Raw genomic sequence first — 72,089 nt, 5'->3', positions numbered from 1 at the left:
TAAGAAACAATTGAATTTGCCCCTTAATTGACCTTCTCAGAATTTCAGAAAGGCTTTATTTACCCGGAGGAACCGAAACTCGGGCGAAATCTTTCACCCTGTATAACTCGCTAACGAAGCGTTTTCGGCCCTACGTTTATATGAACTTTTTTCTTATTTTTAGCCTCTAGAATGAGTTTTCAAAGTATTTCTCTATCCTCCTGAATCATTCTGTATAATTACAACATCTGTTTCCTGCCATAATTCGGCTATTTGTTAACTGATTTTAAAAAATAAACTGTCAATTTATTTAGAATAAAAGCCATAATATTTTAGCAAAAGCATAAATTTGATGAAACTTGTATTTATGGAATGAAAAATAAACATGGCCGCCATTTTGTAATTTGTGAAGGTATAAGTCCTGATTTTTTTATAATTTTAAAACTTTATTAAAAAGATGCTTCCCAAATATTAATATGATTCCTCTATCCGAACTTGAGATATAAATTTATATATAAGAATAAGAAAATGGCGGACAGTGGGAGAACGAAGGAGAAATTGTAATTTTTTCTATGGATATTATTTGTTTAGTTTTACAAGTGGAATCCGAAAAAGTATAGCCATCCCACCATTTTAAAAACACTCTGTATGTATGCACATATATATATATATATAAACAATGATATAATTGACACAATACTCTTATTAGCTGAACCGCAAAGAAGTTTGTAGCCCTCAGGGTGTAATCCATACGTTACTTTCAATAAAGACCAAAGATTATGCTTATGTAATACATTGTTAATTATGTAAAGGTAAACAGCGCGTAGAAGAGGGAAATTTTAATGAAAGGGTTCGGTTGGTAACGCTGTTTAACCAACATACTGCAGTAATTAACTGTCAAATAGAAACGAACGTTAAGTAACTTACTATATGTAGTACATTGTAAACGAACCTTATAAAATTAATAAACGAACCTTATAAAATTAATTCATTCAAAATAAGAATTATTATTCCATTTGCTTATTATTTTATCAAAACATGATTATATTTTTATATTATTAAAATTTTATTTTATAATTTAATTTATGTATTTGTTTATATCATTTATGATGTATATAGAATACCACTTAAAATGAAACAAATAAACCAGGGGAAGGAGTAGAGAGAAATATAATATAAATGAGGTTGAAATGTACATGAGCAAACATTTCAGAATGTAACAAAGGTATTAATATCGTTTATACGTATATTATAAGGAATAAATTACATATTTAGTGTTGGTAAAGTTGGTTCACCTGTTATATACGAACATAAATTTTTAAATGCCTTTTATACAAACGATGAGGGAGAAAATTTATTTCCCTTTCTATTTTGTTTTACGTTTGACTTTTTTTTTTACATCGGATGGTAGATGGATATATATAATTTATTTTTTCTACCTTTATTATATAATAGTATTTGTTAAACAAATAAAATTCTATTGCCTAAATTGAAGTAAATATTATATTTCTTAGATATTCAAAAATTTATAAATTGGCTCATAATAATTTTTAATACAGTTTTTTACTTTTTTGTACTAAGTAAAGATCGTGAAAAATTTCGTTTATTCAGATTTCAACGGAAATTTACAGTTTGACCATTCCTAAATCAATTTTAATTAGTTTTGGCGTGACGTCTGTTCGTACGTATTTCAAATAACTCGAAAAACAATTAGTCGTAGGATATTAAAATTTTGGATTTACGATTGTTGTAATATCTATTTGAGCACCTCCCCTTTTGATTGCAATCGACTGGATCAAAAATGTTCAAATAAGCCCAAAAGCAACAAAAAAAAAAATCTGGATTTTGGACTTTTTCTTCTGCAGGAATAATCCCTCATTGAGTGGTAAGTATTTTAATTTTTTCATTTTTTTTTTTTGTGGGCGAAAAACGCCTGGGCTTTATCATCGCCCGGAATTTCATTAATAAAAGGGTAAAGTAACTCCTAAATAATAAAAATTATAAGATGTAAAATTAAGATTAATCATATAAAAAAAATTTAAAAAAAAAAGTCAAGAAAGTAAAATAAAATTCAAAACTAATATCGCAGACGAAATCTTTAAAATATAAAAGTCAAAATAATAGAATAAAGAAAGTATTTTCATTGGTTCCAGAGTTATAGCCAAATAAAATTTTAATTAATGAAATATTTGGATCTTACAAGGGGAAGGCAGGTAGATTCGAATTCGACTTCACCTCCTTTTTTTAATTTAAATATTCAGATATCAGAAGTTATTAATAAAATAAAATTTTTTGTACTTTTCATTTTAAAAAAATGTCTATATGTAATTTAATAGGCATAAAAGGAAGTCATGTAGTGTTCATATCAATTTTTTTTTTAAGTTTTATTTGCATCGACTGCTGTGGTCTTTAACCCCTTTCAACATAAAAAATAAAAATTCATTCCTTTCCTTATAAAACCAATAGCGACATAGTCTAAAGACTAGTCTTGTTATGACAGATCATTCAAAAGAAACTTATCGAGAAATATGAGAAAACTCAAAAAAAAAAAAATGAGAAGGGTGTAAAGGACTCTTGCCACAAACACTTAAAAGTAACACATTAAAAAAAACACACAAAACAAGTTAAAATACTTAAAACACACCATAATTTCTATCGAAATGTTGTTATAAGAACACTTAATTTTTTTTCGTCTAAATTTTCATTTAGGGCATCCTTCGTTCTTTCTTTTTTTCCAATTTCCTGCAGTACTCTATATCGAAATTCAGGTTGTCTGAGGCCTCAGAAATGGATTCTTCTGATCCTCTACAGTAAATCACTGAGGGATATCCTGCTGCCGGCGTCAGATGACCCCAGCTCTTATTGTGCGGTCAGCAGCGTATCTAAGTCGACTGGATACGCTCCCCGGCTAACGTTTGTAGGACGGCGAAGTACCTGTCTTTCCAATTAAAGGCCTCCATGCCTACGGAAGCTCCATCGTGGGATATCAAAGTTTTATTTTTCTAGTAATTTTGTTTCAGGCTTCTCAATTCCCTTAGTGGGGATTTTGTGTACTTCATATAAATATATATATTTTTTTTATATTTGAAATATATTGATTTATTAATAATTATTACGATAAATAATAATATTCAATAATAAAAAAAATTTTTTTTGTCTTCAGTCATTTGACTGGTTTGATGCAGCTCTCCAAGATTCCCTATTTAGTGCTAGTCGTTTCATTTCAATATACCCTCTACATCCTACATCCCTAACAATTTGTTTTACATATTCCAAACGTGGCCTGCCTACATAATTTTTTCCTTCTACCTGTCCTTCCAATATTAAAGCGACTATTCCAGGATGCCTTAGTATGTGGCCTATAAGTCTGTCTCTTCTTTTAACTATATTTTTCCAAATGCTTCTTTCTTCATCTATTTGCCGCAATACGTCTTCATTTGTTTTTTTATCCACCCATCTTATTTGTAACATTCTGTAATAGAACCACATTTCAAAAGCTTCTAATCTTTTCTTCTCAGATACTCCGATTGTCCAAGTTTCACTTCCATATAAAGCGATACTCCAAACATATATTTTCAAAAATATTTTCCTGACATTTAAATTAATTTTTGATGTAAACAACTTATATTTCTTACTGATGACTCGTTTAGCTTGTGCTATTCGGCATTTTATATCGCTCCTGCTTCGTCCATCTTTAGTAATTCTACTTCCCAAATAACAAAATTCTTCTACCTCCATAATCTTTTCTCCTCCTATTTTCACATTCAGTGGTCCATCTTGTTATTTCTACTACATTTCATTACTTTTGTTATGTTCTTGTTTATTTTCATGCGATAGTTCTTGCGTAGGTGTTCATCTATGCCGTTCATTGTTTCTTCTAAATCCTTTTGACTCTCGGCTAGAATTACTATATCATTAGCAAATCGTAGCATCTTAACTTTTCACCTTGTTCTGTTACTCCGAATCTAAATTGTTCTTTAACATCATTAACTGCTAGTTCCATGTAAAGATTAAAAAGTAACGGAGATAGGGAACATCCTTGTCGGACTCCCTTTCTTATTACGGCTTCTTTCTTATGTTCTTCAATTGTTACTGTTGCTGTTTGGTTCCTGTACATGTTAGCAATTGTTCTTCTATCTCTGTATTTGAACCCTAATTTTTTTAAAATGCTGAACATTTAAAAAAATAAAAATAAAAATTATAAAATATCAGGAGTTATAAATGAAATAAAATTTTATGTACAGTTTAAAAAAATTGGTACATGTAATTTAATAGGCGTACAAGGAAGTCATGTAGTGCTCACATCAGATTTTCTTTTCTTTTGAAATATTTAATTCTTTTCTTTTATAGACTACTTTTTAATTTTTTTGCTTTATTATCAAAGAACGTGCATCAACAGCTATAGTTTTAGCACGGTTGAAATTGGTAGCATATAAAAATATGCCATGCCTGACCGGGATTTGAACCCGGGACTTCCGCATTTAATCCGGAGACGCTACCTACTTAAACATGAAGATCGGTGTTTAAATTTTGTTTCATTTAATATCAAGTCAAAATCATTTATAAAATTTTTATATAATTTATTTTTTGTACATTTCGAAATTCCGATGTTTAAATTTTATGATCTTTATTATGCCACTTTAAGCTAAATTAAATTCTCTACAAGTTTTGTTTATAACTTTTATGTGTTAATATCCCTTTAAACAAAGTTATTTTACGCCAAAAATAAAATAATGCGTTAATAGTTACCATTTTTAATTTTTTTCCCAAAATTTCTCAAAAATTATTAAAAATACAATCTTGGAGTTTTTTCCAGGTTTTCAAGGTAGATCTCATATAAAACAATTAAAATATTAATTAAAAATAAACACATAAATATTTTTTAAAAAAACTTGTAGAAAATTTGATTTTGATTAAAATAAATAAAATTTACAGAAACTAAATACAAACGTAGGAATTTTGAAATTTATTAAGAACTAGCAAACCCGGAAATGCTTCGCTATTGCTAGATTTGAGTATAACACAATTGAAAGTTTGATAAAACATTAACAAAATGAACATTACGGAATTTAACATTTCCCTTTTACTCCTTTATAGTTACACTCTTCTCTTCTTTGCTTTTCCAATTTCCCTACTTTCCTTTCCCATTTTCATTGTACCACATTCCATTCCCTTTTCACAGTTTCCACTTACCTTTCCCCCCTTTCCCTTCCATTTCCCCCTTTATCCTTCCATTATTAACCTTTTCCCTCCTTTCCATTTCCCTTTCCCGTTTCCCCTTTTTTCTTTTTTTCATTTTCCCACATTCTGCCCTTTTTACCTTCTTCCCTTTTACCTTATCGATTTTTCCCTATTTCCCTTCTCCCTTTTTCTCCGCGGGTAAATCGGTCCAGTAGTTTTTTAGTCTTTAACGGAGATATATATCGGAAACATTGAAATGGAATCGTAAATTATTTAGTATAACGTTTGTTGCTTTTACGTCCACCAGATAGCGCTGTTTTTTTTTCAAAAAAAGCATGTTTTTACACGTCACAGGTGTGACATCTTTTGTATATAAATAGTAGGTATATAAAAACACGCGCGTATTCGAATGCAATGTTGTGTCAAAATTTCAAAGCAATCTATGAAAAACTTTCGGAGATTTAAGATTTTAAACAAACGAACATTTACAATTTATTTATATAGACTAATAAAATGTGGTAGATTTTTACAATACAGTTCTGGGATCGACCTTTGAATTTTTCAGGTTACATTTTATATAAAAACCCTTAAATTTATCTCTTAATTTGGCCCTTAAGAAATATAGTGTGATTAAATTCTACTGAAAAGCAAAAATCAGGGCGAAATCTTACGCCAGCCAATACTTACTAACCATGCGTTTCCCACCCTATATTTACATACAATTTCTTCTTCATTTTCATTGAAAAACATGTCCTGAAAATACGGCGTGTCCCTAAAAATACTCATCCGATTTTAAAATTACATAACTGTTCAACTTTTAATCCGTTTTAATCGAACTAAGTACTGTTAGAATGCGGAAACCCCGAGTTTCATTTTCCAGCAGGACGGAGTATCACCTCATTGAAGTCTGTACTTCATTGATTCTCAAGTTTTTTCGCCGAACGCCCACATTGAGAAATAAAAATTCTCTTGTGCTCCCCAAAATTTTATCTTACCTGTGTTGAAAATAGCAATTGCAATTACTGTTTTTAAGATGCCCTCTTAAAAAGAGCAATTGCAATTATTGTTTTTAAACGTGGTATTTCTGAGTTAAAACTTATATTTTAAACGAGAGCAATTAAAATGCATATTTATCATATTTGGAAGAATTTTTATTAAAATTGCTTACAAAAAAATTACAATTTCTATATAGTTATATAACATCTTTATCAAAATTAATCTAAAAGAATTGTAATGCTGTTTAGCGAGTTATTTAAAAGAGAGAATATAATATAAAGAAAAAATATTATATTTATTTAAATAATTACTTATATATTAGAAAACAGTTATTTGAAACCCGGGTAATATGTTTGAAATCCTATGACAAAGTAAAATATATAAGGAAAAAAATTGGCAAACGAAAAAAAATAAAGTAATAAGAAAGAAAAAAGATGGAAACCAGGAATAGAAGATAACTATTGTTATTACTACTATTTCTGTTATTACTATTACATTTACTATTATTATTGGTATAGAGTATCTCTGCTGGTACTGGATCCAATACGTGACCCATCCATGTTTAAGCCAACGCAGCGAACCCATTTGTAGAATTATTCATGAGATAGCAGCACCGTCGACGAGTAAGATTGCGTGATATGTGTGTATGTGTTCGTGTTACAAAATGTGATACCAACATAACAAAAATGTGGGTATGAGGGTAATTTAAAGTAGGATGGAACTAAAAGGGAGATTAATTCGTGATTACCTAGAAATATAATTTTTTTTTTTTAATTATAGATATTTATAAGTATCGGTATATTTAATGAAATAATTTATATGGAAAATAAAATATTTGTATTTAGATTTCATTATAATATTATAATTTATACGTCATACGTTTTTCAAATGTTTATAGTTGATTACATTAGTATTCCACGTTACCGGCTTCGCTCGTTCTATATGCAATTAGAATTTCAAAAATTTGAAATAAATTTTACTACATAAAAGAGGTCTGCTGCTCTAGAGTTAACAATATTCACAACTTGCTGCATAAAATAAAAACGTTTAAGTAATAGATGTGTTTACAAAATCAAAATTTTAATGAATTCACGATAATATTGAAATTGTTCAAAAATTATTTTGCCCTTGACACGGCAAAGATTGGAATTTACATCATTCCTTTTTTTGGAAAAAAAAAAGGTATATGTATAAATATGATAAAACAAACATTTTTTTTTCTTTGTCCTCAGTCATTTGACTGGTTTGATGCAGCTCTCCAAGATTCCCTATCTAGTGCTAGTCGTTTCATTTCAGTATACCCTCTACATCCTACATCCCTAACAATTTGTTTTACATATTCCAAACGTAGCCTGCCTACACAATTTTTCCCTTCTACCTGTCCTTCCAATATTAAAGCGACTATTCCAGGATGCCTTAGTATGTAGCCTAAAGTCTGTCTCTTCTTTTAACTATACTTTTCCAAATGCTTCTTTCTTCATCTATTTGCCGCAATACCTCTTCATTTGTCACTTTAAACACCCGTCTGATTTCTAACATTCTCCTATAGCACCGCATTTCAAAAGCTTCTAATCTTTTCTTCTCAGATACTCCGATCGTCCAAGTTTCACTTCCATATAAAGCGACATTCCAAACATACACTTTCAAAAATCTTTTCCTGTCATTTAAATTAATTTTTGATGTGAACAACTTATATTTCTTACTGATGGTTCGTTTAGCTTGTGCTATTCGGCATTTTATATCGCTCCTGCTTCGTCCATCTTTAGTAATTCTACTTCCCAAATAACAAAATTCTTCCACCTCCATAATCTTTTCTCCTCCTATTTTCACATTCAGTGGTCCATCTTTGTTATTTCTACTCATTTCATTACTTTTGTTTTGTTCTTGTTTATTTTCATGCGATAGTTCTTGCGTAGGACTTCATCTATGCCGTTCATTGTTTCTTCTAAATCCTTTTTACTCTCGGCTAGAATAACTATATCATCAGCAAATCGTAGCATCTTTATCTTTTCACCTTGTACTGTTACTCCGAATCTAAATTGTTCTTTAACATCATTAACTGCTAGTTCCATGTAAAGATTAAAAAGTAACGGAGATAGGGAACATCCTTGTCGGACTCCCTTTCTTATTACGGCTTCTTTCTTATGTTCTTCAATTGTTACTGTTGCTGTTTGGTTCCTGTACATGTTAGCAATTGTTCTTCTATCTCTGTATTTGAACCCTAATTTTTTTAAATGCTGAACATTTTATTCCATTTTATTTTATGTTAGCAATTGTTCTTCTATCTCTGTATTTGAACCCTAATTTTTTTAAATGCTGAACATTTTATTCCAGTCTACGTTGTCGAATGCCTTTTCTAGGTCTATAAACGCCAAGTATGTTGGTTTGTTTTTCTTTAATCTTCCTTCTACTATTCATCTGAGGCCTAAAATTGCTTCCCTTGTCCGTATACTTTTCCTGAAACCAAATTGGTCTTCTCCTAACACTTCTTCCACTCTCCTCTCAATTCTTCTGTATAGAATTCTAGTTAAGATTTTTGATGCATGACTAGTTAAACTAATTGTTCTGTATTCTTCACATTTATCTGCCCCTGCTTTCTTTGGTATCATGACTATAACACTTTTTTTGAAGTGTGACGGAAATTCTCCTTTTTCATAAATATTCCACACCAGTTTGTATAATCTGTCAATCGCTTCCTCACCTGCACTGCGCAGTAATTCTACAGGTATTCCGTCTATTCCAGGAGCCTTTCTGCCATTTAAATCTTTTAATGCTCTCTTAAATTCAAATCTCAGTATTGTTTTTCCCATTTCATCCTCCTCAACTTCCTCTTCTTCCTCTATAACACCATTTTCTAATTCATTTCCTCCGTATAACTCTTCAATATATTCCACCCATCTATCGACTTTACCTTTCATATTATATATTGGTGTACCATCTTTAAAAACAAACAATGAAACATTAAAAACAAACATTAACAACACAAAATTAAAACTGAAATTCTCATGGGAACTTTCAGAACCATTCGAAATTAAAACTGAGTACGGCAAGGGATGGAATGCCTCCGATGCTCGTTAATTGTGCCCTTGTACGAAATAAAGGAAGTATTGTGATAGGGAAAAATTTCGGTTCTCAAATTTCAACGGAATTAACCATTTTGACCATCCCTGAATCCATTTTAACTAGTTTTGGCGTGTCGTCTGTACGTACGTATCTCGCATAACTCAAAAACGATTATCTGTAGATGTTGAAATTTTGGATTTCGGACTGTTATAACATCTAGTTGTACACCTCCCTTTTGATTGCAATCAACGGAACCAAAAGTGTCCTAAAAAGCCTAAAATCAAGAAAAAAATTGGATTTTTTATTTTTTTATAACTACAATAATAAGTCTTCATTTAGAGCTTTTCAATGATATATCACAATGGTAGTTATTTTTATCGGTTCCAGTGTTATAACCAAATAAAATTTTAATTATTAAATATTTGGATCTTACAAAGGGAAGGCTAGAATCAGATTTCACATATTTTTTTTTTTTTAATTTTAACTTCTCATTGTAAAAAATAGTTTTACAATAATAATAATTCAATAATAACAAGAAAAAATATTAAAGTTTTAATGAATTAAAGTATTTTGTTCTTTTAAAAATGTGTATATGTAATTTAATAGGCGTAGAAGGAAGTCATGTGGTGTCCACCACACATCAGATTTTTTTTTTTTTTAATTATTACATGATTAAGAAATATTAAAATTCTTTAAAACGTAGCAATGAATATTAAAGTTAAATATTCCTTTTAAATGATTTTAAAGGGATTTAAAATTTTAATACCTTTTAAGTGACCTTATTTCGTCTTTTAAATATTTAAAAGTATTATAGATCTTTCCAATAATGTGGTTATAAATTTAAGAAAAAATATCGTGTAATCGAAATTTATGTTTTTTTTTCTAAATTTATTTATTACATCCATTGAAATATTTATGTAGATAATACTGTAGCATAAACCAATAAAAATAATAAAAATGTTAAATTTATTTTCTATTTATTAAGCATAAATTGTTGGAATTTGGCAATAAATATGAGTAAATTTTTATTACAGATAGTTTTGGTTTCGTGAAAATTTGTAATTTTCAACAAGAAAAACGTAAAATATCTATAAATATTACTTTAAAAATCCACAGTTATAAAGCTCTATTTAGTTCCAGTTCTTATAGGAAAATAAATATAAAAATATGAACGTTACGTAATTTTGAATTATCTAGTTCCAATATTATTTAATAAAATGGGAAAATAAATAATCTAAATGTCCCTTTCTAAATAATTGGAAATAAATATTATTTAAAGGAAAATATTTAAAATAATTATAACAATTTTATATCATGGTAACGCGTACCTAACTACGATACGAATGTAAACAGATTAGGTATGTTGATAATTAGTAATTACTAGGAGATCCATCAATGCTTCGCTATCGATAGATTTGATTATATATATATATATATATATATATGTGTAGATTAAATGAACACAATTGCAAGTTTGATAAAACATTAACAAAATGAACATTACAGAACTTCATAAAATTTAAACATTCCCTTTTTTCTTTTCCCCCTTCCCCTTTTTCTTCATTTCCCAATTTTCATTTTACCATATCCCTTTCGTTTACCCCGTTTCCCTATATTTTTTAGAAATTTGCACCATTCCTTTCGTTTACCCATTTATTCCCCTATTTCATTTTCACCTTACTCTTTCCCCATTATTTTTCCCTTTCCATTTCCTTTTCCCCATTTCCCCCTTCTTCCCTTTTTATATTTCTTTTTTCTGATTTTTCCCACTTTCCATTTACTGATTTACCTTTTCCATTTTTTCCCTACGAGTAAAACGGTCCAGCAGTTTTTAAAGTTTATCTTGATAATTATTAATTACTAGCAGATCCGTCAAAGCTTTGCTATTGATAGATTTGAGTATATATATATATATATATATATATATATATATATATATAGATTAAATGAACACAATTGAAAGTTTAATAAAACATTAACAAAATGAACATTACGGAACTTCACAAAATTTAACCTTTCCCTTTTACCCTTTTCTCGTTTCCTTTTCGCCTTTCCCTTTTACCCTTTTCTCGTTTCCTTTTCGCCTTTCCCCTTTCCTTTTTTCCTTTTTCCTTTTCTCTTTTACACTATCCCTTTTTCCTCATTTTCCCATTTTCATTTTTATCATATCCCTTTCCTTTCCCCATTTTCCCTTTATGTTTCACAATTTCCCCCATCCCTTTCATTCCCATATTTCATTTCCATCTTCCTATTTCCTTTTCCACATATCTTTTTCCTCTTTCCATTTCCTTTACCCGTTCGCCTTTTTTTAATTTTTTCCCATTTTCCCCTTCTTCTCTTTTTTACCTTTTTCAATTTTTCCCTTCTCCGATTTTTCCCACTTTCTTTTTTCCAATTTTTACCTTTCTCCCTTTTTTCCCCGCACGTATATCGGTCCAGCAGTTTTTTAATTTATAGCGGACACACATATCGGAAACATTGAAATGGAATCGTAAAATATTTAGTATAGCGTGTATTGCTTTTACATCCAACAAATAGCGCTGTTTTTTAAAAAGAATCATGGTTTTTAACTGTCACAGGTGTGACATCTTAAGTATATAAAAACACGCGCGTATTCGAATGCAACGTTTTGTCAAAATTTCAAAGCGAACTTTGAAGAATTTTCGATGATTTAAGATTTTGAACAAACAAACATTTACATTTTTATTTAATTAGATTTTATTTGAATAATATATCATTCTCGAATTTAGTTTGTTCGTTGATTAATTTATTGTTATAATAAGTGTATATTAAATTTTTCAAGGATACTTGTTTTATAAAAATTGTTAGAAATATCTAATATTTTAATTAAATTATCAGGATAATAATTATGTTTATTCTGTAATGTACGTTTAACGTAATTTCATTTATGTAAATGTCCTTTCTTTATAGTATATGTTCTTTGGTTCTATTTGTAAAATAACGGTTCATACCTATATATTCAAAATGACAGTCTTCGCGTTTTAAGCAATAGACTTCTTGTCTATTTAGGTTATTTATATTTTTGAGTTTGCTATTTCAGTATGATCGTTATTGTTTATAAAATTTATTATTTTGTTGTTAGTGGTGTACGATGTTTTTAGATTATAGGTTTAATAAATCTTATCAAAATATTTTTTTATAAAATAGATTAAATTCTATTTTTAAATAAGATATTTCTAAGTCATTATGTAATATTTATTTATATAATAGTTTCCACTTACCAACAATCTTAAAAAATAATGTTCGAGCGCTTTCGGATTATTAATCCATCCTCAGGAACAATGATGTGTTATACAAAATAATAAAAAAAATGAATTCCTTAAATAATGACATTAAATTCACCTTAGGTTGTAAAAATAATGGCATACATTTTTTGGATATAAAAATTACAATAATAATAATAATAATAATAAAAAATTGATATCAATATATATAGGAGAAACCATAAATAAGACACCATAATTCATTATAAATAGTTTCATCCTTAGAGTCAAAAAATGTCGACATTTAATTCATTAATATACAAAGCTATAAAATATTTAAATCGTAACAATATAAACCCAATCACCAAAGAACACCGGTATCCACGATCTAGTATTCAAATCCGTGTAAAAATAACTGCCTTTACGAACGCTAGAACTCTCGACTTCCAAATCACCTGATTTGGGAAGACGTATTCATCACTAAACTAACCCGGTGGTGCCTTGAGATGATATCTTTCTTTTTCCTGTTTAGCCTCCGGTAATTACCTTTCAGATAATACTTCAGAGGATGATAGGTATGAGTGTAAATGAAGTCTTGTACAGTCTCAGTTCGACCATTCCTGAGATGTGTTGTTAATTGAAACTCAACTACCAAAGAACACCGGTATCCACGATCTAGTATTCAAATCCGTATAAAATTAATTACTTTTACTAGGACTTGAACGCTGGAACTCCTGACTTCCAAATCAACTGATTTGGGAATACGTATTCATCACTAGATCACCCTTGTGGTGCCTTGAAATGATATCTCTCTTTTTCCTGTTCAGTCTCCGGTAATTACCTTTCAGATAATACTTCATAGGATGATATGTATGAGTGTAAATGAAGTATAGTCTTGTACACTCTAAGTTCGACCATTTCTGAGATGTGTTGTTAATTGAAACCCAACTACGAAAGAACACCGGTATCCACGTTCTAGTATTCAAATCCGTGTTAAAATAACTGACTTCACTAGGACTTGAACGCTGGAACTCTCGACTTCAAAATCAAGCTGATTTGGGAAGACGTGTTCACTACTAGACCTACCCGTTGGTTGCCTTGAAATGATATCTGCACATTCTTACCGTACAGATTACAATTTCGTTGTAATTTTTTTTTTTTAGTTTTATTGATGATATGTATTAATTCATAAATATTGTTAAAGTTGTATTTTTTACTTAATTTAACGTTTCCCTTTAATGTTTTAGCTAAAAATTTGCTCGGCTGATACGTGGGCGAACTAATAAAATTTATAAGTGGATGTATTGTAAAGCCGTCTTTATATATATCTTGGATAAGGCTTTAAAAATGAAGGCGTGAGCATTAGTCAAATAAAATTTTGATCTGTTATGAGTATCCTTAAAAAGGTATTTATATTTATTAATTTTAGAAGGTATATCTTTTTTGATTATCAGCGTGGGATCCTTTATTTATTCAAAATTATTATTTATAAATTTAATCGCTTTTTCAATGTCTATATCACTGTCAATGATGACAGGAGTGTTTGTTTTATCAGATTTTATTATGAAAGAATTCTTGTCTTGTATTTTATTATGTTTTTTTTTTTTTATAAATGTTAACTTTTTTTATCACGGAATTTACGTTTAAATCCTGAGTGATTATTATTTTTTATATAATCTATAATGTGAACGAATTTCTTTCTAATTTTATTTTTATTATCTTTATTATTGGTTTTTAAAATATTATTTTCAACGTCTATCATTGGATGATTTTATTTTATTTGTATTACGTTAATTAAATTTATGCGTTTTTTATGATATACAGTATGTTTCTAAAATGGTGGACTGGCTCTATTTTTTCAGATTCTACTTGTAAAACTAAACAAAAAATATCCTTAAGAAAAATTGCAATTTCTCCTTCGTTCTCCCGCTGTCTACAATTTTGTTATTTTTATATAAAAATTTATATCTCAAGTTCGGATAGACGAATCACATTAATATTTGGTAAGCGTCTTTGTAATAAACATTTAAAATTAGCAAAAAATCAAGACTTAAATACCTTTGTAAATTACAAAATGGCAGTCATGTTTATGTTTCAATCCGTTATATCTCCATAAATATTGGTTTTATTAAAATTTATGTTATTTGCTAAATTATTAGGCTTTTTATTTTGAACAAAATTACATTTTATTTTTGAAAATCGATTAGCAAATAGCCGAGTTATGAGAGAAAATTGATGTTGTAATTTTATGTCTGTTTTCATTTCCTCCATTTTTCGTTCAATTTGATGAAATATTGAGTGTTCTTATTTATTGTTTAGTATAGTAATTTAAATTAAGTATTAAATTATGTAATAATTTTCTCACAATAATAGACCTTATAATTATGACACAAAATTACAACATGAATTTTCTTCCGTAAGTCGACTATTTTTTAACCGATTTCAAAGCATAAAAATGGCATTTTCTTCAATAACTGATTGAAAAACAAACATGGCCGCCATTTTCTAATTTGGATAAATCGTAATTTTTTGATAATTTTAAAACTTTACTTCTAAGAAGCTTTCCAAATATTAATGCGATTCGTCTATCCGAACTTGAGATACACATTTTTATAAAAAAATAACAAAATGGCGGTGACAGAGAAAACGAAGGAAAAAATTACCATTTTTCCTATGGATATTTTTTGTTTAGTTTTACGAGTAGAATCTGAAAAATTATAGACCAACCACCATTTTAGAAACACTGTATATTAAAGAAGAAGCGAACTAACAAACCGACTAACATTTTTTTTTTCTTTTTTAGTTAAATTAAAATTATTAAGTTCATTTAAAATCTTGCCAACAACAAAATTTAATAGAAAATAAAGAAATTTATGAAATTATGTAAAAACAAATGAGTGAAAGTAAAAAATATTGCAGTTCTGGGCAAAAAAGTCATATTTTCCTTAATTTAATTTGGTTTTAATATCAAATTATTTTTTTAATCTGGTTTAACATTGCTAAAATTAAATATCGCAGATTAAGAAAAGTCAACATTTCAACTTACAGCATCAATAAGAACTAACTTGCTATAAAATTTTTTCGATATTATATTGAGTGTAACCGATATCCGAACTTGAGATATCCATTATTATTATATAATAACAAAATGGCGGACAAAGGAGGACGAAAGAAAAATTTTCATTTTCTTACGGTAAATTTTTTGTTTAGTTTTACAAGTAGAATCCAAAAATTTATAGCCAGCCCACTATTTTAGAAATACTCTGTATAGTTCCTCTTCGTTGAATTTAATATTTCTTGTATTAACCACGTTATATTCGAAGGTATGTACTTGATTATATATTGTTAATTTTAATCTGTTTACTTATCAAATTATAGAATTTCTTGTTTATTTTTGTATACTTATTGTTCATTATGTTGTTAATATTGAATTCAGTAATTCTTAATAATTCTTGATAAGAGCGTTTTTTTTTTCCGTAGGAGTGGTAAAAGCGCTGTCAGCCTCCGCCAGGCCCGCTCTGACAGCATATGCGGGGCTCACACCCGTTAAAAAATTTCCAGTCACGTAGAGGCCAAAACTAATCCCTATAGCATGTAATCAGCTCCCGCGTGAATACCCGGATCTTCTATCCGATTTGACACGACCCCGTGGCGTCTCTTGAGGGCCCATTGACGGACGGCGACTCCGAAAAACCCCTGCCACCCACCCGAAAGGGGTGGCCCTACAAACATTCGTCTTCGGACTCTGTGCCTCGGTTATTCCATTTATCCATATTCTGTCGAATTCTCACTACTTTGCTTTTTCCTGTTTAGCCTTCAGGAATTACCTACCGTTCAGGTATTACTTTAGAGGATGAATGAAGATGATATATATGAGAGTAAATTAAATGTAGTCTTGAACATTCTCAGTTCAACCATAACTGAGATGTGTGGTTAATTGGAACCCAACCACCAAAGAACACCGGTATCCACGATCTACAGAGTAATTTTTTAGTCCTGTTACCCAATTTTAAATGTAATTTAAGAAAGGGAAATTTAGGTGGAATCAAAAATGTATTTGTTACTTACAAAAAAGATTTAATAAAAAGCTATTACTTAAATAATTGTTAAAGAATATGCTCAAAATGTCCACCCCTTGCGATTATACACGCACGGACTCTTTTCAGCATATTAGCAGAAACCTTTTTAAGAGTTGCATTTGAAATATTCGTGATTAAGTCTGTAATATTGACTTTAAGTTCATCAGTAACGTGAGTATTGTTTTTGAATGCCTCGGACTTAATATAGCCCCACAAAAAGTAGTCAGGAGATGTGAGGTCTGGGGATCTTGGAGGCAATAAGTCCTTGCTTATTATTCGATCATCAAAGAACTCTTGCAGAAAATCCATTGTTTCTCGAGACGTGTGGCATGTAGCGCCGTCTTGCTGAAACCAGCAGCAATACGGTTCTTGAGGTTTCCCGGAGGGACACAAATTGGCGGACAATATTCCTGTATACTTCACCATTTATTGTCTGTTCGAAGAATACGGGTCAAACTATACGATGACGAGATATCGCACACCACACACCAATTTTTTCAGGATGCAAAGATTTGTCTTGTAAAGCGTTAGGATTTTCAACCGCCCAAATTTGACAGTTTTGACTGTTCACATAACCGTCGAAATGGATCCAAGCTTCATCGCTAAAGAACACTGTGTTTAAAAATTCGATTTCGTTATCGTTTACGAGAGACCTAAACCGACGGCAATATTGCAATCGCTAATTTAAATCTGGAGGCTAAAGCTCTTGGACTAATCGTACGCGATACGGATACAATTTCAATTTTTTAGCGGCTTTCTGAACACTCGAATATTACAAACCGACTTGCGTGGAAAGTTTTCGTAAACTTTTCCGTGGAGAATTGTGCAATCTTGTTTTCACATTCTCTAAAATGTCATCTGTCAAACGAGTTGGTCGACCACTACGTTTTCTGTCGCAAACATTACCTGTCTCTCGAAATCGGTTTGTTAGCCTAGAAATTGACATTTTTTTCTGGCGGAGGAACACCAACAAATTTAATTTCAAATGATTCTTAAACATTCGCGGTTGATGTCGTAACAAAATTTTATTCAAGAATGAAATCTCGTTGTTCTATGGTAAAAGACATTCTGTTCGTAACACGACTGGAAACGGAACAAAAGTTTACACAGCTCAAGGAGAATCAACTCACACTGCCGTATCTATACCGGTTGAGTAGCGCTACCAAATTCGTGTCAAAAAACAAAATTTCCCTTTCTTAGAAAAAAATTACTATTGGGTAACAGGAATAAAAAATCATCCTATAGTATTCAAATTTGTATAATAGTAACTGTCTTTATTTGGACTTTAATGCTGGAACTCTTGACTTCTAAATCAGCTAATTTGGGAAGGCGTATTCACCACTACACCAACCCGGTCGGTTGATGGATGAGACCAGTGTCAATACTTATCTCATTTGTCCTTGCTGTTAAGCACTCTTATATTGCTTACGTCTACTATTCCTTGTTCCACAGGCTCTCAAATCTCTCCCATCTTTGACAGGAGAACACCACATATTCCACGGTGTCAAACGTTAAGAACGTATTGGGACTTTTCATTATAACTGTAGTAATTATATTAACACTATGACAACCGCTTGTTATGATTTTAATATTTTATAACTTTTCAATTTATTTATATTAATTTTAATACTTTTAAATTGAAAGAAAACTTTTCGTGGTCGATTGACCAAAAGTACTCGAAAATTACAGACGGGTTGTTTATAAGGTTGAATTTTAATTTATTTTATTTTTATATAAATAAATGAAAACTGTTGGTTTATAAATGTTTTAAATTTGTTTATTTTTGTTGGTTTCTTTTACCATTTTGTTTTTTTCCTTTCGGTTACTTCTTCGTATAATTTACTGATTATTTGTTTTCTTTTAACTTTCATTTATCTTTTTTTTTTAAACTTTCTTTTATCTTTTTTTTTTTGTTTTTATTTGTATTTTCGTTAGTAATAACACAGTTTACTGCATTCTCATAACAAAAATTCTAGTCGGTTGAAAGTTGTCAGTAAAAACATTACAGAATCGTTTAGAGAATTCTTCTACTTCGTCTGATACTTCTGCAATGCTGGTACTTTTTGTTATTGTCGTTTTATTTGATTTTATATATTTTTCTATCTTACTGCAAACTTACACATACATTCATACATATAAATGTAATAAAACAATTTATATGTAAGATAAAAGACAATTCTGTTTTTGTAATACAATTTAAAAATGTTACGTTTCATTTACTTGATAATATTTTTAAATTTATTTTTTTTATTTCGTCTTACTTATGTGTTTGTTTCTATAATTCATATTATATGTAGTAACTTTGTTTTATAATTTTTAAATGTTTATGATTTCGTATATATTTCTCTGTATTTAATTGTAAGTAATATTTTTGGCATAAGTTGTTTTAAATCTTTTCCGTTAACGGTCAACGTTTTATTTTTTTTTTTCTAAAACTAATGTAATATATGGAAAATTTTCTGTTTAACCATACATCACCAACCTTTCGTACCTCCCTGATTTCTCCCTCACTCACGTCCTCTCTCTCTGTTGTAAATTATTTTTTATTCCCACTGAGAATTGTTTTTAAAAAAACATTGTATTCAGTGAATAAGAAGTTTAGTTTTATGCCAGAAAATCAAGAGTTATATCAACCTAAATGAAATAAATATAGATAACGATACAATAATGCAAATGATTTTCTTCTTTTTTTTATTTATAAACCAACCGGGTTGGTCTAGTGGTGAACGCATCTTCGCAAATCAGTTGTTTTTGAAGTCGAGAGTTTCAGCAATGAAATTCTAGTAAAGACAGTTACTTTTTAACGGATTAGAATATGTATTCGTGTATATCGGTGTTCTTTAATGGTTTCTTTCTTTTTATTCTTTTTCCTGTTTAGCCTCCGGTAACTACCGTTTAGATAATTCTTCAAAGAATGAATTAGGATGATATGTATGAGTGTAAATGAAGTGTAGTCTTGTACATTCTCAGTTCGACCATTCCTGAGATGTGTGGTTAATTGAAACCCAACCACCAAAGAACACCGGTATCTACGATCTAGTATTCAAATCCGTGTAAAAATAACTGGCATTACTAGGATTTGAACGCTTTAACTCTCGACTTTCCAGATCAGCTGATTTAGGAAGACACGTTAACCACTAGACCAACCCGATGGGTGTTCTTTGGTGGTTGGGTTTCAATTAACTACACATCTCAGAAATGGTCAACCTCAGACTGTACTTGACTACACGTCATTATCATTCATACATATCATCCTCTGAAGTAAAATCTAACGGTGATTCCTGGAAGCTAAACAGAAAAAAATATTTATGTTAAGATTTATACAGAGTGTATCACGAAGTCCTCCCGGGACTTTTATAACATATTCTATTTGTGAAAATAATACGAAAAGTATACATAAACATATGTTCTGAAATACTTCGTTTGCGATTTAAGACTAGTGAAAAGTTTTGCTCGGATTTCAGCTACTTCGATTGAGGTTATGGTTTTTGAAAAAAACATAAGAAATTATTATTTTTTTTTTCTTCAGTCATTTGACTGGTTTGATGCAGCTCTCCAAGATTCCCTATCTAGTGCTGGTCGTTTCATTTCAGTATACCCTCTACATCCTACATCCCTAACAATTTGTTTTAGATATTCCAAACTTGGCCTGCCTACACAATTTTTCCCTTCTACCTGTCCTAGAAATTATTTAATTATTGTCTAGAAATTATTAATAAACGAATATTCATAAGAATTGTATTATTTCTATAAATGTGATATGTATTACATATAAATGAAATCGGGCCTGTAAGAAATTTATTACAATTTTTCTATTTTTTCTTATTATATTGAACGCTTAAACATTGTTTATTATCTATTATTGTATATCTATTGTCTATTAAATATATTTAACATGTATGTATTTTTTTGAAAGAAAATTCTAAATTGATAAAAGTGTTTGATAATACAAATGTAGTGTCTTACCTTTTTTTATATCAGTATCGTTTTGTTAAAAACAGTTTTATTTATATTACAGAAATTTTTGTTTTTTAAGCGGAAGAAATTATATCTGCGAGACTCTTCTCGTACGGTTTACAATTTCATAGTAATTTTGTTTTTTTTTGGATATTACTGGGTTTTGTTAGATTCTTTTCCTTAGAATTACTGATTATTATCTTATGAATTTAATATAAAATTTACTGCCTTAGAACCAAAAAATTGAATTTTACGCCCAATTTTCATTGTTGATAGTCATGTCATTGACTTCATAACATATTTTTTTCCTTTTTTAATAAAACTAGTATAATGAATGACCTTTACGAATCTAAGATCCGTAATGTAATATTGCACTTATTACTTTGTATGTGTAACCGTAGATTTTTATCGTAAAATTCGATTTTACCAATCGAATTTATTTCTTTTTTTAATAAAACTAGTATCATGTCTTGTAAACTAATACTTATTATTTTCTTTAAAGAAGTGATGGGAATTAAAAACAAAATCTTCAGTACTTTCATTTAATAATAGCATTTAATATTAAATAAACTGTAGTATATTTTCTTTTAAATTTTATTATTTCAAGTACATTATCAAGTTTTTGTACTTTACCTAGTACTACCAAGTACTGCTATCTAGCGGCGCGATTCGTAAAGGTACTTTAAAAAAAAAAAATGATATATTTGTGCCCAGCGGTTCAACAAATTAAAAAAAAAACGTTGTCTAACAAAATTCGAAGTATTTTTTGAAAGTATTATTTATTTAACAACTGAAATATAATGTTTTCACGCTTATTTTATTTTTTCTGCATTTTCATTTCACTGTTAAGTTACGTCATATTTGGAACTGTAAACGTAGATCGTTGACTTTGTTGCCTCTTACCGATTAAGTTGTAACGAACTCATGATATAGCATGATTCAGGAGAAAAAAAAAACAATTGTTTTGGAACTAATTCTTTTGAGCTTTAATTAGGAAAAAAAGTTTTGTCAAAAAACTCTTTGTTATCGATTTATAGCAAACGAAAAATTTAGCCTGGATTTCAGTTCTCCCAGGTAAAGTGAAATTATATTGAAATATTTAAGGTGTTATAATAGGGGGTAAATATGATGGTGTCTTATGTATTCTAAAAAAAAATCTAATATAATAGGTTCCAGAACTGTATTTTCCGTAGTTTTCATTTGGAATATACTAGTATAGTTGTTATCTTGAAAAACAAAAATCTTTCAGTTAAAAATGTTTAATATTGTTGACTGCTCTTTATAGTAGTACTCAAAGGAGGCATTTTTTATTGATGAAATTTTGAATTAATTTTACGATTATTAATATTTATATAAAATTGTAAATATATATATGTACAAAGTATTTTTAAAATGGTGAGCTGGCTGTACTTTTTCGGTTTCTAACTGAACTGAAATATAATGTTTTCACGCTTATTTTTCCCCAGTTTTTATTTCACTGTTAGGTTAGGTCATATTTAGAAATGTAAACGTTGTTCGTTGAATTCGTTAACTCTTACCAACGAAATTCTAACGAATTCCATAATTGTGTAAATAATTAAATGAGAGAAAAAAATAAAACTTTTCAATTAATTGTAGAGATTAATGAAAGTAAATTAGAACAGAAAAAAATATTTCATAAGCAAAATATTAAAACAAAAAATATAATTTTAGTAACTTGTAATAAATGCCCGTAAATGATTTCAATAAACTTTTTAACATTTAAGGCATTATGAGTAATTGAATATTTAAAGTTTTTGTGAGTTAAACTTTATAAAAACGTTGCCAAAATCATTATATTAACGGTGCCAAACACAAACTTAACATTTTCACGTAACTTCACTAGATTACATCGCGGGGTACATTGAACGAAATTTTTTTCGTGATATATTTTAAGTCCGGAATTTCTATTACTGCGTTGTTTAAATATTTTTTATTAATTTTATTCAAATATATCCTTTTTTTATTTTCCTCTCTAAAGATAAAAGTAGATAAAATTTCTTAGCAATTCTATTATTATTAATCCTTAAAATTAGTGACATATGAAAAGATAACTTTTTTAATGTATTATTTCTTAAAATTTTGATACAGAATTTTTTGAGGTTATGAATATTATCCAGGGTATCCATAACGTATTTTCTTGATTACAAAAAAACTATTACATTTACAGCTGTTCGGTTTGTGGAAAAAGAAAGAAAAAATATCAATTTTTTTTTTACCATGTCAACAAATGCATCTTTTTCGCACGTAGAATGTCCAACCGATAATCAATTTCAGGGCATGTGTTTGACCAAATTTTTTCGGTAACACTAGCAACAGCTTCAGTTGTTATCCGTCTTGATATGTCCAAATCAGGTACTGGTGTTGAGCATAGACTATGTCCTTAACATAACTCCAGAGAAAATAGAAGTTATTTCTGGTGACCGTGGTGAGACCATTACGCCCGACCATCTGCCATGAAATGATTCATTCAAAAAACCTCAAATTAATAATCCCCAATGTGGTGGTACATCATCCTACTGGAAAACCACCCAAGGTTACAAGTCATTTAGTTGAGGTATACCAAAGGTAAATGTTACCATAACCCAGGTAAATTTTAGATATTTTGAATGCTTGATGAAAAAGAAAGAACGATGATGCTGTCGTGCATCAAACCGTACCACTCATTCACTTTATGGGAATCTCTATCTTTTTCGCTGGTAAAATATTTTTATATTTTCCTGATGTATGCAAAGTAACCTCACCTGAAAAACACACACGCTGTAAGTACTCGTTGTTAAAAATCCCTTGCAAAATCTATGTGTCAAAAGCAGCACGATGAGGGCTGTCATATGGCTGTTACAAAATATGAACTTTATACATGTGCACCCTTAGTGTCTTGTGTTATTTTTTGTGTACTGTTGATCGGGGAATCCGTAGTTCACGAGATGCACGACGAGTAATTTTGGAACTGCTATGTGTAGATATGCCTGCTAAGCAATCTCAACCTTCTCTTTACTAACGGATGGTCGCCCTGTTTGCGAAAGGTCGACTACACTTTCAATCTCCTTAAACTTTGCATAACATACAGCGATACTCTTGCTATCAGATGCTGGTCGTCCGTATTCCCTTCTAAAATTTCGTATCATAGTAATAGGTAATTTCGACTCGTGATACAACACACATTGCGCTTTCTTTTGGATTAACGCCATTTAATAAAGAATTTTGTGATAATTTTTTCTTTCTTTAGCAACAAACCGCACAACTGTAACTGTAATAGTTTTTTTGTAATAAATCATGGAAAGACTTTATATGGACTCTGTATATTTAGTTTTTCTTTGAAATATTTAATCTATTTCATCAAACTTTATTTTTTAATTATGTAATGATGATTGATTTAAAAATGAAGAAAACCATTTGGTTTTTGATTAAAGTTTTATATATATATATATATATATATATATATAATACTGTCGCGGCACATCGTCCACTCAATATGGTTACTCAGGTTTACCATCGTGGTCAAGGGACGTTTAACCGGTTCAAGAGTGGTTAAGCCTTGCCCTTCCCTTTCTAATCAGGGGTTGTCGCCTCTGGACCCTCTCTGTTCATTAAACTCACGCTTTTCAGAATAATAATGATAAATTAAAAACTGTTCAGTTAATAAAAAGTAATAGTGTATTGTAATTTCTTCAGACCAATAGTTTGGTCAGTACAGGTACCACTCCGTGGTGCGAGTGTTAGTGTCTCGGTCTTTTTTACGGAGGTCCCGGGTTCGAATCCCGGTAGGGCATGGCATTTTCACACACACGCTACAAATCATTCATCTTTATCCTCTAAAGAATGCCTAACGGTGTATACGGAGGTTTAAAAAAAATAGGTACCACTAATTGGTTGTAAATTTCCCGTCGCGATTTTGCTAGCAAAATACATAATCAGAAATTTTTTTTCCGATTTCATTTATTAATCAACGAATAATCATAAGGATTGTATTATTTCTGTAAACGTGAAATGTATTTCATATAAATGAAATCGGGCCGGTAAGAATTTTGTAACAGATTTTTCTATTTTTTGTTTATTATATGGAACGCGTAAACATCGTTTATAATGCATTTTTGTATATCTATTGTCTATTACGTATAATTAACATATATTTTCTTTTAAAAAAAATTCTGTTTTTTGAGCGGAAGAAAATATCAGCTAGACTACCAACGTACAGTTTACAATTTCAATGTAATTTTTTACATTGTTTTTTACAGAACACTACGTTTTGTTAGAATATTCTTTTATTTTTATTTTTTTATGAATTACTGGTTGTTATCTTATGGATTTATTGTTAATATTTATCGAATTAGAACAAACATACTGAAATTTACGGCCAATTTTTTTTGTTGATATTCATTTCATATCATATTTTTCCTTTTTTAATTTTTTTTTTTTTTTTTATCTTCAGTCATTTGACTGGTTTGATGCAGCTCTCCAGGATTCCCTATCTAGTGCCAGCCTTTTCATTTCAGTATACCTTCTACATCCTACATCCCTAACAATTTGTTTTACATCTTCCAAACGTGGCCTGCCTACACAATTTTTTCCTTCTACCTGTCCTTCCAATATTAAAGCGACTATTCCAGGATGTCTTAGTACGTGGCGTATAAGTCTGTATCTTCTTTTAACTATATTTTTCCAAATGGTTCTTTCTTCATCTACTTGTCGCAATACCTCTTCATTTGTCACGTTATCCATCCATCTGATTTGTAACATTCTCCTATAGCACCGCATTTCAAAAGCTTCTAATCTTTTCTTCTCAGATACTCCGATCGTCCAAGTTTCACTTCCATATAAAGCGACACTCCAAACATATACTTTCAAAAATCTTTTCCTGACGTTTAAATTAATTTTTGATGTAAAAAAATTATATTTCTTACTGAAGGCTCGTTTCGCTTGTGCTATTCGGCATTTGATATCGCTCCTGCTTCGTCCATCTTTAGTAATTCTACTTCCCAAATAACAAAATTCTTCTACCTCATAATCTCTTTTCTCCTCCTATTTTCACATTCAGTGGTCCATCTTTGTTATTTCTACTACATTTCATTACTTTTGTTTTGTTCTTGTTTATTTTCATGCGATAGTTCTTGCGTAGGACTTCATCTTTGCCGTTCATTGTTTCTTCTAAATCCTTTTTACTCTCGGCTAGAATTACTATATCATCAGCAAAGCGTAGCATCTTTATCTTTTCACCTTGTTCTGTTACTCCGAATCTAAATTGTTCTTTAACATCATTAACTGCTAGTTCCATGTAAAGATTAAAAAGTAACGGAGATAGGGACCATCCTTGTCGACTCCCTTTCTTATTACGGCTTCTTTCTTATGTTCTTCAATTATTACTGTTGCTGTTTGGTTCCGGTACATGTTAGCAATTGTTCTTCTATCTCTGTATTTGAACACTAATTTTTTTAAAATGCTGAACATTTTATTCCAGTATACGTTATCAAATGCCTTTTCTAGGTCTATAAACGCCAAGTATGTTGGTTTGTTTTTCTTTAATCTTCCTTCTACTATTAATCTGAAGCCTAAAATTGCTTCCCTTGTCCCTATACTTTTCCTGAAACCAAATTGGTCTTCTCCTAACACTTCTTCCACTCTCCTCTCAATTCTTCTGTATAGAATTCTACTTAAGATTTTTGAGGCATGACTAGTTAAACTAATTGTTCTGTATTCTTCACATTTATCTGCCCCTGCTTTCTTTGGTATCATTACTATAACACTTTTTTTGAAGTCTGACGGAAATTCCCCTTTTTCATAAATATTACACACCAGTTTGTATAATCTATAAATCGCTTCCTCACCTGCACTGCGCAGTAATTCTACACGTATTCCGTCTATTTTAGGATCCTTTCTGCCATTTAAATCTTTTAATGCTCTCTTAAATTCAGATCTCAGTATTGTTTTTCCCATTTCATCCTCCTCGACTTCCTCTTCTTCCTCTATAACACCATTTTCTAATTCATTTCCTCCGTATAACTCTTCAATATATACCACCCATATATCGACATTACCTTTCGTATTATATATTGGTGTACCATCTTTGTTTAACACTTTATTAGATTTTAATTTATGTACCCCAAAATTTTCCTTAACTTTCCTGCATGCTCCGTCTATTTTACCAATGTTCATTTCTCTTTCCACTCCTTTTTTAATAAAACTAGTATAATATACTTTACGAATTGAAAATCGGTGATATAATATTGCACTTATCACTTTGTAATTGTAACCCTCGATTTTTATCGAATTTATTTCTTTTTTAATAAATCTTTTGTAAACTAATACATTTATCTTTTTGTAAAGAAGTGATGGGAATTAAAAAAATTGGTTTCATCTTCAGTATTTACATAAGAGCATTTACTATTAAAACAAGCTGTAGTATATTTTCTTTTAAACTCTGTTATGTCAAGTACCTTTTCAAGTACTCTCTTACTGACGAATTTCAAACGAACTCAGTGATATTCTTTAGTCAAAATTTACATTTCATTGTGTTAGCATTGCACATACAGTAAATTACTTATATTATTCAACATTGTAATAGACTAATTAAGTATTTATTCAATCATGTATATTTAAATATAATCTTTGTAAATTCATTCAAATTTTAAGGAATTCTATATAAATACAGAAAATATCTATATTAATTATAGCGACTTAATATATAACAATATACTATACCAAGGTGGATATTATTCGACACATCGCATGAAGAAAGTGTATACAAATTATCAGTATGTTTTCTGGGCTTAAATTATATATCACTCAAAACATGTTGTTTTATATACAGCGTGTCCCACGAATAAACGGAGAAACTTTCAGGACATGAACTATTGGTGAAAATAATAAAATGTTCATATAATCATAAGTCTGGAAACGCTTTGTTTTAGCGAAGGATTTTTCCCCGATTTCACCTCTTTTAATAATTAGGGAATACTGTAATTTTTTGACCTAAATTAAGGAGTAAACTTAGTAATCTCTTATGTAATTTGAGCTGGGAAATAAGGTAAAACAAATCCCGGAACTGGAAATCCCGTAGTTTTTAAGATATCCGACGTAAAAAATCAAAATTCGGTGTTGAAAAAACTTTTTTTTCGATTTATAGTACAATAACTTTGTTAAATGACTAATAAATGCGGAAGATTTATTAACAAAATGTATAAAGAATTTAATTTTAAGAGAAGTAATAGAAATACAGGCAATATGAACTAGAAACTTATAAAAATAGTTTTTTATTGAACAAACGAAAGATAGACGGAAAATCGTAACGCCGGTAAGGTAAATTCAATTTTATTTACTGATAAAGCCACTTTTACGTCAAATTGAGTCTTCAATTCCAAAAATAGTCATTTATAGAGCAAACGCAAGACATACAGGGTCATTCACGCGAACCGGATGTTTTTGAAGTGGGTTGTACTCGGGCGTTCGTGATGGGAGGTGCACGTGGCTGGTGTTTGACGTTTCCTTTGTTCATAAAATTTACATTTTAGTCGTTGAGATGGAGCCGTGGACGCTAGACCAACGCCTGTACGCGTATGACAGTTTTGTGCGAAATGACGAATCCGTAACTGCTGTTAAGCGAGATTTCCGCTGTCAGTTTAATATCCATCGTAATGCAAGTGTCCCTTCTCGTAACACAATATTGCGATGGGTAAACAACCTTCGAACAAGCGGTTCAATATTGAAGAAAAAACCACCGGGTCCCCGACGAACCGCTAGCACTCCGGAGAATATCGAACGAGTAAGGGAAGCCATTGTCAGAAGCCCACAACCCTCTATTCAGAGGCATTCAGCAGCGCTTCAAATGAGCACAAGTACGGTAAGACGAATTCTGCATACAGACCTGCATTTCCATCCATACAAGATAGCCGTCGAGCAGCAGTTAAACGAGAAAGATTTCACGCAGCGATTACAATTTTGTCGACAAATGCTTAACGTTTTTGAAGAAAATGAAAATTTGTTATTCTTAATGAGTGACGAAGCCCGTTTTCATCCGAATGGCTTCGTCAACAAACAGAATTGCCGGTATTGGGCAGAAAGAAACCCACATCAGCTTCACGAGAGAGAACTTCATAGCCCAAAGGTGACTGTCTGGTGTGAAATAGGAAAGGTCGGTGTTATTGGACCGTATTTTTTTGAAGAAAATGACGCTGCCGTAACTGTAACAGCTGATCGTTAAATTGCGATGTTGAATACGTTTTTCATCCTTGAGTTATGAAACCGGGGAATCGATTTTCAAAATGTGTTATTCCAGCAGGATGGAGCTACAGCGCATACAGCGAGGGCAACGATGGCTGTTCTCCGTAACTTGTTTCCGGGACGGATCGTTTCCAGATTCGGCGACATTCCTTGGTAACTATTTGAGTAGTTGTGATTTTTTTCTGCGGGGGTTTCTGAAATCGCGTGTTTACGGCGATAAACCGCGTACATTGGAGGACCCAAAGATCGCAATTCGTCATCACGTCACCCAGATTGATGTAGACATGCTGCAAAGAATTGAGGCCAGTTACCGTGAAAGGCTACAACAATGTATTGCCCAAAATGGACATCACTTGCCGGAAATAATTTTTCGTACATGAGTAAGTAACAAATGCTTTGATTTAACAAGTGTTTCAGTACCAATAAAACTTTTTTAAAGTAAATATTCAATTTTTTATGATTATTTTTAAAACATCGGGTTCTGTGAATGACCCTGTATAATACTGTGGAAACTAGTTTTCAACATAAATTTCATATTAATATTTGTGTAGCATTATTTATACAGGACCATTTCCTTTTAATGTAAAGCTTACCGGAGATGCATACCTTTATTTCTTGTAATTTTCCGGCATTTTTGAAGGATGCACCTTTATAAACTAGATTGAAAATGATTTTCCAGTACGTTGTGCAACACCACATTTATATTTAGTAACTAGAAGTCAATGTGTATAGTAACTAGAAAATCTAATGTGTACACCAAATTGTTATACACCTGTTACATTACAGAAACATTTTTTAAAAAAAAGAAAGTACATAAAATTGGGAAAAAGGGAGAAAGGTAAAAATCGGTAAAGGGAAAGACGGAAAATTCAAAAAAGCTAAAAGGAAAAAAGGGAAAAGGGGGAAAAAGAAAAAAGGAAAATCTGGAAAAAGGAAATGGATCGGTGAAAAGAGAAAAAATAAAATGGGATGGGAAAGAGAAATTCGAGAAGAAATGGGTAAGAAAGGGGGAAATAGGGAAAATTTGGGGGGAAACGAGGAAAGGAAAGGGAATATGATAAAAATGAAAATGGAAAAAGGAAATGGTGAAAGGTGGAAGGGTAAAAGAGAACGGTTAAAAATTTTGCGTTGCGTAAAGTTCATTTTGTTAATGTTTTATCAAGCTTTCAATTATCTTCATTTAATCTATATATATATATATATATATATACTCAATTCTATCAATAGCGAAGCATTGTCGGGTCTGCTAGTTATTAATAAATCAATAAATTAAAAAAAAAAAAAAATTTAAAAACAAGATGAAGTCTGATTTTAACTGAGTACCCCTTCCCCTTGTAAGATCCAAATATTTCATTAATTAAAATTTTATTTGGTTATAACTCTGGAACTAATGAAAATAAGTACCACTTATGATATATCGTTGAAAATCCCTCGATGAAGAGTTATTATTGCAGTTTAAAAAAATTCCAAAATCCAAATTTTTTTAATTTTGGCAATTGATTACAATCAAAAGTGGAGGTGCACAACTAGATTTTACAACAGTCCAAATCCAAAATTTCAATATCGTACGGCTAATCGTTTTTGAATTATACGAGATAAATACGTACAGACATCACGCCGAAACTAGTCGAAATGTATTCAGAGATGGTAAAATGGACATTTTTGTTAAATTTTGAAAACCGAAATTTTTCGCGATCACAATACTTCCTTTTTCTTTCGAACAAAAAAGTAAAATACGATTGATTATTTACATTTTTTATCTCGGCATTAAATTCTCTACAAGTTTTATGAACTAAATTTTCTACGTTTATTAGTCATTTATCAAAGTTGCTGTAATAGAAAACTAAAAGAAAACTTTTTTTTGACACCGTATTTTATGTTTTACGTCAGACATCTTAAAAACTATGAAAATTACAGCCCTGAAACTTGTTTTATCCTATTTTTTAGCTGAAATTATATAAGAAACCACCAACTTTATTCCTCAGTGTGGTTCCCAAAAATTACAGTAAAAACTTCTTTTTAGTAGAATAGTTGAAATCCAGGCGAAATATTTCGTTAACCGTAACTCGTAAACAAAACGTTTCCAGATCTATTTACATATGAAATTTTTTCATTATTTTCACCAGTAAAACGGTGTCCTGAAAGTTGTTTAAAACAACTATGGGTTGTTTCCAACGTACGGCTTACACACAACCTTTTTCTTATTAACTTCCGGGACCACCGTTAGGTATTGCTTCAGAGGATGAGATGAATAAAAATTTTTGTAGCGTATGAAAATGCCATGTCTTACCGGGATTCGAACCCGGGACCTCCGGATAAAAGACTGTAATCCCGCGGAAGCAGCCATATACACACAACTTAATTAAAAATATTTATCATTTTATTTAAATATAATTTTTTTTTGTTTAAATCATTTATTCTAACTAAAGCGCGCGTGCATACCGTATTCAATTCGCGCTGGTGTGGTGGTACTAGCAGCAACGTCCGGCACTAACCAAACTAATGTAATTTAACACATAGAATAAATTTACGGTCGGCTGACTGGTGTAGCCGTGAGGCTTAAGGTACCAGGTATCGAATCAACCGAGCGATCGAGTTCAAAAGACACAGCCTAATTATTTTTTGACACTTTAAGTATTATTCATTTATTTAATTCTACCCCTCACGTATGACGTCAGAATGTAGCAGACGACTACAACAGCATTTTTTTGAATGGAGGTGAAATTTTTGCTGTTATTTTTTAATTATGCCGAAAAGAAATAACCTTAATTTGGCGAAACCTCGTGATACTGAGGGAAACCTTGCGCTACATCCACATCCCTTGACCTTTTACGTTGAAAATTTAATCTGATTAATTTTGGTCACGTAGTTTAATTAATCGGTCCAGTAGTTCTGGAGATACAAGGTGATTTAGAGGCCGACACTGTACCTCTAAACCCTGTATCTCTGAACCCTGTACTTGTGTTCATATGTACATAAGTACATACGAACACCCGGAAAATTTCCGTTTTTGGGTTTTGGGGGTTTTTTAGGTGTAAAAAAATCAAGATCCGGTGAACACCAAGTATGCCCAAATTGGACCGATTACAAGATTTCCTTTATACAGCTATAGCGCTATATTCTTTTTTTTTGTTTGATTTTTTTTTGTAGAGGAACCCCATTTACGGGTGCCTGAGCAGTGTCAGGCTCGCTAACAGGTTCCACAGGATGTTATTATGTGCGTATGTATATCTGCGCACAACCGACTAAAAACCTCCACCCCTGGCAACCCTTCCTTCTAGAGCAGGTAGTAGAGCATTACTTCTGGGGGGATTTAACGCCCCCCCCCCACACACACACACACAATTGGTTACCACAAGGAAACATCAATGCCATACCATCACAAAACATAGCACATCACATAATGACATCCTTATGCCTTATGGTCGGAACTGTGTTCCGACCAAGCAAAAATACTTCTACAGGCACATAAGACCTTCTCAATCACACATAACCATACACTCACACAAACTCGGGTACAGACCATGCCAACGCACACACACAGACATCGCAAGAACTCAAGTGAAGAGAAACACAAACCACGAAAGACACTATCGAAAGAGGCGCCTCTCAACCACCATTCATGCACTCGCCGCGCGCACACACGCCTAGCAAATCGTGTACTCAACTTTATAGTAACTCTATAGATAGCTATAGCACTATCTAGACGGGAATGTAAAATATATAAAATATATATATATATATATATATATATATATATATATATATAAAACCTCCATTTTTGTTCTATTCGTAACAAAAAGTAAATATTTTCTAATTATTTATCAATGTTTAATTTTTTAATTCTGCATTTACTTTTTCATAATAAAAAAATATGATTTTATTATTTTTTTTATTAACAAATATAAGGAAAAACTATGTTTTTCCTTATATTTGTTAATATAAGGAAAAAATAATATAAGGAAAAATTAGTAAATAGTATTTCTGTCTTTATTATAAACATATTGTAGTACAGTTAACTCAAAAGAATATCGCGTGTAACATATTTGCGTGTACGAAGAAAAAAAATTATTTAAAAGACTTATATAAATGCATTAGAATTTCCTTTATTCAGGTAGCAGTGTTTTTTTTTAACCCCTTTAATGAATGTAAAATGTGACACTTGTGCGTGTTCACATTCTTCAATTTTTTTTCCTTTTTTTATATATAGAGTATAATGTGACGTAGATGGATAGGTCTTGTTGGTTGTTGAAAATATCAGCTTTAAAATCTTCCTTTAATGTATTTCCTTATTTTTAGGGTAGTAATTTATTTATTATATATTTTTTTATTTTTTGAGATTACAGGATTTATTCAGTTAGTTCTATGAAAATGGGAATTTTTTTTTAGCTTATGAAAAATGTCATTCCGACCGGGATTCGAACCCAAGATTTCCGGATGTAAAACTAAGACGCTACCACACTTTAATAATAATAACTAATCCATCAATTTATTTATTTATTTATTTTTTTGCTTATTTGTTCATAAAATTTTACCAATTTAAAAGGAAAGGATTGGTTTAGTAATTTTTTTAAAATTATTTATATTTAGGGCCTACTTCTTTTTTTTGAATTCTCCAGGACCACCGGTTCCCACCGTTCGCAGTCGTCTCAGGTAGTCGTGCGGGTCCCTCTGTATTGCCCCCTCCTAGGGCATCCTATCGGGGTCTTCCCAGCTTCATCGAAGCACGCCGACCTCCTCTTCTGGATGAGCGACTGATCCCTCCGTTGGGAAGCTTCTTTTTTCCTGTTTAGCCTCCGGCAACTACCGTTTAAGTAATTCTTCAGGGGATGAATGAGAATGATATTTATGAGTGTAAATGAAGTGTAATCTTGTACAGTCTCAGTTCGACCATTCCTGAGATGTGTGGTTAATTGAAACCCAACCACCAAAGAACACCGGTATCCACGATCTAGTATTCAAATCCACGTAAAAATATCTAGCTTTACTAGGACATGAACGCTGTAACTCTCGACTTCCAAATTAGATGATTTGGGAAGACGCGTTAACCACTAGACCAACCCGGTGGGTTCCGTTGGGGAAGCTACCCTTCCCATTGTTAACCTATCAGCGCCGAATGTGCGTTGCATACATTCCACAAAGGACTTGCATACCTTTGTCATTATACAGATTACTCAAGGTCCAGAAATTAAAAAAAAACGACTACTTATGGACAGCAATCCAGTATTTATATTAGTAGCGTGTCCTTGAACAACACAGGTTCGCCAACCTTAAGGAGAGAAATTTCCCAATGATCTTTACTTTAGAGATATCCCTCGTATAACTGAACGATTTTGGTGCATTGTAGGGTTGCGAATTTTTTAATGGTATATTTTCAGACTGCTGAACATAACTTATACAACAAAAGAAAAAGATTAATGATAAATAAGTTATTATTGTTTCAAATCCCGTCGGGACTTAAGAGTTCTCCCAGTATTTTCAAAAATTAATACAATATTTTAACGATATTATACTAACAAAACTTTATTTTAACAAATTAATTTCAGAAAACAGTTGATTTTAAATTTAGTATTTCTTAAATTTAATAATGGCAAATCTACGGTATTTTTTTGACTGTTAGAAAATGTTCGTACGCATAAATTCATTTCAGTTCACATCATTGTTTTATTATATATATATATATATATATATATATATATATATATATATATATATATATATATATATATATATATATATATATATATGTAGTAAGGTTATCCATATTTAAATTGTTATGAATATAATGTTAATTCCATCCATGCGTATAGAGTATAGGCTTTATCAATATATACAGAATAAAATTTTATGCAAGAAAGAATATTTTACAGTTTAACCAACCTAACAAAATGAAAAATAATCTCCATCCTTTTTCTTTTTTCTTTTTGTTCTATTTATTTGTGTTATTGAATATATATATGTATATATATACATATATATATATATATATATATATATATATATATAGTGAATAGAAATTCCGTTTGTTTGATTTATATATTTATTCTTTTTATTATAAATTTATTTACTTATTTATTCATTCAGATTTTGTTATTTATAAATTCATAATCTAGTATATAAATTTTAATGTTTGTATTGTATATGATTTATATATAAATTTTATAGAAACAGACACGGTTGGATAGAATAAATATTATATCACTTTAAGGGAAAATGTATGCACATATATATATATATATATATATATATTCTTTGTTTAAGAAAACAAAAAAGCTTAAACATTACATAAAACTGAGTTTTATTAAAAACTTGAAAGAAAATATAAAAAAATAATATTAATAATGAAATATGTATATATAAATATAAAACATGTATATTAAAAATATCGTCTTTTTTTTGACACTTTAGAGAGTTCTATATAACTATTCGTTTGGATGAGGTGCCAATTTTAACTTTAAAATTTCAACGTTTAACGTTTAACGTTTTAACGCTTAACTTTAACGTTAACATTAACATTTTAACTTTTTAAGTTTTAACTTTTGCCATTTGTACTTTGCCAAGTAACAAGCAAAAAATTTATTTTACTTAAATTATTCATATTTTGTATAACTATATAAATAATTAACATTAATCATACAGTTTAAAATAAAAATTATAAGTTATTATATTTAGTGAAGTGTTTTTTTTTTTATGATGTAGAAATACGTAAGACTTGTACAATTATTAATACTTTTTATAAAAACTACAAGTTAAAATAAAAAAAAATCCCTTTCGGCACGCCGGAAAGCGCAGATAGATTTCGCCGGTAAATAGAGATTTCTAAATAAAGAATAAAAAAGATTTCCATCTTAATATTAAAAAAAAAAAACGTCAGATTTACTTAATACAACAGTGGTTTCATGTGAAAAAAGTTTCACACGTTTAGCATAGGACAAGCCTCATCTTCTTACAATTCCAGCAATATTTTGGTCATCCCTTACCGTAAGGGTTGGTCATAACAAAAATTGTTTCAGACAAAAAGTTTAGGTAATGTTTAAAGGACCACTTTAAAACGATTCGATACTGTGCCTATTAAATGAGGTATAATTTTTGTTTGTTTTTGAAACCTTATTTTTTTCTACCCCCTGGGCAAATGGTTGGTGATATCTAGATAAGTTTTAGGCTCTTATCCAACAAATAGTAAAAGTTTTAAACGAATGCAATATTTTACTTAATAAGAAAGTTATAGAAATATTTTGTTTTTGTTTTTTGAGAAAGCCCCCATTTTCATCCCCATGGTCTGATTTTGCACATTAACGAACTCGACAGAGATTTTGGATCTGTATATTTTATGTATAGATTTTAAACTGATTGGCCCAAAATTACGGCAGTTATCGTTTCCACAAAAAAGTGAAATATATATATATATATATATAAACAATTGAACTGACGATGATTTTCGGGTTGGAGGATATGAAACGCGAAGGTATATTGAAATTTACCGGAAGTCGCTTCATGGTAGTTATTATAATATGTAGCTTTTTGTATGAAATCTACCTAAAAGTTAATTTTTTTGTTGAAAATCTTAGTATAGATTTTGGTGGGAGGGAACCGTGTTTTTTTATAATTAGTGATTATAGTCATAATAACAAACTAGATCGATTAAACTAGATGTAATATTGTCTTACAACTATTACTCATCGCGTTGAAGGAGGTAAATTTTGTTATTGTAGTGTAATATATACATTACGTTATATATATTATGTTAGATGGTCTATCAATTAGGCTACTCGTAGCAACCAACCACATCGTTCCCTTCCTGTCAACTATTCAACTGTGCAAATATAGGAAGAATATGGGGGAATCATTTTAGAATTGATTGTTTGAAATTAAATTAAACAATCATTAAGTATATTGGAAATAAGGCTATTAATTTCATTCATATGTTCGGATAAAGAGTTGCTCGCTAATAAGTAGTGTTTTAAAAAAAATTTTCTTCGATTTATGTGGAATGCGGATGTATCTGCAATATAAAAGTATTGAATGTGATACAGGAATGTAAAAATATAAAAAATAAAATAAAAAATAAATACTACAAATTTAAAGAAAATTAAAATTGGAAGAAAATAAAGGAATGAATGGAAAATAAGTTTTTATTGTCAAAACCATTATAGATTCAAAGTGAGAAGAAAAGTGGTTTTCAGATTTCCACCCCGGTTGCACATATAGAAATAGTGAATTGTTTGGTTAGGCTAGAGGTAACTTATCAGTGAAGTTATCACCTGGGAACTTAAAGTATACAATACATAGGGGTGGGTTTCTGAGAATGGGCATAAAGTTTAAACAGTTAATGGTGGAAAGAGAAAAGGAGAGGGTGTCGCAGATATAATAATAATAATATTAATAGTAATAGATTTCGATGAATAGAGAGCGAAGCAGAAGTATATATTCTATGTAGATGTGGAAATGGAAGTTTTCTTCCTTTTTTTTATGTTGGCAACACCTGCTAAAAGTTTTTGGTTATGGGTTCTTCTGTCAGTGGCAGGTACAGTTCTTCCAATTCATGGTAAAAAATAATTCATTCATTGTTAGGGTAAAGCGAATAGTAAAAAAAAAAAAATAGAATTCAACCGAAGCTTTCTCTCCCACAACACATCTGTCGAATTTTCCATTCTCTCTTCGTTTACACACACACGCACACACACATACACACACACACACACATCAACACCTACACACCCTATGGTCTGTTTATTATCCACATCCAATTTTCATTGGAGATTTTACTTTCATCTCTTTCTAGCTACTTGGTATTATTTCTTCTTCTTTCTTTATCTTACTTTACTATTATTATTAGCGTTTTTCGTTGCCACACTTTTAAGTAAATTCAGCAGTAACTCTAGTAGTATACTCTCATTTTAGACCAAATCGCCAGCAATCTAAAACACATTCTCACATTTACACACATTTGTGTGTATAAAACTTTATCCCGCCTATATTTCAAGTATTTGGATCATTGAATATTTAATTTACTGGTTTATTTTACTTTTCCTATTATAACTTTAAAAAGTTTTCTCTCTCATTTCATTCCTGTGTACTTATTTTTTTATTATTTAATGAATTCTTGATGAAATTATTAAATTATCAAATAATTTTCAAATTAATAAAAAGAAAAAACTAATTTTTTAATTTATTATCTTAGTATTTTTATAAGTATGATGTACGTAAAACACTTTTATCATTAACACCAGTTAGAATTCCTTTCAATAATTTTTTTTTTCACATTTTATAATCAATCTCTGGGATGAAAAGACCTCATTTGTAGGGATGAATTAGTATAAATTTTACTTAGTTTGTTAAGCTGATATGTAATAACATATAGATATAATAACATATAGATTTTGTGGAAAGTATAATAACATACTTTCTTTTTTAAAAAAATGTTTCTGTAATGTAACAGGTGTATAACAATTTGGTGTACACATTAGATTTTCTGGTTACTATACACATTGACTTCTAGTTACTAAATGTGGTGTTACACAACGCGCTGAAAAATCATTTTCAATCTAGTCTATAAAGGTGCATCCTCCAAAAATGCCGGAAAATTACAAGAAATAAAGGTATGCATCTCCGGTAAGCTTTACATTAAAAGGAAATGGTCCTGTATAAATAATGCTACACAAATATTAATATGAAATTTATGTTGAAAACTAGTTTCCACAGTATTATACAGGGTCATTCACGGAACCGGATGTTTTTAAAATGATCATAAAAAATTAAATATTTACTTTAAAAAAGTTTTATTGGTACTGAAACACTTGTTAAATCAAAGCATTTGTTACTTACTCATGAACGAAAAATTATTTCCGGCAAGTGATGTCCATTTTGGGCAATACATTGTTGTAGCCTTTCACGGTAACCGGCCTCAATTCTTTGAAGCATGTCTACATCAATCTGGGTGACGTGATGACGAATTGCGATCTTTAGGAAAAGGTTTATAACAGAATTGATATACAAGATGAAGAACGTTCCGGGAGGCCCTCGATAATCACCGAAGACTTGTTGAAACGCGTCGATGATGAAATCAGAAAACATCGTCGCTCAACGATTTCGACCTGGACCTTATTTTTCCCGATATTTCAAGAACTGTTGAAGTTGCATTGTTCATGACAATTTAGGCATCAGAAAGGTTTGTGCATATCGGATGTCGCAAGTCTTAACGGACTGTCACAAAAATTCCGAACGGGATCTTTTTTGGAATTTTCGATGCGCTACACAGAAAAAGGTGATGGGTATCTTAATTCGATTGTTACCGGCGATGAAACATGGATTTCGTATTATATGCTAGAGAAAAAACGGCAATCAAATTTGAGGTTATTTAATCTTACGGCGCCGAGTGAATCGTCAGGAGCTGTGTTTCAACATAGTGCCCGCCTTAATTTAACACATCTTACGATAATATAATAAGATGGAATTCAGCAAGCTTGGCGACTAGGCCGTAACGTACAGTTGCGTGTTACGCACTAACAATTAATGAATAAAACCATATGTTTAAAAAAATACAACCAAAAAATGTAGAAAAGAAGGAAAAACTAATATTTAACATCATACAGAGTGATTTTTTAATCCTGTTACCCAATTGTTAATGTCTAGTAATTTTTTTCTAAGAAATGGAAATTTTGTTTTGTGACAAGAAGTAGTTGATAGCGCTAGACAACCGGTATAGATACGGCAGAGTGCGTTGATTCTCCTTGAGCTGTGTAAATTTTGTGACGTGTCTTTTACCATAGAACAACAAGTTTTCATTCTTGAACAATATTTTGCTACGAAATCGTACGCGAGTGTAAAAGAATCATTTCAAATTAAATTTATTGGTGTTCCTCCGCCAGAAAAAATGTCAATTTCTAGGCTAGCAAACCGATTTCGAGAGACAGGTATTGTTTGCGACAGAAAACATTGTGGTCGACCAACTCGCTTGACAGATGACATTTTAGAGATTGTGAAAATAAGATTGCTCAATTCTCCACGGAAAAGTTTACGAAAACTTTCCACGCAAGTCAGTTTGTCATATTCGAGTGTTCAGAAAGCCGCTAAAAAACTGAAATCGTATCAGTATCGCGTACGATTAGTTCAAGAGCTTCAGCCTCCAGATTTAAACAAGCGATTGCAATATTGCCGTCGGTTTAGGTCTCTCGTAAACGATAACGGAATCGAATTTTTAAACACAGTGTTCTTTAGTGACGAAGCTTGGATCTATCTCGATGGATATGTGAACAGTCAAAACTGTCGAATTTGAGGGGTTGAAAATCCTAACGCTTTACAAGACAAATCTTTGCATCCTGAAAAAATTGGTGTGTGGTGTGCGATATCTCGTCATCGTATAGTCGGACCCGTATTCTTCAAACACACAGTAAATTGTGAAGTATACAGGAATATTGTGCGCCAATTTTTGTCCCTCCTGGAACTTCAAGAATGGTATTGCTGGTTTCAGCAAGACGACGCTACATGCCACACGTCTCGAGAAAGCATGGATTTTCTGCAAGAGTTCTTTGATGAACGAATAATAAGCAAGGGCTTATTGCCTCCAAGGTCCCCAGACCTCACATCTCCTGACTACTTTTTGTGGGGCTATGTAAAGAAGACAAATGAGAAATCACTTCACTCCTCACATAACTAAAACCAGCATGAATAGATTATTATCTAATGAATGAGTACTTCCTTTTTAGGATTCTTTATGTATACAAAAAATGTTGTTCTCATTTTACAAAATGAAATAATTTCAAAGATTTACCTTTTCTTTTTCGTGTATATAAGGAAAATTATTTTTCTAAGCTTTAATCTTAAAAACAATTGGGTTGGGTATTTTAATAAAAAATTAATATGATTGTTATAAGAGATTTAACAAAAATATTTTGTTATAATTTTTTTGGTGCTATAATGTGGTGCTATAGGAGAATGTTAAAAATCAGATGGGTGGATAAAGTGACAAATGAAGAGGTATTGCGGCAAATAGATGAAGAAAGAAGCATTTGGAAAAATATAGTTAAAAGAAGAGACAGACTTATAGGCCACATACTAAGACATCCTGGAATACTCGCTTTAATATTGGAAGGACAGGTAGAAGGAAAAAAATTGTGTAGGCAGGCCACGTTTGGAATATGTAAAACAAATTGTTAGGGATGTAGGATGTAGAGGGTATACTGAAATGAAACGACTAGCCCTAGATAGGGAATCTTGGAGAGCTGCATCAAACCAGTCAAATGACTGAAGACAAAAAAAAAATAAATAACTGTAAATAATTCCAAATTGTATACTACATTTGAATAATTACTATGATTTATATTTTAAATGCGTTGGTTATATTTTTAAAGCCTGCTTTAAAAATATAAATTTTTTTGGTTGTCAGCCTTTCGAACTTTAAATTGAAAATTTACAAAAAAAATCTTTGATAAGAAAGGATGTGCTGGATTTGAAAAAGTCAATCCAAAACTGTAACTACTTTGATTCATAGAACCATTATTTATTAGGTACTATTATTATCTATACTTCTATTGGTTCCTTTTAAAGTAAAATATGAATTGAAATATCATAACAAATAATGGCATATTCGTTTTCAAATATTTATTTACCTTTTCAGATTTAAATGGAAAATTAATAACGGATGTGATTTCTCGTTTTTTTTAATAATTTAATCAAATAAATATTAGTTACAATACACAGGTAGAAAAAAGATCATTTAATATTTTTATTTCAGGAACTAATTTGTATAGTAAACATCATTACTCTCATAGAAAGTACCCAAAATATCTTTATTTATATATCTGAATTGCTCGTACTTTTTAAAGAAAAATTATTAAAGCAAAAATAAATTGTAAAAGCGTTAAAGAATGTTGTAACGCGTTAGAACCGACAGTTATGCGTAGATAACATGCTGATGGGAGGTATTACAATATTATTTTTATAATCAGGAATCACTTTTCATCTTTTGTGATATTAAATAATTTTTGACAGGAAAACGCATAAAAAGTGATGTTCATGTCAATTAAACTGTAACATCTCGATTACTTCTAAGAACTGGCGGTAGAAATATTAATCAATCAATCATCAATAATGTCTTCTATTCTCAAAAAATAAAAAAATATTTGTTATTTACGAAGTTTATGTTGAACAAAAAAAATTTATTTAAATAAATCTTAATTTAAAAAAAAAGAATTTTGAGTTATCTGATTATTCGAATACTTTTAAATATATCCCTCATATAAGAAATATTAATTCTTAGAAAAAACTTACAGTTTGTTGATACAAATTAATATCTTTGGGAAATAATTATTTATACTTTTAATTTTACAAATAAAAGAGGAAACTATTAACCGCGACTCAGTTATATAATATTACATTTAAACAGGTAAGTTGTTAAATTTCTACAAGTTAATTTAACAGTATTAAAATAAAAATAGAAAAAATATTCCAAACACTTATTGTTATCGCTTTTATCGCACACTGCACCGAACTCAAACTTGCAAAACTACTAGCTCTGTTCACTGGTCCTTGGCAGTATTTATACCTCATGCGTTTTTTTTTTTTCACCTTACTCCCGGGCTGAATTTACAGCTAAGTAGAACTCAGCCCGAGAGAATGTCCTTATACTCTTAAGGGGGCCTCCCCACCCACCGTCAGTATGTCCGGCACGGCAGGTCAGCTTCCCCGTAGGATCTTTTAAGTGCCTAGCTGGCTCTAATCCCCAACGGACGGTAACTGGGCCCGACTATGTCATTCCCGGGCCGCTCGCTACAGATAGGGACTCGGTCATAGTCATTGCTTGTCTCAAACCGCAGAGAACAGAAACCAGGTCCGGCTATACCCTCTCCAGTCCTACTCCCGCGCGGCCAGAACTCGTTCTTATACCTCCTGCCTGTAGAACTAGTACTCAACCCATCCTTTTGATTATTCAAGCGATATAATCTTTATTGTCCGCCTCTTCTACGCGCATACTATAAAGAATCGCTTATGATTCCTTCTAGATTCTTTTTTCTTTATTTTCCTTTTCTTTCTTCTTTCTAGAAGAAACCCGTTAGGAGTACTGCATGTCTTTTCTGGCTATGTTGGTCAAGTCTTACAATATCGTGCATAGCTTTTTCATTGAAAAATCTTTTTCTGAATTTCTGTTTCAGGTTTTATAATTAAAGAAAAAAATTATAGTCTTTTGTTAATTATGTTTATGTTAACCTAAATCTTAGGTTTAGGTTAACATAAACCTAAGCGATGGGTTTACTCCCAAACACTTCTGTGAAAACTTATGTAACAAAATTTAAGTTGTTTTGATTCTCCTTTTGTAATATTTTATTACTTTAGTTTCAAAAATATATGATTTTGAAAAAAAAAAAATTCTTTTTTTTGGAAGTTTTAGAACGTAATCTATTGATATACGTTCCAAATACTATTTTATTAGTGTTACATATTTTATTAGTGTTATATTATTAGTGTTTAAAAATACTTTAATTAAAAATTTAAATAAGAAAATCTAATTACAATAACATCATAAAGATTTAACCATGACTTCAAAAAAATAAAAAAATAAAAATATATACATATATATATATATAGGGTGGGTGTCCCATATAAAACACAATCCAACCTTATATTGGTAGGTATAAAAAGGTATAATTATTACCTTATATTGGTAATAATAAAAAGGCATGTGTAAATGTAAATGTAATTTTTATTATTACCATCCATTACCTTACATTAAGAGTAAATGTTGGAAGTGGCCTCTATCGTTTTGAATACAAGCTTCAATTCTTTTTACAGCGTTTCTTGCAACTTTTTTCAAAGTTTGTGGCTGGATATTTAATACAGATTGTTCATTATTGACTTTCAATCGTTCAAGTGTTCGTGGTTTGTTGCTGTAGACTTTTTCTTTGAGGTAACCCCGTAGAATAAAATCCGTCTCAGTCAAATCTGGAGATCTTGGTGGCCACAAGCCTCAACCGATAACACGATTACCAAAGAATTCCTCGACTAAATCAGAAGTTGAACCTGCGTAGTGCGATGTCGCACCGTCATGTTGTAGCCAGCAGTGTCTGTCTTCCTCTTCCAACAGTGCGATGAAACAAAATAAAATATCCTGATATCGTTCTGCATTAATGGTGTACTCGAAAAAATAGGACCGATTATTTTCTTCCGCGATATCGTGCACCACACTCCCAACTTCTGCGGGTGTAATTGTTTTTCGTGATAAACGTGGGGATTTTCAGCGCTCCAAATTCTACTGTTTACGTAGCCATCCAAATGAAACCGTACTTTATTTGTGAAAAATAACGAATCCATAACATTAATTCCCTCGCGCAGAAATCGACGGAACCGTTGACAATATTGTAGCCGTTTTTCTTTGTCGGGCTCAAAAAGTCGATGAACCGTTTGAATGCGATAAGGCCGTAATTGTAATCGTTTGGTCGCCCGATGAACAGTCGATTTAGACAAATTAATTTCAGCAGACAAACGTCTGATCGACTTATTTGGCGAGGCGAGTAATCGGTCTTTGATTTCAGCGACTGTATCTGTATTCAACACTGACGCAGATCTTTTGTGTTCCTTGTTATTAACAGAACCGGTCTCTCTAAATTTTGCGACTAACCTTAATACTGATGTTTTGTTAGGAGCCGGTTTATATGGGTACTTATGCCGAAACAAATCTTACACTGCAACCACTGATTTTGTACTGAAGTACGACTTGACAATGAAAACACGTTCATCTAGCGAAAACAATATCTTGTCTCTAGCAATACACAGAACGTTATGATCGCATTGTTGTTACTATCAGTAGTGTTCTACTGCGTCGCCGCGATGTTCAGATGTTGGACGAGACCATTTCAGTAACGAGTAGGGGAGTAAGCTTGACTTTTGAAATTTCATGGATGAGTGATTGATGGGTTGCGTTTTATATGGGACACTCTGTATATTGGTAATATAAAAGAGAAATTAAAAAATATACTGAGTACAAGTTATTAATAAGTACTTTTTATTTAAAAAAAAAAAAATAATAATTTAACAGGCGCACAAGGAAGTCATGTTCTGTTCACATCAGTATTTTTTTTTGGAAAAACTGTTTTATTTATTTATTTATTTTAATAAAAAGTTGATTTTTTCCATACACATTGTGCATCATATTTCTGAGAATTAAATTCTCCAAAAATTTCGAAAATAAAATTTATTTATTTATTAAGTCATTTAACAAATTTATTGTACTTCAAAGCTAAAAAAAAATGTTTTTCATCACCGAATGTTTTCGTTTTAAGTTGAATATCATGAAAACTTTGAGAGATACAGTTCTGAAACCTGTTTTATTTAATTTTTCAGATCATAAAACATAAGAAACTATCAAGTGTACTCGTTCATTAAACATTTCAATATACCGGATTCCGTGACGCGACTGGTAGCGTCTCTGCCTTTCACCCGGAGGTCCCGGGTTCAAATCCCGGCCAGGCATGGCATTTTTACAGACGTTACAATTCATTCATCTCATCCTCTAAAGCAATACGTAACGGTGGACCCAGAGGTTAAACACAGACACAAAAAAAAACTTTCAATATGACCTCATTTCATTGAGGGGAACTGAAATCTGGGGAGAAATATTTTGCTAGTTATAAACTCGATAAATTGTTTTCTTGTACAGTATATTTGTATGAACGTTTTTCCTTAATTCAAGCTCTAGAATCAATTTCAAAATTATTTTCCGTTTTCTTTTGAATCACTTTTTATATTTTAATATAAATGAATTTACATTAAAAAAAATGTAAATTAAGATTAATTAATGTAAAAAATACAAAAACGTTTTACAAATTATTTGAAAAAAATCTTTTTAAGGATCAATAAAGAAAAGTATGTTGGTAAAATAAATTAAAACAAAAAATAAACTTTTAAAGAATGTTAAAAACATTTTTGTTTTACCGCAGATACTTTAAAAATTATAGCCAGAAGAAACCAAAATTACTTTCACCGTAATAAATTACCACAATATATTTTATGTGCAATTTACGCCAGATCTACAATTCAAGAACTAAAATTTTTAAACTTTTACAGAATGGTTTTTTATTTTATTTTATTTTTTTTCATTTTAATTTAGAAAAGTCAAAAAGATAACTTCTCACGAGTAAGAAAATACCGTTCTGTGAAACGTTAAACGCTAATTTTATTCTGGTGTTCCGGTAGGAAAACGAACTAAATTACACTTTTCGTTGCTTATATTCCATAATTCTCTCTCACTTTTTAATTCCTTAACTATAACTCTCCGAGTTACAACTCCTCACGTCAGATACTTACACGAATACATACGCACGAAAAAAAAAACCACACAAAGAATAGGAAATTTCCTCTTGTGTTTTTTTTTTTTTACCGTCTTGCCCTCTTTTAATTCATTGCTCTTTCTGTTGAACTCTCATTTTAAGTTTCCTTTTCTTCCTTTCTTTTTATCTTAAAGGTTCACTTTTTGACATCTTAATTACTCTGGATTTCTATGGATGACTGATTTTTTTATCCCAAATTTTTTTTTTAGTTAGAAATTATTTATCGGAACTTAAGTCAACCGTATTTCTATTTCTACATCTATTATTAAGTATTTCTTTTTTATCTAAAAAAGCTGAAAACATTTTTTTTTCCGTAGGGAGAGGAAAAATCTGTGCCAGCTGCCGCCAGGCCATCTCTGATGGCAGTTCGGGGCTCCCACCTACTAAAAAACCTCCCTCTTATAATCCAGGGCATTGGTTTTCTCATAGACTACTTTCAAAATTTTTCTGGTTCCGGTGGACCCCCTTCAGCTACATTTCTACCATATTTCCAGTCGACGGAAAATGTGAAGATTAGATCTATGAAAATTTGCGTTACGGCTGAGTTTTACGAACTAACAGCTTCCAAAAAAAGTTAGAATTGATTGGTTAATTTTTGATTGACTGTGCTGTGAGTGGATGTCAAAAAAATAAAGTTGGCCGATCAAAAAAAAATGCTTCCGTCCAACTTTACATTTTCGACATCTACTCACAGCACAAGAAAGCAATCGATTCTCACTTATTTTATTTAGAAAACTTCCCATTCAGAGTGGTAAAAAGCAATAGAAAAATAGTATATGTTTTTGTGATGCATCATTACACTATTAATTATTATTGTTATCATATTGCAATGTAATATAATAAAATTGTCGTAATATAATTATAATTAAACATTAATAACGTAATGTAACTTCTACAATGACAATCACAAAATAGCTACAACTTTGCTTCTCAAAACATTATCTGCCTAGATTGATACGCAAAGTCAAGCCAACATTTTAGTTCTTCACTATCGAAACCAGATGAATTTTCGTGGACCCCCGCTTACGAATTGTGAACCCCCATTTTTTTGTCACGCCAACGTAGACCCCCGTCGAGTCTCCCGTGGACCCCTGGGGTCCACCTGGACCACTTTGGGAATCAATGATCCAGGGGGTGGAACTAAACTATATGGTATGTGTACACAGTCCTTTCATAATCATCCAGGTACTCTACTATCGAAATATAGATGACCGGAAGGCGTCCCCAGGGGAGCGTTGGACGAGCGACGACTCCAAGAAGCCCCCGCCGACCACCCCCAGAAGCTGACCTCCTTTGATCACCCGTTATCGAACTCCAAGTCTTTATCGATCGCATCTCCTCAGCCTGTCATCGCCTCACCTCATTGGCTTTCTTTCCTGCAATCGTAGTCGAAATACATTCCCGTTTGACAACACATTTTTAAGATTTTCCCGTCACAATTTATAATTTTATTTAAATATAATATTTTTGTACAACTGTACGTCAATGATACACTAGTACATCTTGTTTTGACAGGGGGTACTATTGACGCAGTATACCCACTTAGCTACTAGTTTAGAGCATTTTTTAGTGTGGGGATGAGATTTTGCAATTTTGTTTTTGAAATATTAATTTTTAATTGTTAAAAAAATGTACCTAATAAAAATAAGGTGAAATCTCGAGATGCTGAGAATGATATTGCTCTACAGCCTCACCCTTTTGACCTTTTAAGCTGAAAATTTAATGACATCAATGCCCCATATACAAAAATAATCTGATAAAGTTTAGTCAAAATCGGTCCACTTGTGCTGGAGATGTAAGGTGTGAAACAACGAACACACACTTATACATACGAACATCCGGAAAATTTCCATCCGGTTCTTTAGGTCTCTTAGGTGTCAAAACATCCGGTGAAAATCGCGTATACCCAAATTGGGTCGATTACAATACTTTCCCTTCTACAACTATAGCGCTATTAATTATTTTGAATTATTTTATTAAAATATATCAGTGGAACCATGTTCAAGAAATGTTTTATTATATTACTTATCTACTTTGTTCCATCAGATTTTTCAACTAAGGAGTAATTTGAAATTGAATTCAATTTATAAATGTGTAAACACTTTTTGTCTTAGATTTTAAATTTGTTTTCAGATTCGGATTAAATATTGTTAGAGGAATATAAAAATATACAAATGGCCGAAATCGGCCCGTAATTTCACTTCAAGATGGCCACCAAAATTAAAATTATGTAATAATCATTACGTAAATAACGGTGAAAGATAACAAGTTAATTTAAACGCACTAATGTAAGATTTTTACTAAAATGCATAAAATATATGAATATCAATTTTGTAAATTTAAATTAAAAAATCCCAAAATAATGGAAAAATTAGCTTTTAATAATTAAAAATCACACACACACACACACACACACATATATATTTAGTATAGCGTGTGTTAATTTTACGTCCAACAGATACCATTATTTTTTCAAAAAACATGTTTTTACCTGTCGTAGGTGTGACATTTTAGATATATAAATAGTATGTATATAAAAACACGCGCGTATTTGAATGTAACGTTGTGTCAAAATTTCAAAGCAATCGGTGAAGAACTTTTGGAGTTTTTTAGAATTTGAATAAACGAACATTCATATTTTTATTTTATAGATATCAAATTAGCTATAGATTTTTTTTGTATCTCCATACAACTGTTCTGATGACTCGTTCATGAAATTATACATAAAAATAAATGTAAAGAGCTAAAATATTAAATTTTAAAAATAGAATCAGTCTAGCTTTAATCAGTAATTCTTTTTGTAATTTTCTAATTGTATTTTTATTTACTTATTTATTTTTTTTGTTGTGTATTTACATTCCAATTATATTTAATTGTATAAATATTTAAATAATAATACCTACAATATGTCTTTTGATTAAAATATTGTAGTAATTGAAACTGCGTTATTTTGTTTAGCATAATACGAAACATTCCAATCTGAGAACGAAAAGCGGCGGGCATGCGGTTTATATTGTTGTTGAGTTTGCCCAGATTGCGGTATTACGAATGGCTTATGTTTCCTCCAATAAGGAAACATATATATATCCCTCTCCCCTTTTTCTTTTAACTGACCTATCTCCCCCTCATACAAACCCCCACAATACTAACACTAAAATGAACCAAATACATCCTACCCTATCCTCAATTTCTACTGTTTTGTACTAACATATCCTTTTGTAGTGAGAAAGCTTTTAAGCCGTTAACAATTTTCTTCTTTACTTTATATATATATATATATATATATATATATATATATATATATATATATATGTTCTTTTTTCCTTTTTTTTTTTTACTTTCACACTGTATTTTCTTCCACAGTCTTTCTTTCAAGCTATTACCCACACTGAATTGTTTTACTTCTTTCTTGTTTTTATAAATAAATCTTTTAGGCCTGATAAAATGGGCAGCTGATTTTCTTGTTTGTTTTTTTTTTTTAATTTCTTTTTGGTATTTTTGACTGCATACCGAATCATTTAATTCTACTTTTTTCTTTAGAATTACCAGTCATAAATTTTATATACTTTGTAAATATTTTTAAAATAAAATAAAATGTAATTTTTTTGTTCTTTTATAAAATGAATAATTATGTTAATTATTTCCAAGATTTTACCTTTAAATAAAAATAATAAAAAATCGTAGGATTATATATATTTCATTTAACAGTTATTGGTATAAAATTAATATCATTAATACCTGTACGTATAAAGCAACTTGTCCTCATTAACTAATTCTTCAACACGTAAGAAAAACTAATGAAGATAAAGTAATAAAAATTTGTATAAAGGTTCTTCATACGGTGTAAGGGCACACTAAGAAAACAGTTTTTGAAATGCCAAATTTAAAGGGTTAAAATAAAATAACGATGAACGTTATTTGGGAAGTAGAATTACTAAAGATGGACGAAGCAGGAGCGATATAAAATGCCGAATAGGACAAGCGAAACGAGCCTTCAGTAACAAATATAATTTGTTTACATCAAAAATTAATTTAAATGTCAGGAAAAGATTTTTGAAAGTATATGTTTGCTTTATATGGAAGTGAAACTTGGACGATCGGAGTATCTGAGAAGAAAAGATTAGAAGCTTTTGAAATGTGGTGCTATAGGAGAATGTTAAAAATCAGATGGGTGGATAAAGTGACAAATGAAGACGTATTGCGACAAATAGATGAAGAAATAAGCATTTGGAAAAATATAGTTAAAAGAAGAGACAGACTTATTGGCCACATACTAAGGCATCCTGGAATAGTCGCTTTAATATTGGAAGGACAGGTAGTAGGAAAAAATTGTGTAGGCAGGCCACGTTTGGAATATGTAAAACAAATTGTTAGGGATGTAGGATGTATAGGGTATACTGAAATGAAACGACTAGCACTAGATAGGGAATCTTGGAGAGCTGCATCAAACCAGTCAAATGACTGAAGACAAAAAAAAAAACGATGAACTTTTTTATTTAATTTCCCTTTAATAAATTAAGATATCAAACTTAATTTTAGGTGTATAATATTCATGTGTATACCTAAAAACTTATATAGATTTTTTTTAAATTCCCAGTTTAAAGGGTTAATATACGATAACATTTAATTTGAATATATTTTTACTCCCATGAACGAAGTAAAGGAAGTACTGTGTTCGCGAAAATTTTTGGTTTTCAGATTTCAATAGAAATATCTATTTTGACCATTCCTGAATCCATTTTGACCAGTTTCGGCGTGTTCTATTCGTATGTATCTCACATAACTCAACACAATTAGCCATAGGATGTTAATATTTTCTATTTAGGACTGTTGTAACATCAAGTTGTGCACCTATCGTTTTGATTGCAATCGACGGGACCAAAAAAGCCCAAAATCGATAAAAATTTGTATTTTGGGCTTTTTCTTAGCTGCTGTAATAAGCCCTCATTGAGATCTTTTCAACGATTTATCATGCGGTACTTATTATCTTTGGTTCCAGAGTTAGAGCCAAATAAAATTTTAATTAATGAAATATTTGGATCATTTAAAGGGAAACCACACTGCTCGAATCCAACTTCATCTTCTTTTCAACTTTTAACTTTTTTTAAAAAATATATCGATTTATTAATAATTATTAACACCTCATTGTAAAAAAAATTTATGATTAATAATAATTCAATAACAGAAAAAAAAAACATATAAAATATAATAATTTATTCATGAAATAAAATTTTATGTACTTTTTTATTTTTTAAAAATGTGTATATGTAATTTAATAGACGTACAAGGAAGTCATATGGTATTCAGATCTTTTCTTTTTCCTGTTTAGCCTGCGGTAATTACCATTCAGATAATTATTCAGAGGATGATATGTATGAGTGTAAATGAAGTGGTGTAGTCTTGTACAGTCTCAGTTCGACCATTCCTGAGATGTATGGTTAATTGAAACCCAACCACCAAAGAACACCGGTATCCACGATCTAGTATTCAAATCCTTCTAAAAATAACTGTTTTTACAAGAACTTGAATGTTGGAACTCTCAACTTCCAAATTAGCTGATTTAGGAAGACACGTTCGCCACTGGACCAAGCCGGTTGTTCTTGGTATCCACATCTGATCTTTTTAATTTCACGTTCACAAATAAAGATAACAATTTGATTTCTTCTGTTGTATATAATTTTCATGTGAATATTTAATATTTTTTAGATTTTTCAAAACACAACCTTGTAACAGGGGAAGGTAAAAATATTTTAAACAATTATTGCAAGTTAACTCATTTTCAATTATACTAAACAAGATATTCGCTTAATTTTTGGTTTCTCCAAAAATTTTCAGATAAATATCTAAAAATATTGTTGCGGTGTTTTAAATGTTAATATTCTAAGAGTTATAAATCATTTTCTTTAACATTTTTGCAGTTGTATGCTACCGCCATTGAAACAATTTTTATGAGATTTGGTAATATTGTGATTTTAATTTATATTTGTAATTCTGATTTTGTATTATACTCGACGAGGAATGTAAAAACAAATTATTGGGTCATGTGCTGGTCAAAGTATTGTTCTGAAGAAAAAAATATACTGATATTTTTTTATAAATTTAAAAGTCTTTAATTTTTACTCGAATTTATCATTTTTTTTCTCATAAGCATAATTTTAATGAATACAGGATGTCCAGCGGACAGCGCCCCCTATCTATACGAGAAACGCAAATAACCAACCATACGCTGCGGGGGAAGCTGCGATGGGGTTGCTAGTACATAAATAAAAGTTTATGTAAAAATACGAAGTAATTTAATAATTAACCCTTACATTTTTTTTTTAAAGTGGTAAGATATATATCCACGCATGTACTGAACGTAAAATAATGTGCAGTTATGTTTGTAAAATTTTTAGAAAATTGACCCCAATATTTTACCAAAAAATTGTCACAGATACACGAATCTCTGTACAGTTCATAAAAATCGGTTTATCTAGTTAAATGTTATTTACCTTCAAACACCCCAACACACACACACACACACACACACACATATATATATATATATATATATATATATATATGTAATTACGTACGTAAGAATATTACCCCCACTTTTTTTTGCTTTTTCAACGTTTCATGACTTCAACGGTCATGAAACGTTGAAAAATGTAAAAACATTTCCTTTTTTTTCCTTTTTTTTTTTTTTTTTTTTTTTTTTTTTAATTTCTTGCATCAGAGCTCTAGAGCATTAATTATCAAAATTTTTCGCCCACCGCCCACATTGAGAATCAAAATTTTCTAGCCCCTCCAAAATTTTTAAACTTATTGGTACAAATAAATGTGGAAATTAAATTGTTTTGATCCAACTTTAATGAGAAATTGTGAAGTATTTAATGTAGTAGCATTTCAGTTTTTGGATTTTGTTCATTTTGTACCGAAATAATGAAATCTTTAATGATTGAGACTGTACCATGATCTTGGGTTAAGCTGTGAGAGGGTGCTGTTGTCTTAATCTTTAATGATTTCTTCAGTATCTTGGCACAAAATAAACAAAAGCCAAAAACTGCTACGGTAGATTAAATACCTCATAATTTGCTATTAAAGCTAGATCAGCAAAATCAAAACCCTTATATTTCAATATTTATTTGTATCAGTTGCTTAGATCGGGAGATATGCAGTATTAAAGTCAAAAGTGGTCTTTTGTATTAAGGTGAAACATTTCGGTTCAGAAAAAGCGTAGGGTAACATACTAAAAACGAAATTAAAGTTAAAGTCTTCAGCTTTTAAACGATTTTTATGCAGTTTACTGAAAAAACTTTGTTTCCCTCATCCGCTCGATCAATCACAAAGAAAAACTTTCAAATTTTTTTTCTTCTCACTGCTTTTTTTTATTTTGATGATTCTTGAAATCTGAAGTATACTGTCAAAAAGTAGAGTATTCAAGCTTTATTTTCTTTTTTATTCGTCTCTCTAAGCCACTTTGTTGCAAAGTTAAAGTAGTTTGAATACAATAATTTTTTATCATAAAATAAATGTGTTCCTTTAATTTTTTGTACTAGTGTAGTAGGTATTTAATTTTAGTTTGAAATATCAGGAAAACATAATTTTTGCCTTCTTTTTTTTATCTACTATCGTCTTCCTAGACCGCATGAATGTTCTCAATTTTCTGTTGGCCTTGTACCTCCTCCCCTGAAGGCCTTCAGCACCGACATGAGGGCGTTATCGCCCACATTGTGAAAGAATACTCTTGAGCTATGATACCAGGACATCCTGTTCCTCGTTGGAAAAGACACCCGCCTTGTGACACCGTTTCTGACCTTGATGGGCTTTACCCAAAGGTCGTTTTTTGAACCCTCTAAAGTTGATAACAGTCCAGGACATCCCAACTCCGTAGGGGGAGATACCCACCCTGTGATGCTGTCGGTCGCTACCCCCTCTGTTCCCAGCCCTCAGTAGCTTTACCGGAGGTCGTCTTTAGACCCTCTAATTACATTTCACAGTCATCACCCAGATCTCGGTCGAGATGCCAACGATGTAAATACCTCGGCAGATATTTGCATCAGTAAAATACAAATCAAATTTTGCCTTCATGTAAGCCTCAAACGGAAATATTCAAAAACAATCAAAGATGTGAGTAAATTTCTTCATACGACATTGTATATTTATGTACTCGATAAGAAGTTCTGCAATTATTAAGCTTAGTGCGCCAGATTCCTACATAATTTCTTTTTATTTACTGCAGATTTATTATAAATTAACATATAGGTGATTCTAGAATTATATTTTTATTTTTTTTTTAATTTTTTTTTTTATTTACAAATACATAAATTATGTTTTGGTAAATCTCTAGTGTAAAAAAAATAAACACAATACAATATGAAAAGGGTCTGAACTGGCTGAAAGCATCTGGAATTGGGACGGAAGATATCCTATTGTCTTCGTCTTCTTAAAAAAAAAATGAAAGGGTGAAAGAGAGAGAGAGGGGAGAGAGACAGATAAATAAATGTTAGAATAAAGGAGAAGATGGGGATTGTAGCTACTATTTCCAATATAATATATAATTCAAAAACTGCTGTTCATATTTTTATCTTTGTCTTACAACAGTGGTTTTTCAATATACCCGTCTCTTTTTTTCTTCACTCATAGATTTTTTATAAAAAAAAAAAAAAAAAAAAAAAAAAATAGAAACTTCACCCTCAAATATACGCCATTCGACCCGTCCTCCTATGTTACTATTCCTACCCATTATACCCCCACCTTAAAAATAAAAGAGAAAACCAAAGACTGCAAAGAACTTCTGCATGACATGACACTCCAACCTTGCGTATATCACATAGACGCTACGCAGTCGTCTTTCTATGTTAAGAATATTACCCCATTTCTCAAGAATATCGTTTCAAAAAAAAAAGAAAAAGGGCGAAATCTTTTCCAATATTCTAACATATTTCATAATGTGCATATATATAAAGGAAAAGAAGGTTATATGCTATGGGATATGACGTAATACTTGTGTCACATTGCTGCAGCAGTTGGAAAGTTAGAGAGGTACTGTAGCGAAGTACAGAAAAGACATTCTTTATATTTAACAAAGATAAACATACACTATTTTCCGTTTTATTACTTCAACTATTTTATTTATTTATTTTTATTCTATTTTTTTCACGATACAGGTAAATTATTTTTCATATATTATACTATGTATAATATATATATTTTTAATAAAATATGACGATAAGATTTTTATTTGATCTGAATATCTACATATTTTGTAAAATATTAAAAAGGTTAAACGTAAAACTAAAACATGAAATTATAAATATGATAAAAATATTTCACGAGTGAAAAAGATTAACAATAAAAATGAAATCTGTCTTCCTCTTACGCTTATGAAATTACATATATATTTTTTTTTGTCTTCATCCATTTGACTGGTTTGATGCAGCTTTCCAAGATTCCCTATCTTGTCATTTCATTTCGGTATACCCCCTACATCCTGCATCCCTAACAGTTTGTTTTACACACTCCAAATGTTGCCTGCTAACACAATTTTTCCCTTCTACCTGTCATTGTTTTGATATGATCAACCCTTATTGATGATCAAAATATTTCTGGAATTCTAAAAAGATGTCAAAACATTTTTTCACATGCAACCATTGTCGTTTTGAGTAAATTTGAAGTTTTTCCTAAGGTGTAAAACTTTTTTATCCCGTACTTAGCACCGGTGTGCCAAAAGGGATATTTTTTTAGTAGTTTTTGACTTTAGTCAAAACCAACAATCAGGTGTTCGAAAAATCCACTATTTTATATTTGTCGTAAAAAATGGGTAATAAACACATTAAAGGGGTTTCAAATAAAATTGTAGAAGATTTAATTTTGAGTAAAATGGTAGGAATAAAATTCGCAAAACAAAATAATCTTACAAATAGATAAACTAGAATTTCGAGATAGAGATATAAAAACTCGTATATAAATAGGTAAATATTAAAATCATTAAAACTTGAAATTTAAGGATAAAGGATAAGTTTTCAAAAAAAGGAATGAGAAAAAAAAATTTCTTAGGGGATTAAAAAAAGAAATTTCTTAAATTACTCAGGTTAAATGTTCAGTAATCGTCCGAGAAAAGAACTAAGTACTTCTCCTATTACGGTATAACAGTTTTATAAAATTTTAGTGTGAAAATAGTTTATACTTACTGTTGTAATAACAATAAAAATAATAATAATAATAATATTTTGTACATCAAGAAACGTGCTTAAAGAAGAAGGTAAGCTGTACGTGATAGTACGTAGGAATCTAAGCACAGTATGGAAGCAAAGGAACTGTGCTGAGATTTTCAAGTTGTAAAAAAGCTATAAAACTCAATGAGATCTCTTTCTACACGCATTTTCTCACGTTTACGTACGCACGTTGAAGTAGATACATGAACAGTGTATGTTTTAGTATCACTTAATTGTTAACAGCATTTAAACTGTAACAATTTTCTTAATTTTAGTAGTTTACTTGATTATTTCGTTTAACTAAATTTTTTTCTTTTCATTTTATTTGAGTTTCCCACCCCGCGTTTATTCCTTCAACATTTTTCTTATTTTATTTCTCTTTCTTTCTTGGATTTTTGTTTCTCTTTGAATTATTGTATCCTTAAATAATTTTTTTTTTTTTTTTTTACCAAAATTCGACACCACGGTAAGATTGGGGTGTGAAAATAGATTTTGTTCGTTTTGAGGTGTGAAGATTACATGTATAAACTTTTGTGGCTCATAAAATCACCAAAACTACTTAATCAATTTCATTGAAATTTAGATATGCTGTAGGTAGTGCATTGAAGTTGTGCATGTGAAAATTTGATGGAAATTAGTTGTTCGGTTCTTAAGCTAAGCACAATTATTCCAAAAAAATTAAAAATATTTTTCTCCAAAATCTCAAAAAATTTGTAATCTATTTCATTGGAATTTAGATAATGGTATAATAGTTTATCTGAAGTATTGCATGTGAGAATTAGATGAAATTTTTTTTTTAATCTCCGGATCCGGAGTTAAGCATTACTTTTTGATTTGTAGCGTGTTTGAAAAATGCCATGCCTGACCGGGATTCGAACCCGAGACCTCCAGCTGAAAGGCCTAGACGCCTACCACTCGCACCACTTAGACCGGCGATGAAGATTGGTTTTTTTTTTTTTTTTTTTTTTCCCACCTACTCCTCTGGAATGGATCTACAATCAAGTTTGACTCGCGCCAGAGGACTGTCCTTTACTCTAGCTTGCCTCACCGCCCGCCGGCTGTATGTCCGGCACGGCAGGTCAGTTCACCGGTTAACTCTTTTATTTATTTTATAGATATTCATCATACACTGATTACTGAGAGTCCACCACCCTTGTTCTCTCAGCAACAGTCACCCCTATTCTTTAATCTCTCTCTTTTTTTTTATATGATATCATACCAACCCAACCAATTAGTTTAAAACTTAAGCCACGGAGTCCTCAGGTTTCTTCACCTCTCTGCCCATCCACGCAAGCACGAACGAGCATGAGGTCCACCTTCGGCTGTCCGTCATGGCTCGACCTTAAATTACCCGTCAACAACAAACAGTTACCTTATGACAGTTTTCAGTATCTTTTAACAAATTTTTATAAACTTATAATATAAGAAACACAAAGTTTAAGAATCTATAAGTTCCTTCACCACTTATCCGATAAAACCTACAAACCAGAGCTCCATCATCAGTTTCCCCTCAACAACAAACAATTTCCTCTTGTAAGTTTTCAGTATATGATGAAGATTGGTTTGAATCGTTCTTTAGTTACGCTGAATTGTTTCAAAAAATCAGAAAATTCTGTGCCTCAAAATTCTCCAAAATTACTACATAAATTTCATTGAAATTTATATATGCTATAATAATGTATCCGAAGGTTGACGTATAATAATTTGATGAAAATTGGCTGAATTGTTCTTCAGTTTTTAATTTCGACAACATACAACGTAACCTTAAATTGAGGTTATTTTGATTTTGTAATGATATATTTTACATACGCGGTTATATAGTGTGACATTGGTGAGCGAGTTGAAACTTAAGCTTGTGTCTACTCGTTAATCAAGAATGTAGGGCGTTGTACTCTAAAAATCTGTTAATTACGAAATAGTAAGAGCATCGGAAACGGAAGTTGGTCTTCTGCGCAAAGCTGTTCAAGAATAGTTTTTTTTAATTTGGCTAGGAAATTTTCAAAATTTTGAATTATTTTACTGAAGGTTCTTCTGTAATGGATTTCACGATCAATGATTTCGTTTCTGTAAAGTTTTTATATTAATTTTAAAAAATCACGATTAAATCAATTTTTAAATAATTTGAATAAGGCATGTTGAATAAAACAATAATTATATTTTCTTTTTTATCAAATCGGAAAAATTGTTTTTTTACTTTCTTGTACGAAGTAAAGGAAGTATTATGGTCACGAAAAATTTTGGTTTTCTTATTTCAACGGAAATATCCATTTTGACCATCTCTGAATCCATTTCGACTAGTTTCTTGAGATGTAAATTATTGTATAAAAATAAAACGCATTGCCGGACAGGGGGAAAACTTAAGGAGAAATTGCGGTTTTTCCTAAAGATATTTTTTGTTTAGTTTTACCAGTAAAATCCGAAAAAAGTATAGCTAGCCCAACATTTTAGAAACACTCTGTATTTTAATTTTGGTTTTAAGTCCTAAAAGTAATAGTAAAATTACTTCAATGAGTTAACTTTTTTACAAATTTCTATGGCATCTAAATTATTATTAAATAAAATTAAATGAGCAATTTAACTAAGGGTCTTTTAAAAATGTCTCGAACAGATATAATCTAGTATATTCAATATATTAACGATATTTAATTAAAAAAGAAAAGGATCCAACATCGAACTCTATGGTACTCCACCAGGCTACTACTGATCCGGCTTTAATATTATAATAATAATATACATTATTTGTAATAAATTTTATTTATTAATTTGATATCTTTTGAACTTTTACTAAAATATTTTGTTCTTTTTTCTAGGTAAGACGACTAAAGAAGAATTGACAACTAATATGAAGAATTGTTATTAATTTAAGCAGATATCAACATTTTTACAATTTGTAAGTTATTTAATATTTATATTTAATTTTTTTATTTATAAAAAAATTGTTGAATACTTTTTATATTGGTATATAAAAACAGTAGGCTTCCAAGATCGCATCATCCTATGTATTATACGATAAGACATGCAATACACTAGACTAACTAGTGACCTCGTCTTTGCAAATCAGTTAATTTCGAAGTCAACTGTTCTAAGGTTCACACCCTAGTAAATGGAGTTACTTATATACGGATCTGAATACCAAATCATAGGAACCGGTGTTCTTTGATGGTTCAGGTATTTCTTCAGAGGATGAGATGAATGACAATTTTTGTAACGTGTGAAAAATTCCATGCCTGACCGGGATTCGAACCTGGAACCTCCGAATGAAAGGCTATCTCTCTGTCTTCTCTTTTTTTTTTAGGCTTCGGAACCATGTAAGGTATTATTTCAGAGAATTAATGATGATATGTATTAATGTAAATAAAGTATAGTCTTTTAAAGTTAATTGACTGTTCTTAGTTGGGTTAATTGAAACCCAACCACCAAAGAACACCGGTATCTACGATCTAGTATTCAAAACCGTATAAAAGTAACTGTCTTTACTAGGATTTGAACCTTAGAAATCTTGACTTCGAATTCAGCTGATTTACTATGACGAGTTAACCACTAGACTAGGCCGATAGGCTCGGATGAAAGGCTCTCTTTTTCTATTTAGTCTCTGGAAACACCGCAAGGTATTACTTCAGAGGATAATTAAGATGAAGTATATAGTCATGCACAGTCTCAAGTCGACCATTCTTGAAATGTTTGGTTAATTGAAAACTAACCACCAAAGAACACCGGTATTCAATCGATCTAGTATTCAAATCCGTATAAAATTACCTGCCTTCACTAGGATTCAAACCTTAGAACTCTTACCGTTTCGAATTCAATTGATGTACTATACTTACTCGTTTTTTTTTCTCCTTTACCTCTGGGACCACCGTTAGGTATTATTTTAGAGGACGAGATGAATGATTATTTTTGTAGCGTGTGAAAATGCCATACATGACCGGAATTCGAACCCGGGACCTACGGATGAAAGGTCGAGACGGTACCAGTCACGCCGCGGAGGCCGGCATACATACTCGACTTACTTTTAATTTATTTTTTATTTCTAGGAGACCCGTTTCTAGGAAATGGTTCGCAATTGCTAGATTTGTGTATGTATATATATTAAATGAATAATTGAATATTTCATAAATAATTAACAAAATGAAAATTACGAAACTTCACAAAATTTAACCTTTCCCTTTCTATCTTTTTCCCTTTTCAACTTTTCCTTTTTCTCTTTAACCAATTTTGATTTTATTCATTCCCTTTCCTTTCCCCATTTCCCCTTTCCTTTCCCCCTCCTCTTTCCCTTTTATTTTTTTCTCTTTCCCTTTTCCATTTTTTCCTCTTTCCCGTTTTCCCATTTTTCCTTTATTCTTTTTTCCTTCTCCTCTTCTTCCCTTTTATTTTTTTTAGATTTTTCCCATTCTCCCTTTTTCCTCACGCGTAAATCGGTTCAGTAGTTTTTTAGTCTATAGAAGACTTACATATCGGAAACATTGAAATGGAATCGTAAATTTTCTAGTATAGCGTATGTTGCTTTTACGTCCAACAGATAGCGTAGTTTTTCAAAAAACGCATGTTTTTACCTGTTATAGGTGTGACATCTTAGGCATATATTTTATGCCTAATATAAGCATATATTTATACCTAATATTTATTAGGTATATAAAAATACGCGCCTATTCGAATGCAATGTTGCGTCAAAATTTCAAACCAATCTGTGAAGAACTTTCAGAGATTTAAGTATTTGAACAAACTAACATTTACATTTTTATTTATATAGATCGTTGTTGTTATTATTTTTACTCATATTAAACAACCTTTGATTATGAGATTCCCAGCATTGAAATAATTTGATTTATTATCTAGGAAAAATGTTGAAACTATAGAAAAATCTTTTTTTTTTCTTTTTAATAATCTGGGGAGGCGCGGTATAAGATAGAAGATACATGGTAATAGAAATGAAATAGTAGCGTAAGCTTTCTTGACCAATAGAAATAGATTTCCAAGACGTAAAAGTGTTCTGAATACTTTTCTTAAATGGGATATATTAAAATTCCTTAAAATTATATGTAAAACCATTTTACGTTCATTTTAGCAATATAAATGAATGAAATTTAAGGTTGGTTTCCTTAATAATAATAATTTTTTTTTTTTTTTTGAGGAGGGAGGTGGAAATGCATTTACGCACGGAGTGTCGGGCTCCCGCTGATGATATTATCCAATCACTATCAGCAGAATACCGACTAAAACCACCCTCTTTCTACCAGGACTCGACCCGGAACCGTTTAACACATTACTTCCGGTAGAGTCCTCCTATACTAGCCTGATTATGTTCTACCTTATTTTCAGGACTATCCAGGTCAACCTTTTTAGCCCTGAGAATGTTGCCGACGAATCGGGCTACACTCTCCCAGCTGCTCAGGTCACGAAGCATCATCGCAACCACATTGTGGGGACTCAGTGCTCCGAGATCCGCCTCTAGTGTCCCTCGATCTGCCGCCCACCGAGCACATTTGAAAAAGGTGTGCTCAACGTCGTCCCGTACACCGGGGCAATACAGGCAGTAGGGGGACGGCGCTTTCCCTATGACATGGAGGTAAACGCCGAAGTACTCACGACCCGTTAAAAATTGGGTCATGTAGTACTCAACTTCTCCATGCCGTCGCTCCGTCCACGGTCTGACCAGAGGGATAAGCCTTGCGTTCCATCGTCCTCTGGTCTCGTGGTCCCAGGTCTCTTGCCATGCGAGGAACGTGCGAGTGCATTCCTCGTTGGCAATGGTCATCCGGTCTTCGCCTCCCCGTCGCCTCCTGTAGATCACCTGGCACTCCCTTACTAAAGTAGCAATAGGTATGACGCCGGCGACCACAACTACTGCAGGTTCGGAGATCGTCCAATACGCGGAAGCACCTCGCAATGCTGAGGTGCGTTGCACCTGCGCGACCCTCTTCCGGTTTCTCACAACTCTTAATGCCTGGGCCCACACTTCCGACCCGTATTAACAGGATGGATTGCACCGTGGACATCAGCAATCGCCGTCTGCTGGCCTTCGGTCCGCTGACATTCGCCATAAGCCGGCGAATGTTTGATAATAATTGCGAATTATTAATAATAATAATAATTATTTATTTAGTTTGTTATTTTGTGCAACAGAACAGCTTTACAAAGCCTTCATATGTTGCACAGTATTACATAAAAATATATACAATAGTTACAATATCTTTAAAACAGTTATAAGTAACAATTCACATTTAAATTGAAAATACAATATTTAAATTCATAAATATCGGAATACAATACTAATAATAAATTATAAATTCACAACAATGGTAATAATAATTAAAGTTTCAAGTCACAATTCACAAAAAATTATATAATTCAAGAAACAAAATTGTGGCAAGAAAATCAGACCGTCGCCTTTACCATCTTATAAATCAATAGCAAATTTACATATTATTATTATTATTATTATTATGCTTTTACGGCCAACATGGGACCACTTAAGTCAATTTTGGATCTTTTCTGAGAAAAGCGTGTTATTTTACTCTTCCGAGCTGCCCAGTATTTCTTCATCCGTTCAGATCTTGCTTTCTTTTCTTCATCCGTAAACACCCTCTTCGTTGTATTTTGTCGTTTGTCTGTCTTTTGTTTAAATCTAATGCTTTTGTCTTTTAGCTTTGTAATTTTTCCAGTTTTATTCTGTAGGTCAATCAGGGAAATTCCCAATTCTTTCATATCTTCTATAATTTCTTTGATCCATCCTACTTCTAGCTTTTGGAACCAAAGCTTTTCAATGATATTTCTTGACAGTTCTTGTTTCCGGTGTCCTTATGAGATGACCAAAGAAAGAGATTCTTTTTTTCCGCATAGTATCAGTAACAGGCTCTATTTCTCGATACACCACCTCATTTGGCACAATCCACCATCGGCCTTCTTTTTGGTGTTTTTTATTGATACACGTTCTGACAATTCTCCTCTCTATTTTCAGAATTTTTTCAATTCGGTTTTTCTGAGTGATTTTGAAAAGGGTCTCGCTTCCGTAGGTGACTACTGGCTGTACTACAGTTTTATAATGTTTAAGTTTTGTTTTAGCAGAAAGGCATTTTTTGTTATATGTTGAATGAGTTAATTTTTGGGATTTAATAATTTTATTTGTCCTGTTTTGGCATGTCACTTTTTCATTTAAATTATAAGTTATTATTTCCCCTAGATATTTAAATTGTTTTACTATTTTAATTTTCTGATTGTTTACCATAATGTGCTCTATTACCAGAGGATCTATGGCCATTAGTTCAGTTTTTCGAAAGAGATATGAAGCCCTATCTTTTGTGCTAGGTTTTGAAGGCTCATGATTTGTGTTTTGGCTTCTTGAATATTATTTGCTAAAAGAGCGAGGCCATCTGCAAATCCCAGGCAATTTAGTGTGATGGAGTTTTTGTTAGTACCCATTTTTATATTTTTGGGATTTATTTCATACAAATTTTCTCATGACAAATTCGAGGGCGCAATTAAAAAGGAGTGGTGAGAGGCCGTCTCCTTGCCTCAATCCAGTTTTTATGTAGAAGGGTTGAGAGAGTTCACCTCTGAATTTCACTCTGGACTGGGTATTGGTTAAAGTTAATAAATTTACATATATAATAATATATATAATGTAATAATAATAATAATAGCAGTATAATTTCGTGCTTTGTTATATGTATATATTTCAACGAATTATATTATAATAAATTGTGCATATTTCATGTAAATTTTTTTAAAAAATTGAACAGTGGATATTTTTATAATTCAATGATAATTTCATGGTAAATTGTAAAACCAGCTATCAAGTATTTAACTACTAAAAGAAAGTGTTTTTCGCTTTAATGTAATATAGTTTGTATTTTTGTATGTATGCTAGTGTGTATAGATGCGTGTTTGTATTTGTAGTCTTTTATATATATATATATATATATATATACAACTACCAGAGCCCTGGCTGTTCTAAAATGTGAACTAAAACTCAACGGCCTGTAACGAAACTTATTGCTACAGTAAAATGTTTCCAGTTAAATACTGTATCCCGGTTTTATACAGTCAAGTTTTATTATCTTTACAGCGTAATAAAATATTATTTCTGACACAAACGCGTACGTGTATATTTATATAAATGTACGTGTAATTTGTATAAATACTTCATTTTTTTTTTTTTTTTTTTTTTTTTTTGGTTAATAAAACTACTAAATTTTAAGTAGATTTCTATTACATTTATGTGATACGTGGTTAACATTGAAAAGTCTGTTTACTCTCATATGGTTATATCAATATAATCTTTCATATTTTATTATTTTACACGCTACAAATATTGGTTAAATATTTATTAAATGTATTTTTAATTTTTTTCGTTTTTTTTTTTTGTCTTCAGTCATTTGACTGGTTAGATGCAGTTCTCCAAGATTCCCTATCTAGTGCTAGTCGTTTCATTTCAGTATACCTTCTACATCCTAAATCAGTTTGTTTTACATATTCCAAACGTGGCCTGCCTACACAATTTTTTCCTTCTACCTGTCCTTCCAATATTAAAGCGACTATTCCAGGATGCCTTAGTATGTGGCCAATAAGCCTGTCTCTTCTTTTAACTATATTTTTCCAAATGCTTCTTTCTTCATCTATTTGCCGCAATACCTCTTCATTTGTCACTTTATCCACCCATCTGATTTTTAACATTCTCCTATAGCACCACATTTCAAAAGCTTCTAATCTTTTCTTCTCAGATATTCCGATCGTTTCACTTCCATATAAAGCGACACTCCAAACATATACTTTCAAAAATCTTTTCCTGACATTCAAATTAATTTTTGATGTAAACAAATTATATTTCTTACTGAAGGCTCGTTTCGCTTGTGCTATTCGGCATTTTATATCGCTCCTGCTTCGTCCATCTTTAGTAATTCTACTTCCCAAATAACAAAATTCTTCTACCTCCATAATCTTTTCTCCTTCTATTTTCACATTAAGTGGTCCATCTTTGTTATTCTACTACATTTCATTACTTTTGTTTTGTTCTTGTTTATTTTCATGCGATAGTTCTTGCGTAGGACTTCATCTATGCCGTTCATTGTTTCTTCTAAATCCTTTTTACTCTCGGCTAGAATTACTATATCATCAGCAAATCGTAGCATCTTTATCTTTTCACCTTGTACAGTTACTCCCAAAATAAATTGTTCTTTAACATCATTAACTGCTAGTTCCATGTAAAGATTAAAAAGTAACGGAGATAGGGAACATCCTTGTCGGACTCCCTTTCTTATTACGGCTTCTTTCTTGTATTCTTCAATTATTACTGTTGCTGTTTGGCTCCTGTGCATGTTAGCAATTGTTCTTCTATCTCTGTATTTGAACTGTAATTTTTTTTAAATGCTGAACATTTTATTCCAGTCTACGTTATCGTCGGTTTGTTTAATCGCATTAAATTTAATTATATTTAAAAAAAAATTAAAAAAAAAAAAGTTAAATAGTATTTAAATATTTGTTTTTATTAGTGCAGAAATAATATGAAATGTATTGATTTATATAAATATATATTATTTTCTTATATATTTAAAACATTGGGTTGAAAATCTATTTCCAATCCGTACTGGACGGATCGGGCTGATTTTAGGTATATTTCATAAGAAAGCTACCTATTGTAATGGGTACCATGTTCAACTTACGGAAAATTTCGATATATCTTCGTGTTTCACATCCCCCAGATCCCTAAACCATCGTCAGTTCAAACTTTTACATATTTCACTTTCTTGTGGACAGGATAACTGCCGATATTTTTACATGGAATTGAATACTAGATCGTGGATACCGGTGTTCTTTGGTGGTTGGGTTCAATTAACCTCACATCTCAGGAATGGTCGAACTGAGAATGTACAAGACAACACTACATTTACACTCATACATATCATCCTCATTCATCATCTGAAGAATTATCTAAAAATGGTAGTTACCGGAGGCTAAACAGGAAAAGAAAGAAAGGATAACTGGCGTAATTTTGCGCTAATCACTTTCAAATTGCTGCATAAAACATAATGATCCAAAATCTCGGTCGAATTCGTTAATGGGTAAAATCAAACCTTGGAGTTGGAATGGGAGGGGTCTTTTTTTGAGAAAAAAAATCGCTATAACTTTCTTATTAAGTAAAATATTGAATTCGTTTTAAGTTCCTACTATTCTTTCGATAAGAGCCTAAAACATATTTAAGTATAGTTTTTTGATATTACCAACCATTGGCCCAGGGGTGGAAAAAAAGGAGTTTTGAAGACAAATAGATCATACTTCCCTTAATCGACACAGTATCGAATCGATTTATAAAGCGGTCGTTAATTCTCGAAACATTACCTTTGTCTGTAACAATTTTTTATATCACCAACCCTTACGGCAAGGGAAGACCAAATTGTTCCTGGAATTGTAAAAAGATAGGGCTTGTCGCATGCTAAACATGTGAAACATTTTTTCATATGCAACCATTGTTGTATTGAGTAAATTTGAAATTTTTCTTAAATTTAAAGTGGAAATCTTTTTTTATCCCCTACTTAACTACCGGTCAAAACTACCTCTTCTTTCCAGGGTGTCGAAAGGGATTACTTTTTCTGCTTGGATTGATCGATGGAATGTATACATTTTGCTGATTACATGGTGGTACTACCGGAGATTACAAGTATGATATACCGAGTCCGGTATGAAATACCGGAGAGTATTACTAAATGAAATGCTTGATGACTTAAATGATGCTTGCTAATGATTAAAAATCTGATGTGGACAACACGTGACTTCCTTGTACGCATATTAAATTACATTTACACTTTTTCACATTTATAGAAATAATACAATTCTTATGATTATAAGTTGTTTAATAAATGAAATCTGGCCGGTAAGAGTTTTGTAACAAATTTTTATTTTTTTTTCCTTATTATATGGAACGCTTAAACATTGTTTATCTATCGTTATATATTCTATTGTTTATTACATATATTTTTTTAAAGAAAATTCTAAATTAATAACAGATTTTTATTGTAGAAATGTAGTGTCTTACGTTTTTTGATATAATTATCGTTTTGTTTGTTCTTTCTTTTCTTGCTGATTTGTTCTTTTTTGCCAGTAATTTCTAAGGGTTTCAGATCTTCTTGCCCTTTCTTATTCAGAGTACACTCGGCTTATTGTTTTCTTGGGTTTTGATAGAAATCTTGTTTCTTTATTTTTTATTTCTCACAGTTTCCGGTTTCGTTTTTAGGTTTTTACGGGTTATGTCTTAATTCTTCCATGTCTTTCTGTACTTCGTATAACCAGTTCGGTCTGCTTTTCTTGTTCCAGAAAAGTTCGATTATCCGTCTGATAAGTCTGGTCTTTTCCATTCTGATAATATGTCCTAGAAAGTAAATTCTCTTCTTTCTAAATTTATTAGTTATCGGGATGATCGTTTTGTAAATCTCTTCGTTTGGAATAATTCTCCAAATCCCGTCTTTTTTTAATGTTTTTCCCTATGCATCGCCGTAGAATCTGTCCTTCAATCTTTTCCAGTTTATTGTAATAAAAACAATTTTATTTATATTACAGAAATTTTTGTTTTTTGACCGGAAGAAATGATATCTGCGTGACTCTTAACGTACGGTTTACAATTTCATTGTCATTTTTTTTTTTATTATTTATTATAAAGAATTAATTTCAAGTAAAAGTTAATTAAATTACGATCACAAAAGAAGCGTTGTTATAATTTCAGAAAAAAAAGAATTGGAAGTATTGAAAACAAACAATAATATAGATTTTCTCTTTTTCTATTATTATTCTCTACTTCTTCTTTTATTATTATTATTATTGTCTAGGGTGTCCTCAAAACATATGTATGACCTTCAAAGTAAAATAATAAAAAAACGTTCTAAGTAAGAAAAGACAGGATATAAAAAAATATAAGAGGAATATTGGTGTAAGAAAATAGAAAAAAAAAGTTAGGTTTGGAAACATAACCTCGTACTCCGTTATATAAAAGGAATAAAGATCTTTAGTTTGAAAAATAGGCAATAAAGACGACGTTTAATCAGCACTTGGTCACTATAAAGACAGATTTTTCCCCTTTTTCCTCTCTTTAGGGAGAAATTTAGAAGAAACATTTTTATAACCAGTTTCATCTCCTTTTATTTTATTATATGCCTTCGTTTAAGTAGAATACCTTTTTTAAATTATGTAATAAAAGAAAGTTTTTAACGATTAAATTTGTTTTATTTCATGTTTTTTTTTATCGTTGATTACATTTTTATCGATTAATTATAAGGAAAACGTTACCTTTTTTATAGCTGACTATAAATTAACTCAAACTAAGCCGATCTAAAATTGTATTTTTCCCAATATTTACTTTGATATAATTCAATTAGTGAACAACGACGGTTCAATGAGATCAGGGTGATTTATATGACATGTAAATGAGGTGTAATCTTGTACACACCGACCATTCCTGAATCGTGTGGTTAATTGAACCCCAACCACCAAAACATACCGGTATAAATTGTCTAGTATTCAGATCCATATTAAAACAACAAACGTTTACTACGATTTGAACTTGAAAAACTTCGTGTTTCACCAGTTTACTGATTTGGAACGAGAAGCTAACCACTAGATAGGCTTATCATAGATTTAATTATCGTTTTGTAAATTAATTTGTAAAGAAAGTTTTTATTAAAAAAATTTGATGTAGACATCACATAATTACCCTGTACATAAAGACCGCACCGCGAAATTAAACCTAATTGTAAGTACCTTTCTTACCTTTCAAGAAAGAAGAAGAGAGAACGAGACAAGCAGCCATCAGCCGTAGACCGAATAAAGAAGTAACCTGCATTTTCCCCCGTTCTTCCGTTCCGGGCAACGGATTTTTCTAAGATCAGTGGCGTGTAATTCGATTACTGCCAACTCACGGAAAGTGCAAACCAAAGAAGAAGTCAACAAATTCTTTTGTTGACTTCTTCTTTGGCTTGCTTTTTTCTTCTGAAAGAAGACCCACAACGCGACTCATCGCCACGGACTATAGTCCGGAAACAGCGCGAAGGGCAGTCACAAAAGAAAATTAAGATCTACAATCCTCTTACCCACCATCCTCAAAACTTACAATTTTAATTCAGTCAGCACATTCGACACCCTCCGATGAAGTGGACGCATTGCTCTGTCAAATCACTAGGGCCTCGTTAGGCGTATTCCTGGTAGCCCATAAAGTGCTAGTACCGAAACGTCTTCAGCGAACGGACTGAAGGGAAATCACGCCGGGAGTATGAAGCTCAAAAGCTTTTAGTCTTCCACGGTCAGACCCAGTAAATAAATTTCACGCTGGTCCATACGGATAGGAACGCAAATTACCAAATCCGTCCATAAATAAAACTTAAAATTTATAACCGCCACTAAATAACCGATGAAACCCGCCCGATAATATAAAGATACAGCAGCAAGGGACAATGTCCAGGCTCTGCGATATGTAGGGAGAAATATTGAAACTCCCGCAAAGATAAATTACTTACTTTCCAAAAATGTTTAAAATTTCATGTTCTTTTTTTCTTTTTCCTGTTTAGGCTCCGGTAATTACCGTTCAGATAATACATAAGAGGATGAATGTGAATGAAGTGTAGTCTTGTACAGTCTCAGATCAACCATTCCTGATAAGTGTGATTAACCCAACCACCAAAGAGCACTGGTATCCACCACGATCTAGTAATCAAATCCGTATAAAAGTAACAGCCTTTAATGGTATTTGAGTGTAGGAACTCTCGATTCCCAAATCAGCTGATTTGGGAAGACGTGTTCACCACAAGACCAAACAAACCCGATGGGTTAAAATTTCATGTTCTATATGCCTCCCATCTCTCTTTTTCTGTTTAGCCTCTGGAACAATCGTAAGGTATTACTTCAGAGGATGAATGAGGATGATATGTATGAGTATAAATGAAGTTTTGTACAGTCTCAGGACGACCATTTCTGTGTTGTGTGGTTAATTGAAACCCAACCACGAAAGAACACCGATATCCACGGTATATTATTCAAATTTATATAAAAGTAACTATCTTTACTAGGATTTGAACGTTGGAACTCTCGACTTCGAAATCTGCTGATTTGCAAAGACGCATTCACCATTAGACAAACTCGGTGGGTGCATATTCAGATTGAGCAATATAAAACCGAACTTATAACGTAACCTCTGCAGAACCGGTAGGTTATGTGGAATGATATTTTTTGAAGGATAAATTAAATAAGAAAAACATAAAATGTAATTGAAATGTTGCATTTATTTACCGTATTGTTACACAGGATGTTCAAAATGAACACCGTGGGCATCGATTCACTTTTGTGCTGGACTATATTGAGGGTAGTCTGACACAAAACGTTGTTGGCAATTGCGTTGATTTCTCGTTGAATGTTCACCTTAAGTTCACCAATATTGTGGGAGTTAGATGCATAAACTCTCTCTTTTAGGTAGCTTCAAAGGAAAAAATCTCAAGTAGACAACTCTGGGGAACGTGGGACCATCGTGCTCTGCAGTCAGCTCTCGTTCATTTGTGAAAGCTGCAGGAACGCGATTCAGTGAAACGTTTGATATGTGACACGTTGATCCGTTTTGTTGGAAGAAGCTGTACTATTTTTCAATATCAATTAATTGTGCATTGAACTCGACGAAAATTGTGAAGTAAACTTAAATATTGACAGTCCGGTCAGAAAATATTGGTCCCATTATACGAATACCGGAAACGGCAAACCAAACACTAATTTTCTCACCGTGAAGTAGACGCTCAAATATCTCATGAGTATTCCTCGCCATCCACTACCTGGTGTTCTGTAAATTAATATGGCCGGATAAACGAAATCGTGTCTCGTCTAACATGAAGTACGACATCGGGTCTATTTGTCCCCAACCAATATTTGCGAGAAGTCAGTTGCAATTATCGAGTCGTTTCGATCTGTCTGTCTCCTTCAGTTTTAACGCGGTATGGTTTCAATTTTAATTCATGATGAATTTTACAACAAGATGTGTATTTAATACAGATTGGTAGGATAACTTACATAGTAATTTTTTTGGACTGGCAGTAATTCTCCTTTCAATATAGGCAATGGCCTGTGGAGTCCTAACGGAAGGTTTCCTATTTCGTTTTGAATTTAAAACCGAACCTGTTGTACGCCATTTTTTAACTAAATCATGTATGCTACTCTTCGCTGGTATACAAGCATTCGGAAATTTTTCTACGAGTACTTGACTTGGTTCTTCAAACGATGCAGAAGGAATATAGGCCTCAACTATAGCTATTCTCAACTGGATTGAATAAGGCATTTTACACAAACACAACTTTTTGTCCTGTTTAGCCTCCGGTAATTACCATTCAGATAATTCTTCAGAGGATGATATGTATGAGTGTAAATGAAGTATAGTCTTGTACAGTCTCAGTTCGACAATTCCTGAGATGTATGGTTAATTGAAACCCAACCACCAAAGAACACCGGAATCCACGATCTAGTATTCAAATCCGTGTAAAAATTACTGACTTTACTAGGACTTGAATGCAGGAACTCTAGGCTTCCAAATCAGCTGATTTGGGAAGACGCGTTCACCAGTAGACCAACCCGATGGGTTTACACAAACACAACTGCACTCACAGTACTACACTGCACTAACACGTAACCACTTGACAAACGGCAACAAGTATCAGTAGTAACATATACATCCACTAATAGCGCAAGTTATTAGTGAACTTAATTCCAGAATTAACAGGATCGATTAACAGGCGGCATGGAGAAACTGACTATTGGATCACCCAGTTCCTGACAGGACATGGGTGTTTCAATGGTTATCTCCATAAGGTGGGAAGAAGGAATGAACCCACGTGCATG

The sequence above is a fragment of the Lycorma delicatula genome, chromosome 13 (genome assembly GCF_047948215.1).
Source record: "Lycorma delicatula isolate Av1 chromosome 13, ASM4794821v1, whole genome shotgun sequence".
NCBI classification, from domain to species: Eukaryota; Metazoa; Arthropoda; class Insecta; order Hemiptera; family Fulgoridae; genus Lycorma; species Lycorma delicatula.
The sequence above is the reverse complement of the archived record's forward strand: the minus strand, read 5'-3'. Positions refer to the sequence as shown.